We start from the raw sequence: 67,005 nt of genomic DNA on the forward strand, positions 1-67,005 counted from the left end.
AGATTGTATATAGTGTCCTATCTACAGGATATAGAGGAGCAGATTGTATATAGTGTCCTATCTACAGGTTATAGAGGGGCAGATTGTATATAGTGTCCTATCTACAGGTTATAGAGCAGATTGTATATAGTGTCCTATCTACAGGTTATAGAGGAGCAGATTGTGTATAGTGTCCTATCTACAGGTTATAGAGGGGCAGATTGTATATAGTGTCCTATCTACAGGTTATAGAGGAGCAGATTGTATATAGTGTCCTATCTACAGGATATAGAGCAGATTGTATATAGTGTCCTATCTACAGGTTATAGAGGAGCAGATTGTATATAGTGTCCTATCTACAGGTTATAGAGGAGCAGATTGTATATAGTGTCCTATCTACAGGTTATATAGAAGCAGATTGTATATAGTGTCCTATCTACAGGTTATAGAGCAGATTGTATATAGTGTCCTATCTACAGGTTATAGAGGAGCAGATTGTATATAGTGTCCTATCTACAGGTTATAGAGCAGATTGTATATAGTGTCCTATCTACAGGTTATATAGGAGCAGATTGTATATAGTGTCCTATCTACAGGTTATAGAGCAGATTGTATATAGTGTCCTATCTACAGGTTATAGAGGAGCAGATTGTATATAGTGTCCTATCTACAGGTTATAGAGCAGATTGTATATAGTGTCCTATCTACAGGTTATAGAGGAGCAGATTGTATATAGTGTCCTATCTACAGGTTATAGAGCAGCAGATTGTATATAGTGTCCTATCTACAGGTTATAGAGGAGCAGATTGTATATAGTGTCCTATCTACAGGTTATAGAGGAGATTGTATATAGTGTCCTATCTACAGGTTATATAGGAGCAGATTGTATATAGTGTCCTATCTACAGGTTATAGAGCAGATTGTATATAGTGTCCTATCTACAGGTTATAGAGGAGCAGATTGTATATAGTATCCTATCTACAGGTTATAGAGGAGCAGATTGTATATAGTGTCCTATCTACAGGATATAGAGGAGATTGTATATAGTGTCCTATCTACAGGTTATAGAGGAGCAGATTGTATATAGTGTCCTATCTACAGGTTATAGAGGAGATTGTATATAGTGTCCTATCTACAGGTTATAGAGCAGATTGTATATAGTGTCCTATCTACAGGTTATAGAGCAGATTGTATATAGTGTCCTATCTACAGGTTATAGAGGAGCAGATTGTATATAGTGTCCTATCTACAGGTTATAGAGGAGCAGATTGTATATAGTGTCCTATCTACAGGTTATAGAGGAGCAGATTGTATATAGTGTCCTATCTACAGGTTATAGAGGAGCAGATTGTATATAGTGTCCTATCTACAGGTTATAGAGGGGCAGATTGTATATAGTGTCCTATCTACAGGTTATAGAGGAGCAGATTGTATATAGTGTCCTATCTACAGGTTATAGAGGAGCAGATTGTATATAGTGTCCTATCTACAGGATATAGAGGAGCAGATTGTATATAGTGTCCTATCTACAGGTTATAGAGGAGCAGATTGTATATAGTGTCCTATCTACAGGTTATAGAGCAGATTGTATACAGTGTCCTATCTACAAGTTATAGAGGAGCAGATTGTATATAGTGTCCTATCTACAGGTTATAGAGGAGCAGATTGTATATAGTGTCCTATCTACAGGTTATAGAGGAGCAGATTGTATATAGTGTCCTATCTACAGGTTATAGAGGAGCAGATTGTATATAGTGTCCTATCTACAGGTTATAGAGGAGCAGATTGTATATAGTGTCCTATCTACAGGTTATAGAGCAGATTGTATATAGTGTCCTATCTACAGGTTATAGAGGAGCAGATTGTATATAGTGTCCTATCTACAGGTTATAGAGGAGCAGATTGTATATAGTGTCCTATCTACAGGTTATAGAGGAGATTGTATATAGTGTCCTATCTACAGGTTATACAGCAGATTGTATATAGTGTCCTATCTACAGGTTATAGAGCAGATTGTATATAGTGTCCTATCTACAGGTTATAGAGCAGATTGTATATAGTGTCCTATCTACAGGTTATAGAGCAGATTGTATATAGTGTCCTATCTACAGGTTATAGAGCAGATTGTATATACTGTCCTATCTACAGGTTATAGAGCAGATTGTATATAGTGTCCTATCTACAGGTTATAGAGGAGCAGATTGTATATAGTGTCCTATCTACAGGTTATAGAGCAGATTGTATATAGTGTCCTATCTACAGGTTATAGAGGAGCAGATTGTATATAGTGTCCTATCTACAGGTTATAGAGGAGCAGATTGTATATAGTGTCCTATCTACAGGTTATAGAGGAGCAGATTGTATATAGTGTCCTATCTACAGGTTATAGAGGAGCAGATTGTATATAGTGTCCTATCTACAGGTTATAGAGGAGCAGATTGTATATAGTGTCCTATCTACAGGTTATAGAGGAGCAGATTGTATATAGTGTCCTATCTACAGGTTATACAGGAGCAGATTGTATATAGTGTCCTATCTACAGGTTATAGAGCAGATTGTATATAGTGTCCCATCTACAGGTTATAGAGGAGCAGATTGTATATAGTGTCCTATCTACAGGTTATAGAGGAGCAGATTGTATATAGTGTCCTATCTACAGGTTATAGAGGAGCAGATTGTATATAGTGTCCTATCTACAGGTTATAGAGGAGCAGATTGTATATAGTGTCCTATCTACAGGTTATAGAGGAGCAGATTGTATATAGTGTCCTATCTACAGGTTATAGAGCAGATTGTATATAGTGTCCTATCTACAGGTTATAGAGGAGCAGATTGTATATAGTGTCCTATCTGCAGGTTATAGAGGAGCAGATTGTATATAGTGTCCTATCTACAGGTTATAGAGCAGATTGTATATAGTGTCCTATCTACAGGTTATAGAGGAGCAGATTGTATATAGTGTCCTATCTACAGGTTATAGAGGAGCAGATTGTATATAGTGTCCTATCTACAGGTTATAGAGGAGCAGATTGTATATAGTGTCCTATCTACAGGTTATAGAGCAGATTGTATATAGTGTCCTATCTACAGGTTATAGAGCAGATTGTATATAGTGTCCTATCTACAGGTTATAGAGGAGCAGATTGTATATAGTGTCCTATCTACAGGTTATAGAGGAGCAGATTGTATATAGTGTCCTATCTACAGGTTATAGAGGAGCAGATTGTATATAGTGTCCTATCTACAGGTTATAGAGGAGCAGATTGTATATAGTGTCCTATCTACAGGTTATAGAGGAGCAGATTGTATATAGTGTCCTATCTACAGGTTATAGAGGAGCAGATTGTATATAGTGTCCTATCTACAGGTTATAGAGGAGCAGATTGTATATAGTGTCCTATCTACAGGTTATACGAGCAGATTGTATATACCTATCTACAGGTTATACAGCAGATTGTATATAGTGTCCTATCTACAGGTTATAGAGCAGATTGTATATAGTGTCCTATCTACAGGTTATAGAGGAGCAGATTGTATATAGTGTCCTATCTACAGGTTATAGAGGAGCAGATTGTATATAGTGTCCTATCTACAGGTTATAGAGGAGCAGATTGTATATAGTGTCCTATCTACAGGTTATAGAGCAGATTGTATATAGTGTCCTATCTACAGGTTATACAGCAGATTGTATACAGTGTCCTATCTACAGGTTATAGAAGAGCAGATTGTATATAGTGTCCTATCTACAGGTTATACAGGAGCAGATTGTATATAGTGTCCTATCTACAGGTTATAGAGCAGATTGTATATAGTGTCCTATCTACAGGTTATAGAGGAGCAGATTGTATATAGTGTCCTATCTACAGGTTATAGAGGAGCAGATTGTATATAGTGTCCTATCTACAGGTTATAGAGGAGCAGATTGTATATAGTGTCCTATCTACAGGTTATAGAGGAGCAGATTGTATATAGTGTCCTATCTACAGGTTATAGAGCAGATTGTATACAGTGTCCTATCTACAGGTTATAGAAGAGCAGATTGTATATAGTGTCCTATCTACAGGTTATAGAGGAGCAGATTGTATATAGTGTCCTATCTACAGGTTATAGAGGAGCAGATTGTATATAGTGTCCTATCTACAGGTTATAGAGGAGATTGTATATAGTGTCCTATCTACAGGTTATAGAGGAGCAGATTGTATATAGTGTCCTATCTACAGGTTATAGGGGAGCAGATTGTATATAGTGTCCTATCTACAGGTTATAGAGCAGATTGTATATATTGTCCTATCTACAGGTTATGGAGCAGAGTGTATATAGTGTCCTATCTACAGGTTATAGAGGAGCAGATTGTATATAGTGTCCTATCTACAGGTTATAGAGCAGATTGTATATAGTGTCCTATCTACAGGTTATGGAGCAGAGTGTATATAGTGTCCTATCTACAGGTTATAGAGGAGCAGATTGTATATAGTGTCCTATCTACAGGTTATGGAGCAGATTGTATATAGTGTCCTATCTACAGGTTATAGAGGAGCAGATTGTATATAGTGTCCTATCTACAGGTTATAGAGGAGCAGATTGTATATAGTGTCCTATCTACAGGTTATACAGCAGATTGTATATAGTGTCCTATCTACAGGTTATAGAGCAGATTGTATATAGTGTCTTATCTACAGGTTATACAGCAGATTGTATATAGTGTCCTATCTACAGGTTATAGAGGAGCAGAGTGTATATAGTGTCCTATCTACAGGTTATAGAGCAGATTGTATATAGTGTCCTATCTACAGGTTATAGAGGAGCAGATTGTATATAGTGTCCTATCTACAGGTTATAGAGGAGCAGATTGTATATAGTGTCCTATCTACAGGTTATAGAGCAGATTGTATATAGTGTCCTATCTACAGGTTATAGAGGAGCAGATTGTATATAGTGTCCTATCTACAGGTTATAGAGCAGATTGTATATAGTGTCCTATCTACAGGTTATAGAGGAGCAGATTGTATATAGTGTCCTATCTACAGGATATAGAGCAGATTGTATATAGTGTCCTATCTACAGGTTATAGAGGAGCAGATTGTATATAGTGTCCTATCTACAGGTTATAGAGGGGCAGATTGTATATAGTGTCCTATCTACAGGTTATAGGGGAGCAGATTGTATATAGTGTCCTATCTACAGGTTATAGAGGGGCAGATTGTATATAGTGTCCCATCTACAGGTTATAGAGGAGCAGATTGTATATAGTGTCCTATCTACAGGTTATAGAGGAGCAGATTGTATATAGTGTCCTATCTACAGGTTATAGAGCAGATTGTATATAGTGTCCTATCTACAGGATATAGAGCAGATTGTATATAGTGTCCTATCTACAGGTTATAGAGCAGATTGTATATAGTGTCCTATCTACAGGTTATAGAGGAGCAGATTGTATATAGTGTCCTATCTACAGGTTATAGAGGGGCAGATTGTATATAGTGTCCTATCTACAGGTTATAGGGGAGCAGATTGTATATAGTGTCCTATCTACAGGTTATAGAGGGGCAGATTGTATATAGTGTCCTATCTACAGGTTATAGAGGGGCAGATTGTATATAGTGTCCTATCTACAGGTTATAGGGGAGCAGATTGTATATAGTGTCCTATCTACAGGTTATAGGGGAGCAGATTGTATATAGTGTCCTATCTACAGGTTATAGAGGAGCAGATTGTATATAGTGTCCTATCTACAGGTTATAGAGGGGCAGATTGTATATAGTGTCCCATCTACAGGTTATAGAGGAGCAGATTGTATATAGTGTCCTATCTACAGGTTATAGAGGAGCAGATTGTATATAGTGTCCTATCTACAGGTTATAGAGCAGATTGTATATAGTGTCCTATCTACAGGATATAGAGCAGATTGTATATAGTGTCCTATCTACAGGTTATAGAGGAGCAGATTGTATATAGTGTCCTATCTACAGGTTATAGAGGGGCAGATTGTATATAGTGTCCTATCTACAGGTTATAGAGGAGGAGGAGCAGAGCGTATATATATACAGGGCTCAGTACTACTTCTCTGTATATATCTCTATAGGGAGGAGTCGGTGACTCAGCAGGAAGTGAACAGCAAAGTTGTTGGAAGAGAAGAATCAGAGATTACAGGAGAGGTCAGAGAGACTACCGGAGACCGCTGACTGACGGAGAGACTACAGGAGACCGCTGACTGACGGAGAGACTACAGGAGACCGCTGACTGACGGAGAGACTACAGGAGACCGCTGACTGACGGAGAGACTACAGGAGACCGCTGACTGACGGAGAGACTACAGGAGACCGCTGACTGACGGAGAGACTACAGGAGACCGCTGACTGACAGAGAGACTACAGGAGACCGCTGACTGACAGATAGACTACAGGAGACTTGAGAAATAAGAAAGAAGCCTGTACTTGGTGAGACATTATTTTCTTCTATCTCTTGTTCCATATTTTCGTAATGAGTCACCCGTGCTGTATACCTGACACTGTACTGCACTGCCCCCTGCTGTATACCTGACACTGTACTGCACTGCCCCCTGCTGTATACCTGACACTGTACTGCACTGCCCCCTGCTGTATACCTGACACTGTACTGCACTGCCCCCTGCTGTATACCTGACACTGTACTGCACTGCCCCCTGCTGTATACCTGACACTGTACTGCACTGCCCCCTGCTGTATACCTGACACTGTACTGCACTGCCCCCTGCTGTATACCTGACACTGTACTGCACTGCCCCCTGCTGTATACCTGACACTGTACTGCACTGCCCCCTGCTGTATACCTGACACTGCACTACAATGCCCCCTGCTGTATACCTGACACTGTACTGCACTGCCCCTGCTGTATACCTGACACTGTACTGCACTGCCCCCTGCTGTATACCTGACACTGTACTGCACTGCCCCCTGCTGTATACCTGACACTGTACTGCACTGCCCCCTGCTGTATACCTGACACTGCACTACAATGCCCCCTGCTGTATACCTGACACTGTACTGCACTGCCCCTGCTGTATACCTGACACTGTACTGCACTGCCCCCTGCTGTATACCTGACACTGTACTGCACTGCCCCCTGCTGTATACCTGACACTGTACTGCACTGCCCCCTCCTGTATACCTGACACTGTACTGCACTGCCCACTCCTGTATACCTGACACTGTACTGCCCCCTGCTGTATACCTGACACTGTACTGCACTGCCCCCAGGCTGTATACCTGAAACTGTACTGCACTGCCCCCGCCTGTATACCTGACACTGTACTGCACTGCCCACTCCTGTATACCTGACACTGTACTGCACTGCCCCTCCTGTATACCTGACACTGTACTGCACTGCCCACTGCTGTATACCTGAAACTGTACTGCACTGCCCCCGCCTGTATACCTGACACTGTACTGCACTGCCCCTGCTGTATACCTGACACTGTACTGCACTGCCCACTCCTGTATACCTGACACTGTACTGCCCCCTGCTGTATACCTGACACTGTACTGCACTGCCCCCAGGCTGTATACCTGAAACTGTACTGCACTGCCCCCGCCTATATACCTGACACTGTACTGCACTGCCCACTCCTGTATACCTGACACTGTACTGCACTGCCCCTCCTGTATACCTGACACTGTACTGCACTGCCCACTGCTGTATACCTGAAACTGTACTGCACTGCCCCCTGCTGTATACCTGACACTGTACTGCACTGCCCCCTCCTGTATACCTGACACTGTACTGCCCCTTCTGTATACCTGACACTATACTGCACTGCCCCCTCCTGTATACCTGACACTGTACTGCCCCCTCCTGTATACCTGACACTGTACTGCCCCCTCCTGTATACCTGACACTGTACTGCACTGCCCCCTGCTGTATATCTGACACTGTACTGCACTGCCCCCTCCTGTATACCTGACACTGTACTGTACTGCCCACTACTGTATACCTGACACTGTACTGTCCCCTCCTGTATACCTGACACTGTACTGCACTGCCCCCTCCTGTATTCCTGACACTGTACTGCACTGCCCCTCCTGTATACCTGACACTGTACTGCACTGCCCACTGCTGTATACCTGACACTGTACTGCACTGCCCCCTCCTGTATACCTGACAGTGTACTGCACTGCCCACTGCTGTATACCTGACACTGTACTGCACTGCCCCCTCCTGTATACCTGACACTGTACTGCACTGCCCCCTCCTGTATACCTGACACTGTACTGCACTGCCCCCCTCCTGTATACCTGACACTGTACTGTACTGCCCCCTGCTGTATACCTGACACTGTACTGCTCTGCCCCCTACTGTATACCTGACACTTTACTGCACTGCCCCTTCTATATAACTGACACTGCACTACAATGCCCCCTGCTATATACCTGACACTGTACTGCACTGCCCCCGCCTGTATACCTGACACTGTACTGCAGTGCCACCGCCTGTATACCTGACACTGTACTGCACTGCCCCTGCTGTATACCTGACACTGTACTGCACTGCCCCTACTGTATACCTGACACTGTACTGCACTGCCACCTCCTGTATACCTGACACTGTACTGCACTGTCCCCTCCTGTATACCTGACACTGTACTGCACTGCCCCCTCCTGTATACCTGACACTGTACTGCACTGCCCACTGCTGTATACCTGACACTGTACTGCACTACCCCCTACTGTATGTCTGACACTAAACTGCACTGCCCCCTGTTATAAACCTGAAACTACACTGACCCCTGCTGTATACCTGACAATTCACTGCTCCCTGCTGTATAAGTGACACTGCACTGCCCCTTGCTATACACCTGAAACTGTACTGCACTGCCCCCTGCTGTATACCTGACACTGCACTGCCCCCTGCTGTATACCTGACACTGCACTTCCCCCTGCTGTATACCTGACACTGTACTGCACTGCCCCCTGTTGTATACCTGACTCTGTACTGCACTGGCCCCGGCTGTATACCTGACACTGTACTGCACTGCCCCTGCTGTATACCTAACACTGTACTGCACTGCCCCCTGCTGTATACCTGACACTGCACTGCCCCCTTCTGTATACCTGACACTGTACTGCACTGCCCCTACTGTATACCTGACACTGCACTGCCCTTGCTGTATACCTGACACTGTACTGTACTTCCCCCTGCTGTATACCTAATGCTGTACTGCACTCCTCCCTTCTACTTACCTGACACTGCACTTCCCTCTGCTGTATACCTGAGACTGTACTGCACTGCCCCCTGCTATATACCTGACACTGTTCTGCACTGCCCCATGCTGTATACCTGACACTGTACTGCTCTGCCCCCTACTGTATACCTGACACTATACTGCCCCCTTCTGTATACTTGACACTGTACTGCACTGGCCCCAGCTGTATACCTGACACTGCACTGCACTACCCCTGCTATATACCTGACACTGTACTGCACTGCTCCTACTATATACCTGACACTGTACTGCACTGCTCCGTGCTGTATACCTGACAGTGTACTGCACTGCCCCACTATATACCTGACACTGTATTACACTGCCCCCTGCTGTATACCTGACACTGCACTGCTTCCTGCTCTATAAGTGACACTGCACTGCCCCTTGCTGACCCCTGCTGTATACCTAACACTGTACTGCACTGCCCTCTGCTGTATACCTAACACTGCATTGAATTGTCCCCTGCTGTATACCTGACACTGCACTGGCCCCTGCTTTATACCTGACACTGTACTGCACTGCTCCTACTATATACCTGACACTGTACTGCACTGCTCCGTGCTGTATACCTGACAGTGTACTACACTGCCCCCTGCTGTATACCTGACACTTTACTTCACTGCCCCCTTCTGTATACCTGACACTTTACTGCACTGCCCCCTGCTTTATACCTGACACTGTACTGCACTGACCCCTGCTGTATACCTGACACTGTACTGCACTGCCCCCTGCTGTATATCTGACACTGCATTGCACTGCCCCCTGCTGTATATCTGACACTGCATTGCACTGCCTACTTCTGTAAACCTGACACTGTACTGCACTGCCCCCTGCTTTATACCTGACACTGTACTGCACTGCCCCCTGCTATATACCTGACACTGTACTGCTCTGCCCCCTGCTGTATACCTGACACTGTACTGCCCCCTGCTGTATACTTGACACTGTACTGCACTGGCCCCACCTGTGTACCAGACACTGCACTGCACTACCCCTGCTATATACCTGACACTGTACTGCACTGCTCCTACTATATACCTGACATTGTACTGCACTGCTCCTACTATATACCTGACACTGTACTGCACTGCCCCTGCTGTATACCTGACACAGCACTGCACTACTCCCTGCTGTATGTCTGAAACTAAACTGCACTGCCCCCTGCTATATACCTGACACTTCATTGCACTGGCCCCTGCTGTATACCTGACACTGTACTGCACTGCCCACTGTTGTATACCTGACACTGTACTGCATTGCCCCCTGCTGTATAATGACATTGTACTGCACTGCCCCTGCTGTATACCTGACACTGTACTGCACTGGCCTCTGCTCTATTCCTGACACTGTATTGCACTGCCCTCTGCTGTATACTTGACACTGTACTGCACCGGCCCCAGCTGTGTACCTGAAACTGCACTGCACTACCCCTGCTATATGCCTGACACCGTACTGAACTGCTCCTACTATATACCTGACACTGTACTGCACTGCCCCCTGCTATAAACCTGACACCGCACTGCCCCTTGCTGTATACCTGACACTGTACTGCACTGCCCCCTGCTGTATACCTGACACTGCTCTGCTCCCTGCTGTATACCTGACACTGCACTGCCCCCTGCTGTATAACTGACACTGTACTGCACTGCCCCTGCTGCTGTATACCTGACACAGCACTGCACTACTCCCTGCTGTATGTCTGACACTAAACTGCACTGCCCCCTGCTATCTACTTGACACTGCATTGCACTGGCCCCTGCTGTATACCTGACACTGTATTGCACTGCTCCTGCTGTATACCTGACACTCTACTGCACTGCCCCCTGTTGTATACCTGACACTGTACTGCACTGCCCCCTGCTGTATACCTGACACTGTACTGCACTGGCCCCTGCTGTATTCCTGACACTGTACTGCACTGCTCCTACTATATACCTGACACTGTACTGCACTGCCCCCTGATATAAACCTGAAACTGCACTGCCCCCTGCTGTATACCTGACAATGCACTGCTCCCTGCTGTATAAGTGACACTGCACTGCCCCTTGCTATACACCTGAAACTGTACTGCACTGCCCCCTGCTGTATACCTGACACTGCACTGCCCCCTGTTGTATACCTGACTCTGTACTGCTCTGGCCGCGGCTGTATACCTGACACTGTACTGCACTGCCCCTGCTGTATACCTGACACTGTACTGCACTGCCCCCTACTGTATACCTGACACTGCACTGCCCCCTGCTGTATACCTGACACTGCACTGCCCCTGCTGTATACCTGACACTGTACTGTACTTCCCCCTGCTGTATACTTGACACTGTACTGCACTGCCCCCTGCTGTATACCTGACACTGCACTGCCCCCTGCTGTATACCTGATGCTGTACTGCACTCCCCTCTTCTACTTACTTGACACTGCACTTCCCTCTGCTGTATACCTGACACTGTACTGCACTGCCCCTGCTGTATATCTGACACTGTACTGCACTGCTCCTGCTGTATACCTGACACTGTACTGCACTGCCCCTGTTGTATATCTGACACTGTACTGCACTGCCTCTGCTGTATACCTGACAGTGTACTGCACTGCCCCCTGCTGTATACCTGACACTGTACTGCACTGCCCCTGCTGTATACCTGACACTGTACTGCACTGCCCCCTGCTGTATACATGACACTTTACAACACTGCCCCCTGCTGTATATCTGACATTGTACTGCACTGCCCCCTGCTGTATACCTGACACTGCATTGCACTGCCCCCTGCTGTATACCTGACACTGTACCGCACTGCCTCCTACTGTTTACCTGACACAGCACTGGACTGCCTTCTGCTGTATACCTGACACTGTACTGCACTGCCCCCTGCTGTATACCTGACACTGTACTGCACTGCCGCTGCTGTATATCTGACACTGTACTGCCCCTACTGTATACCTGACACTTTACTGCCCCTGCTGTATACCTGACACTGTACTGCACAGCCCCCTGCTGTATACATGACACTTTACTGCATTGCCCCCTGCTGTATACCTGACACTGTACTGCACTGCCCCCTGCTGTATACCTGACTGCACTGCCCCCTGCTGTATACCTGACACTGTACTGCACTACCCCTGCTGTATACTGACACTGTACTGCACTGTCCTGCTGTATACGTTACACTGTACTGCACTGCCTCCTACTATTTACCTGACACAGCAATGCACTGCCTTCTGCTGTATACCTGACACTTTACTGCACTGCCTCCTGCTCTATACCTGACACTGCATTGCACTGTCCCCTGCTGTATACCTGACACTGTACTGAACTGCCCCCTGCTGTATACCTGACACTGCACTGCACTGCCCCCTGCTGTATACCTGACACTAAACTGCACCGCCCCCTGCAATATTCCTGACACTGCATTGCACTGGCCCCTGCTGTATACCTGACACTGCATTGCACTGCCCCTGCTGTATACCTGACACTGTACTGCACTGCCCCCCGTTGTATACCTGACACTGCAAAGCACTGCCCCCTGCTGTACATCTGACACTGCACTGCCCCCTGCTGTATAACTGACACTGTACTGCACTGCCCCCTGCTGTATACCTGACACTGTACTGCACTGCCCCTCTGCTGTATACTTGACACTGTACTGCACTGCCTTTGCTGTATATCTGACACTGTACTGCACTGCCTTTGCTGTATATCTGACACTGCACTGCCCCTGCTGTATATCTGACACTGTACTGCACTGCCCCCTGCTGTATACCTGACACTGTACTGCACTGCCCCCTGCTGTATATCTGACACTGTACTGCACTGCCCCTGCTGTATATCTTACACTGTACTGCACTGCCCCTGCTGTATATCTGACACTGTACTGCACTGCCTCTGCTATATACCTGACAGTGTACTGCACTGCCCCCTGCTGTATACCTGACACTGTACTGCACTGCCCCCTGCTGTATACCTGACACTGTACTGCACTGCCCCTGCTGTATATCTGACACAGTACTGCCCCTGCTGTATACCTGACACTGTACTGCACTGCCCCCTGCTGTATACATGATACTTTACTGCACTGCCCTCTGCTGTATACCTGACATTGTACTGCACTGCCCCCTTCTGTATACCTGACACTGCATTGCACTGCCCCCTGCTGTATACCTGACACTGTACTGCACTGCCCCTGCGGTATACTGACACTGTACTGCACTGCCCTGCTGTATACGTGACACTGTACCGCACTGCCTCCTACTGTTTACGTGACACAGCAATGCACTGCCTTCTGATGTATATCTGACAAAGCACTGGACTGCCTTCTGCTGTATACCTGACACTGTACTGCACTGCCCCCTGCTTTATACCTGACACTGTACTGCACTGCCTCCTGCTGTATACCTGACACTGCACTGCACTGGCCCCTGCTGTATACCTGACACTGCATTGCACTGCCCCCTGCTGTATACCTGACACTGCACTGCCCTGCCCCCTGCTGTATACCTGACACTAAACTGCACTGCCCCCTGCAATATTCCTGACACTGCATTGCACTGGCCCCTGCTGTATACCTGACACTGCATTGCACTGCCCCTGCTGTATACCTGACACTGTACTGCACTGCCCCCCGTTGTATACCTGACACTGCAAAGCACTGCCCCCTGCTGTACATCTGACACTGCACTGCCCCCTGCTGTATACCTGAGACTGTACTGCACTGCCCCCCGCTGTATACCTGAAACTGAAAAGCACTGCCCCTGCTGTATATCTGACACTGTACTGCACTGCCCCCTGCTGTATACTTGACACTGCACTGCACTGCCCCCTGCTGTATACCTGACACTGTACTATACTTCCCCCTGCTGTATACCTGACACTGCACTGCCCCCTGCTGTATACCTGACACTCTACTGCACTGCCCCTGCTGAATAACTGACACTACTGCACTGCCCCTGCTGTATATCTGACACTGTACTGCACTGCCCCTGCTGTATAACTGACACTGTACTGCACTGTCCCTGCTGTATATCTGACACTGCATTGCACTGCCTTCTGGTTTATACTTGACACTGTACTGCACTGGCCCCACCTGTGTACCAGACACTGCACTGCACTACCCCTGCTATATACCTGACACTGTACTGCACTGCTCCTACTATATACCTGACACTGTACTGAACTGCTCCGTGCTGTATTCCTGACAGTGTACTGCACTGCTCCGTGCTGTATACCTGACAGTGTACTACACTGCCCCCTGCTGTATACTTGACACTTTACTGCACTGTCCCTGCTGTATACTTGACACTTTACTGCACTGTCCCTGCTGTATACCTGACACTGTACTGCACTGCCCCCTGCTGTATACCTGACACTGTACTGCACTGCTCCTACTATATACCTGACACTGTACTGCACTGCCCCCTGCTGTATACCTTACACTGCACTGCTTCCTGCTGTATAAGTGACACTGCACTGCCCCTTGCTGACCCCTGCTGTATACCTGACACTGTACTGCACTGCCCCTGCTGTATACTTGACACAGCACTGCACTACTCCCTGCTGTATGTCTGACACTAAACTGCACTGCCCCCTGCTATATACCTGACACTGCATTGCACTGCCCCTGCTGTATACCTGACACTGTACTGCACTGCTCCTACTATATACCTGACACTGTACTGCACTGCCCCCTGTTGTATAATGACATTGTACTGCACTGCCCCTGCTGTATTCCTGACACTGTATTGCACTGCCCTGCTGTATATCTGACACAGCCTTGTACTGCCCCCTGCTGTATACTTGACACTGTACTGCACCAGCCCCAGCTGTGTACCTGACAATGCACTGCACTACCCCTGCTATATACCTGACACCGTACTGAACTGCTCCTACTATATACCTGACACTGTACTGCACTGCCCCCTGCTGTATACCTGACACTGCACTGCTCTCTGCTGTATAAGTGACACTGCACTGCCCCTTGCTGTATACCTTACACTGTACTGCACTGCCCCCTGCTGTATACCTGACACTGCACTGCTCCCTGCTGTATACCTGATGCTGTACTGCACTGCCCCCTGCTGTATACCTGACACAGCACTGCCCCCTGCTGTATACCTGACACTATACTGCACTTCCCCTGCTGTATACCTGACACAGCACTTCACTACCCCCTACTGTATGTCTGACACTAAACTGCACTGCCCCCTGTTATATACCTGACACTCCATTGCACTGGCCCCTGCTGTATACCTGACACTGTACTGCACTGCTCCTACTATATACCTGACACTGTACTGCACTGCCCCCTGCTATAAACCTGAAACTGCACTGCCCCTTGCTATACACCTGACACTGTACTGCACTGCCCCTGCGGTATACCTGACACTGCACTGCCCCCTTCTGTATACCTGACACTGTACTGCACTGCCCCCTACTGTATACCTGACACTGCACTGCCCCTGCTGTATACCTGACACTGTACTGCACTGCCCCCTTCTGTATACCTGACACTGCACTGCCCCTGCTGTATACTTGATAATGTACTGCACTCCCCCTTCTATTTTCCTGACACTGCATTGCCCCCTGCTGTATACCTGAGACTGTACTGCACTGCCCCTGCTGTATACCAGACACTGTACTGCACTGCCTCCTGCTGTATACCTGACACTGTACTGCACTTCCCCCTGCTGTAATCCTGACACTGTACTGCACTGCCCCCTGCTGTATATCTGACACTGTACTGCACTGCCCCTTCTGTATACCTGACACTTTACTGCCCCTGCTGTATACCTGACACTGTACTGCACAGCCCCCTGCTGTATACATGACACTTTACTGCATTGCCCCCTGCTGTATACCTGACACTGTACTGCACTCCCCCCTTCTTTTTACCTGACACTGCATTGCACTGCCCCCTGCTGTATACCTGACACTGTACTGTACTGCCCCTGCTGTATACCTGACACAGCACTTCACTACCCCCTACTGTATGTCTGACACTAAACTGCACTGCCCCCTGTTATATACCTGACACTCCATTGCACTGGCCCCTGCTGTATACCTGACACTGTACTGCACTGCTCCTACTATATACCTGACACTGTACTGCACTGCACCCTGCTATAAACCTGAAACTGCACTGCCCCTTGCTATACACCTGATACTGTACTGCACTGCCCCTGCGGTGTACCTGACACTGCACTGCCCCCTTCTGTATACCTGACACTGTACTGCACTGCCCCCTACTGTATACCTGACACTGCACTGCCCCCTGCTGTATACCTGACACTGTACAGCACTGCCCCCTGCTGTATACCTGACACTGCATTGCACTGCCCCCTGCTGTATACCTGACACTGTACTGCACTGCCCCTGCTGTATACTGACACTGTACTGCACTGTCCTACTGTATACGTTACACTGTACTGCACTGCCTCCTACTATTTACCTGACACAGCAATGCACTGCCTTCTGCTGTATACCTGACACTTTACTGCACTGCCTCCTGCTCTATACCTGACACTGCATTGCACTGTCCCCTGCTGTATACCTGACACTGTACTGCACTGCCCCCTGCTGTATACCTGACACTGCACTGCACTGACCCCTGCTGTATACCTGACACTAAACTGCACCGCCCCCTGCAATATTCCTGACACTGCATTACACTGGCCCCTGCTGTATACCTGACACTGCATTGCACTGCCTCTGCTGTATACCTGACACTGTACTGCACTGCCCCCCTTGTATACCTGACACTGCAAAGCACTGCCCCCTGCTGTACATCTGACACTGTACTGCACTGCCCCTGCTGTATACCTGACACTGTACTTCACTGCCCCCCGTTGTATACCTGACACTGCAAAGCACTGCCCCCTGCTGTATCCCTGACACTGCACTGCCCCCTGCTGTATACCTGACACTGCATTGCACTGCCCCTGCTGTATACCTGACACTGTACTGCACTGCCCTCCGTTGTATACCTGACAATGCAAAGCACTGCCCCCTGCTGTATCCCTGACACTGCACTGCCCCCTGCTGTATACCTGACACTGTACTGCACTGCCCCCTACTTTATACCTGACACTGCACTGCCCCGTGCTGTATACCTGACACTGCACTGCACTGACCCCTGCTGTATACCTGACACTGTACTATACTTCCCCCTGCTGTATACCTGACACTGCACTGCACTCCCCCCTTCTTTTTACCTGACACTGCACTGCCCCCTGCTGTATACCTGAGACTGTACTGCACTGCCCCTGCTGTATAACTGACACTGTACTGCACAGCCCCTGCTGTATACCTGACACTGTACTGCACTGCCCCCTGCTGTATAACTGACACTGTACTGCACTGCCCCTCTGCTGTATACTTGACACTGTACTGCACTGCCTCTGCTGTATATCTGACACTGTACTGCACTGCCCCCTGCTGTATACCTGACACTGTACTGCACTGCCCCTGCTGTATATCTGACACTGTACTGCACTGCCCCCTGCTGTATATCTGAAACTGTACTGCACTGCCTCTGCTGTATATCTGACACTGTACTGCACTGCCCCCTGCTGTATATCTGAAACTGTACTGCACTGCCTCTGCTGTATATCTGACACTGTACTGCACTGCCCCCTGCTGTATACGTGACACTGTACTTCACTGCCCCCTGCTGTGTACTTGACACTGCACTGCCCCCTGCTGTATTCCTGATGCTGTACTGCACTCCCCCCTTCTATTTACTTGACACTGTACTGCACTGCCCCTGCTGTATACCTGACACTGTACTGCACTGCCCCTGCTGTATATCTGACACTGTACTGCCCCTGCTGTATACCTGACACTGTACTGCATTGCCCCCTGCTGTATACATGACACTTTACTGCACTGCCCCCTGCTGTATACCTGACACTGTACTATACTTCCCCCTGCTGTATACCTGACACTGCACTGCCCCCTGCTGTATACCTGAGACAGTACTGCACTGCCCCTGCTGTATAACTGACACTGTACTGCACAGCCTCTGCTGTATACCTGACACTGTACTGCACTGCCCCCTGCTGTATACCTGACACTGTACTATACTCCCCCCTTTTATTTACCTGACACTGCACTGCCCCCTGCTGTATACCTGAGACTGTACTGCACTGCCCCTGCTGTATAACTGACACTGTACTGCACAGCCTCTGCTGTATACCTGACACTGTACTGCACTGCCCCCTGCTGTATACCTGACACTGTTGTGCACTGCCCCCTGCTGTATACTTGACTCTGTACTGCACTGCCTCTGCTGTATACCTGACACTGTACTGCACTGCCCCTGCTGTATATCTGACACTGTACTGCACTGCCCCCTGCTGTATACCTGACACTGTACTGCACTGCCCCCTGCTGTATCCCTGACACTGCTCTGCTCCCTGCTGTATACCTGACACTGCACTGCCCCTGCTGTATAACTGACACTGTACTACACTGCCCCTGCTGCTGTATACCTGACACAGCACTGCACTACTCCCTGCTGTATGTCTGACACTAAACTGCACTGCCCCCTGCTGTATATCTGACACTGTACTGCACTGCCCACTGCTGTATACCTGACACTGTACTGCACTGCCCCCTGCTGTATACCTGACACTGTACTGCATTGGCCCCTGCTGTATTCCTGACACTGTACTGCACTGCCCCCCGTTGTATACCTGACACTGCAAAGCACTGCCCCCTTCTGTATCCCTGACACTGCACTGCCCCCTGCTGTATACCTGACACTGTACTGCACTGCCCCCTACTTTATACCTGACACTGCACTGCCCCCTGCTGTATACCTGACACTGCACTGCACTGACCCCTGCTGTATACCTGACACTGTACTATACTCCCCCCTGCTGTATACCTGACACTGCACTGCCCCCTGCTGTATAGCTGACACTGTACTGCACTCCCCCCTTCTATTTACCTGACACTGCAGTGCCCCCTGCTGTATACCTGAGACTGTACTGCACTGCCCCCTGCTGTATAACTGACACTGTACTGCACTGCCCCTCTGCTGTATACTTGACACTGTACTGCACTGCCCCCTGCTGTATACCAGACACTGTACTGCACTGCCCCTGCTGTATATCTGACACTGTACTGCACTGCCCCCTGCTGTATATCTGACACTGTACTGCACTGTCTCTGCTGTATATCTGACACTGTACTGCACTGCCCCCCGTTGTATACCTGACACTGTACTGCACTGCCCCCTGCTGTATATCTGACACTGTACTGCACTGCCTCTGCTGTATATCTGACACTGTACTGCACTGCCCCCTGCTGTATACCTGACACTGTACTGCACTACCCCTGCTGTATACCTGACACTGTACTGCACTGCCCCTGCTGTATACCTGACACTGTACTGCACTGCCCCCTGCTGTATACCTGACACTGTACTGCACTGGCCCCTGCTGTATATCTGACACTGTACTGCCCCTGCTGTATACCTGACACTGTACTGCATTGCCCCCTGCTGTATACATGACACTTTACTGCACTCCCCCCTGCTGTATACCTGACACTGTACTATACTTCCCCCTGCTGTATACCTGACACTGCACTGCCCCCTGCTGTATAGCTGACACTGTACTGCACTCCCCCCTTTTATTTACCTGACACTGCACTGCCCCCTGCTGTATACCTGAGACTGTACTGCACTGCCCCTGCTGTATACCAGACACTGTTCTGCACTGCCTCTGCTGTATATCTGACACTGTACTGCACTGCCCCCTGCTGTGTACTTGACACTGCACTGCCCCCTGCTGTATTCCTGATGCTGTACTGCACTCCCCCCTTCTATTTACTTGACACTGTACTGCACTGCCCCTGCTGTATACCTGACACTGTACTGCACTGCCCCTGCTGTATATCTGACACTGTACTGCCCCTGCTGTATACCTGACACTGTACTGCATTGCCCCCTGCTGTATACATGACACTTTACTGCACTGCCCCCTGCTGTATACCTGACACTGTACTATACTTCCCCCTGCTGTATACCTGACACTGCACTGCCCCCTGCTGTATACCTGAGACAGTACTGCACTGCCCCTGCTGTATAACTGACACTGTACTGCACAGCCTCTGCTGTATACCTGACACTGTACTGCACTGCCCCCTGCTGTATACCTGACACTGTACTATACTCCCCCCTTTTATTTACCTGACACTGCACTGCCCCCTGCTGTATACCTGAGACTGTACTGCACTGCCCCTGCTGTATAACTGACACTGTACTGCACAGCCTCTGCTGTATACCTGACACTGTACTGCACTGCCCCCTGCTGTATACCTGACACTGTTGTGCACTGCCCCCTGCTGTATACTTGACTCTGTACTGCACTGCCTCTGCTGTATACCTGACACTGTACTGCACTGCCCCTGCTGTATATCTGACACTGTACTGCACTGCCCCCTGCTGTATACCTGACACTGTACTGCACTGCCCCCTGCTGTATCCCTGACACTGCTCTGCTCCCTGCTGTATACCTGACACTGCACTGCCCCTGCTGTATAACTGACACTGTACTACACTGCCCCTGCTGCTGTATACCTGACACAGCACTGCACTACTCCCTGCTGTATGTCTGACACTAAACTGCACTGCCCCCTGCTGTATATCTGACACTGTACTGCACTGCCCACTGCTGTATACCTGACACTGTACTGCACTGCCCCCTGCTGTATACCTGACACTGTACTGCATTGGCCCCTGCTGTATTCCTGACACTGTACTGCACTGCCCCCCGTTGTATACCTGACACTGCAAAGCACTGCCCCCTTCTGTATCCCTGACACTGCACTGCCCCCTGCTGTATACCTGACACTGTACTGCACTGCCCCCTACTTTATACCTGACACTGCACTGCCCCCTGCTGTATACCTGACACTGCACTGCACTGACCCCTGCTGTATACCTGACACTGTACTATACTCCCCCCTGCTGTATACCTGACACTGCACTGCCCCCTGCTGTATAGCTGACACTGTACTGCACTCCCCCCTTCTATTTACCTGACACTGCAGTGCCCCCTGCTGTATACCTGAGACTGTACTGCACTGCCCCCTGCTGTATAACTGACACTGTACTGCACTGCCCCTCTGCTGTATACTTGACACTGTACTGCACTGCCCCCTGCTGTATACCAGACACTGTACTGCACTGCCCCTGCTGTATATCTGACACTGTACTGCACTGCCCCCTGCTGTATATCTGACACTGTACTGCACTGTCTCTGCTGTATATCTGACACTGTACTGCACTGCCCCCCGTTGTATACCTGACACTGTACTGCACTGCCCCCTGCTGTATATCTGACACTGTACTGCACTGCCTCTGCTGTATATCTGACACTGTACTGCACTGCCCCCTGCTGTATACCTGACACTGTACTGCACTACCCCTGCTGTATACCTGACACTGTACTGCACTGCCCCTGCTGTATACCTGACACTGTACTGCACTGCCCCCTGCTGTATACCTGACACTGTACTGCACTGGCCCCTGCTGTATATCTGACACTGTACTGCCCCTGCTGTATACCTGACACTGTACTGCATTGCCCCCTGCTGTATACATGACACTTTACTGCACTCCCCCCTGCTGTATACCTGACACTGTACTATACTTCCCCCTGCTGTATACCTGACACTGCACTGCCCCCTGCTGTATAGCTGACACTGTACTGCACTCCCCCCTTTTATTTACCTGACACTGCACTGCCCCCTGCTGTATACCTGAGACTGTACTGCACTGCCCCTGCTGTATACCAGACACTGTTCTGCACTGCCTCTGCTGTATATCTGACACTGTACTGCACTGCCCCCTGCTGTATACCTGACACTGTACTGCACTGCCCCTGCTGTATATCTGACACTGTACTGCACTGCCCCCTGCTGTATACCTGACACTGCTCTGCTCCCTGCTGTATACCTGACACTGCACTGCCCCTGCTTTATAACTGACACTAAACTGCACTGCCCCCTGCTGTATATCTGACACTGTACTGCACTGCCCCCTGCTGTATACCTGACACTGTACTGCACTGCCCCCTGCTGTATACCTGACACTATACTGCACTGGCCCCTGCTGTATTCCTGACACTGTATTGCACTGCCCTGCTGTATATCTGACACAGCCTTGTACTGCCCTCTGCTGTATACTTGACACTGTACTGCACCGGCCCAAGCTGTGTACCTGACACTGCACTGCACTACCCCTGCTATATGCCTGACACCGTACTGAACTGCTCCTACTATATACCTGACACTGTACTGCACTGCCCCCTGCTGTATACCTGACACTGCACTGCCCCCTGCTGTATAACTGTCACAGCACTGCACTACCCCCTACTGTATGTCTGACACTAAACTGCACTGCCCCCTGTTATATACCTGACACTGCATTGCACTGGCCCCTGCTGTATACCTGACACTGTACTGCACTGCTCCTACTATATACCTGACACTGTACTGCACTGCCCCCTGCTGTATACCTGACAATGCACTGCTCCCTGCTGTATAAGTGACACTGCACTGCACCTTGCTATACACCTGAAACTGTACTGCACTGCCCCCTACTGTATACCTGACACTGCACTGCCCCCTGCTGTATACCTGACACTGTACTGCACTGCCCCCTGTTGTATACCTGACTCTGTACTGCTCTGGCCCCGGCTGTATACCTGACACTGTACTGCACTGCCCCTGCTGTATACCTGACACTGTACTGCACTGCCCCCTGCTGTATACCTGACACTGCACTGCCCCCTTCTGTATACCTGACACTGTACTGCACTGCCCCCTACTGTATACCTGACACTGCACTGCCCCTGCTGTATACCTGACACTGTACTGTACTTCCCCCTGCTGTATACTTGACAATGTACTGCACTGCCCCCTGCTGTATACCTGACACTGTACTGCACTGCCCCTGCTGTATACCTGACACTGTACTGCACTGCTCCTGCTGTATACCTGACACTGTACTGCACTGCCCCCTGCTGTATACCTGACACTGTACTGCACTGCCCCTGCTGTATACCTGACACTGTACTGCACTGCCCCCTGCTGTATACCTGACACTGTACTGCACTGCCCCTGCTGTATATCTGACACTGTACTGCACTGCCCCCTGCTGTATACCTGACAGTGTACTGCACTGCCCCCTGCTGTATACCTGACACTGTATTGCACTGCCCCCTGCTGTATACCTGACACTGTACTGCACTGCACCTGCTGTATACCTGACACTGTACTGCACTGCCCCCTACTGTATACATGACACTTTACTACACTGCCCCCTGCTGTATACCTGACATTGTACTGCACTGCCCCTGCTGTATACCTGACACTGCATTGCACTGCCCCCTGCTGTATACCAGACACTGTACTGCACTGCCCCTGCGGTATACTGACACTGTACTGCACTGCCCTGCTGTATACGTTACACTGTACCGCACTACCTCCTACTGTTTACCTGACACAGCACTGGACTGCCTTCTGCTGTATACCTGACACTGCACTGCACTGCCCCCTGCTGTATACCTGACACTGTACTGCACTGCCGCTGCTGTATATCTGACACTGTACTGCCCCTTCTGTATACCTGACACTTTACTGCCCCTGTTGTATACCTGACACTGTACTGCACAGCCCCTGCTGTATACATGACAATTTACTGCATTGCCCCCTGCTGTATACCTGACACTGTGCTGCACTGCCCCTGCGGTATACTGACACTGTACTGCACTGTCCTGCTGTATACGTTACACTGTACTGCACTGCCCCCTGCTGTATACCTGACACTGTACTGCACTGCCCCCTGCTGTATACCTGACACTGCATTGCACTGTCCCCTGCTGTATACCTGACACTGTACTGCACTGCCCCCTGCTGTATACCTGACACTGCACTGCACTGCCCCCTGCTGTATACCTGACACTAAACTGCACCGCCCCCTGCAATATTCCTGACACTGCATTGCACTGGCCCCTGCTGTATACCTGACACTGCATTGCACTGCCCCTGCTGTATACCTGACACTGTACTGCACTGCCCCCCGTTGTATACCTGACACTGCGAAGCACTGCCCCCTGCTGTACATCTGACACTGTACTGCACTGCCCCCTGCTGTGTGCCTGACTCTGTACTGCACTGCCCCCTACTTTATACCTGACACTGCACTGCCCCCTGCTGTATAGCTGACACTGTACTGCACACCCCCTTTCTATTTACCTGACACTGCACTGCCCCCTGCTGTATACCTGAGACTGTACTGCACTGCCCCTGCTGTATAACTGACACTGTACTGCACAGCCCCTGCTGTATACTTGACACTGTACTGCACTGCCCCCTGCTGTATACCTGACACTGTACTGCACTGCCCCTCTGCTGTATACTTGACGCTGTACTGCACTGCCTCTGCTGTATATCTGACACTGTACTGCACTGCCTCCTGCTGTATACCTGACTCTGTACTGCACTGCCCCTGCTGTATATCTGACACTGTACTGCACTGCCCCTGCTGTATATCTGACACTGTACTGCACTGCCTCTGCTGTATACCTGACAGTTTACTGCACTGCCCCTGCTGTATACCTGACACTGTACTGCACTGCCCCCTGCTGTATACCTGACACTGTACTGCACTGCCCCTGCTGTATATCTGACACAGTACTGCCCCTGCTGTATACCTGACACTGTACTGCACTGCCCCCTGCTGTATACATGACACTTTACTGCACTGCCCCTGCTGTATATCTGACATTGTACTGCACTGCCCCCTGCTGTATACCTGACACTGCATTGCACTGCCCCCTGCTGAATACCTGACACTGTACTTCACTGCCCCTGCGGTATACTGACATTGTACTGCACTGCCCTGCTGTATACGTGACACTGTACCGCACTGCCTCCTACTGTTTACCTGACACAGCAATGCACTTCCTTCTGCTGTATATCTGACAAAGCACTGGACTGCCTTCTGCTGTATACCTGACACTGTACTGCACTGCCTCCTGCTTTATACCTGGCACTGTACTGCACTGCCTCCTGCTGTATACCTGACACTGCACTGCACTGGCCCCTGCTGTATACCTGACACTGCATTGCACTGCCCCCTGCTGTATACCTGACACTGCACTGCCCTGCCCCCTGCTGTATACCTGACACGAAACTGCACTGCCCCCTGCAATATTTCTGACACTGCATTGCACTGGCCCCTGCTGTATACCTGAAACTGAAAAGCACTGCCCCCTGCTGTATACTTGACACTGCACTGCCCCCTGCTGTATACCTGACACTGTACTGCACTGCCCCCTACTGTATAACTGACACTGTACTGCCCCCTGCTGTATACTTGACACTGCACTGCACTGCCCCCTGCTGTATACCTGACACTGTACTATGCTTCCCCCTGCTGTATACCTGACACTGCACTGCCCCCTGCTGTATATCTGACACTGTACTACACTGTACTGCACTGCCCCTGCTGTATATCTGACACTGCATTGCACTGCCCCTGCTGTATACCTGACACTGTACTGCACTGCCCCTGCTGTATATCTGACACTGTACTGCACTGCCTCTGCTGTATACCTGACAGTGTACTGCACTGCCCCCTGCTGTATACCTGACACTGTACTGCACTGCCCCTGCTGTATACCTGACACTGTACTGCACTGCCCCCTGCTGTATACCTGACACTGCACTGCACTGGCCCCTTCTGTATACCTGACACTGTACTGCACTGCCCCTGCTGTATACCTGACACTGTACTGCACTGCCCCCTGCTGTATATCTGACACTGTACTGCACTGCTCCTACTATATACCTGACACTGTACTGAACTGCTCCATGCTGTATACCTGACAGTGTACTACACTGCCCCCTGCTGTATACCTGAAACTGTACTGCACTGCCCACTGCTGTATACCTGAAACTGGACTGCACTGCTTCTACTATATACCTGACACTGTACTGCACTGCCTCCTGCTGTATACCTGACACTGCACTGCTTCCTGCTGTATAAGTGACACTGCACTGCCCCTTGCTGACCCCTGCTGTATACCTGACACTGTACTGCACTGCCCCTGCTGTATACTTGACACAGCACTGCACTACTCCCTGCTGTATGTCTGACACTAAACTGCACTGCCCCCTGCTATATACCTGACACTGCATTGCACTGCCCCTGCTGTATACCTGACACTGTACTGCACTGCCCCCTGTTGTATACCTGACACTGTACTGCATTGGCCCCTACTGTTTTCCTGACACTGTATTGCACTGCCCTGCTGTATATCTGACACAGCCTTGTACTGCCCTCTGCTGTATACTTGACACTGTACTGCACCGGCACCAGCTGTGTACCTGACACTGCACTACCCCTGCTATATGCCTGACACCGTACTGAACTGCTCCTACTATATACCTGACACTGTACTGCACTGCCCCCTGCTATAAACCTGACATTGCACTGCCCCCTGCTGTATACCTGACACTGCACTGCTCCCTGCTGTATAAGTGACACTGCACTGCCCCTTGCTGTATACCTGACACTGTACTGCACTGCCCCCTGCTGTATACCTGACACTGCACTGCTCCCTGCTGTATACCTGACACAGCACTGCCCCCTGCTGTATACCTGACACTGTACTGCACTGCCCCCTGCTGTATACCTGACACTGCACTGCTCCCTGCTGTATACCTGACACAGCACTGCCCCCTGCTGTATACCTGACACTATACTGCACTGCCCCAGCTGTATACCTGACAAAGCACTTCACTACCCCCTACTGTATGTCAGACACTAAACTGCACTGCCCCCTGTTATATACCTGACACTGCATTGCACTGGCCCCAGCTTTATACCTGCCACTGTGTTGCACTGCCACTGCTGTATACCTGACACTGTACTGCACAGCTCCTACTATATACCTGACACTGTACTGCACTGCCCCCTGCTGTATACCTGACACTGCACTGCTCCCTGCTGTATACCTGACACAGCACTGCCCCCTGCTGTATACCTGACACTATACTGCACTGCCCCAGCTGTATACCTGACACAGCACTTCACTACCCCTTACTGTATGTCTGACACTAAACTGCACTGCCCCCTGTTATATACCTGACACTGCATTGCACTGGCCCCAGCTTTATACCTGCCACTGTGTTGCACTGCCACTGCTGTATACCTGACACTGTACTGCACAGCTCCTACTATATACCTGACACTGTACTGCACTGCCCCCTGCTATAAACCTGAAACTGCACTGCCCCCTGCTGTTTACCTGACACTGCACTGCTCCCTGCTGTATAAGTGACACTGCACTGCCCCTTGCTATACACCTGACACTGTACTGCACTGCCCCTGCTGTATACCTGACACTGCACTGCCCCCTTCTGTATACCTGACACTGTACTGCACTGCCCCCTACTGTATACCTGACACTGCACTGCCCCCTGCTGTATACCTGACACTGCACTGCCCCTGCTGTATACCTGACACTGTACTGTACTTCCCCCTGCTGTATACCTGACACTGTACTATGCTTCCCCCTTCTATTTACCTGACACTGCACTGCCCCCTGCTGTATACCTGAGACTGTACTGCACTGCCCCTGCTGTATATCTGACACTGTCCTGCACTGCCCCTGCTGTATACCTGACAGTGTACTGCACTGCCTCCTGCTGTATACCTGACAGTGTACTGCACTGCCTCCTGCTGTATACCTGACAGTGTACTGCACTGCCCCCTGCTGTATACCTGACACTGTACTGCACTGCCGCTGCTGTATATCTGACACTGTACTGCCCCTTCTGTATACCTGACACTTTACTGCCCCTGCTGTATACCTGACACTGTACTGCACTGCCCCCTCCTGAATACCTGACACTGCATTGCACTGCCCCCTGCTGTATACCTGACACTGTACTGCCCTGCCCCTGCTGTATACTGACACTGTACTGCACTGTCCTGCTGTATACGTTACACTGTACTGCACTGCCTCCTACTATTTACCTGACACAGCAATGCACTGCCTTCTGCTGTATATCTGACACTGAACTGCACTGCCCCCTGCTGTATACCTGACACTGCATTGCACTGTCCCCTGCTGTATACCTGACACTGTACTGCACTGCCCCCTGCTGTATACCTGAGACTGTACTGCACTGCCCCTGCTGTATACCAGACACTGTACTGCACTGCACCTGCTGTATATCTGACACTGTACTGCACTGCCTCCTGCTGTATACCTGACACTGTACTGCACTGCCCCCTGCTGTAATCCTGACACTGTACTGCACTGCCGCTGCTGTATATCTGACACTGTACTGCCCCTTCTGTATACCTGACACTTTACTGCCCCTGCTGTATACCTGACACTGTACTGCACAGCCCCCTGCTGTATACATGACACTTTACTGCATTGCCCCCTGCTGTATACCTGACACTGTACTGCACTCCCCCCTTCTTTTTACCTGACACTGCATTGCACTGCCCCCTGCTGTATACCTGACACTGTACTGTACTGCCCCTGCTGTATACCTGACACAGCACTTCACTACCCCCTACTGTATGTCTGACACTAAACTGCACTGCCCCCTGTTATATACCTGACACTCCATTGCACTGGCCCCTGCTGTATACCTGACACTGTACTGCACTGCTCCTACTATATACCTGACACTGTACTGCACTGCACCCTGCTATAAACCTGAAACTGCACTGCCCCTTGCTATACACCTGACACTGTACTGCACTGCCCCTGCGGTATACCTGACACTGCACTGCCCCCTTCTGTATACCTGACACTGTACTGCACTGCCCCCTACTGTATACCTGACACTGCACTGCCCCCTGCTGTATACCTGACACTGTACTGCACTGCCCCCTGCTGTATACCTGACACTGTACTGCACTGCCCCTGCTGTATACTGACACTGTACTGCACTGTCCTACTGTATACGTTACACTGTACTGCACTGCCTCCTACTATTTACCTGACACAGCAATGCACTGCCTTCTGCTGTATACCTGACACTTTACTGCACTGCCTCCTGCTCTATACCTGACACTGCATTGCACTGTCCCCTGCTGTATACCTGACACTGTACTGCACTGCCCCCTGCTGTATACCTGACACTGCACTGCACTGACCCCTGCTGTATACCTGACACTAAACTGCACCGCCCCCTGCAATATTCCTGACACTGCATTACACAGGCCCCTGCTGTATACCTGACACTGCATTGCACTGCCTCTGCTGTATACCTGACACTGTACTGCACTGCCCCCCTTGTATACCTGACACTGCAAAGCACTGCCCCCTGCTGTACATCTGACACTGTACTGCACTGCCCCTGCTGTATACCTGACACTGTACTTCACTGCCCCCCGTTGTATACCTGACACTGCAAAGCACTGCCCCCTGCTGTATCCCTGACACTGCACTGCCCCCTGCTGTATACCTGACACTGTACTGCACTGCCCCCTACTTTATACCTGACACTGCACTGCACTGCCCCCTGCTGTATACCTGACACTGTACTGCACTGCCCCCTGCTGTATACCTGACACTGCATTGCACTGCCCCTGCTGTATACCTGACACTGTACTGCACTGCCCTCCGTTGTATACCTGACAATGCAAAGCACTGCCCCCTGCTGTATCCCTGACACTGCACTGCCCCCTGCTGTATACCTGACACTGTACTGCACTGCCCCCTACTTTATACCTGACACTGCACTGCCCCGTGCTGTATACCTGACACTGCACTGCACTGACCCCTGCTGTATACCTGACACTGTACTATACTTCCCCCTGCTGTATACCTGACACTGCACTGCACTCCCCCCTTCTTTTTTCCTGACACTGCACTGCCCCCTGCTGTATACCTGAGACTGTACTGCACTGCCCCTGCTGTATAACTGACACTGTACTGCACAGCCCCTGCTGTATACCTGACACTGTACTGCACTGCCCCCTGCTGTATAACTGACACTGTACTGCACTGCCCCTCTGCTGTATACTTGACACTGTACTGCACTGCCTCTGCTGTATATCTGACACTGTACTGCACTGCCCCCTGCTGTATACCTGACACTGTACTGCACTGCCCCTGCTGTATATCTGACACTGTACTGCACTGCCCCCTGCTGTATATCTGAAACTGTACTGCACTGCCTCTGCTGTATATCTGACACTGTACTGCACTGCCCCCTGCTGTATACCTGACACTGTACTGCACTGCCCCTGCTGTATACCTGACACTGTACTGCACTGCCCCTGCTGTATACCTGACACTGTACTGCACTGTCCCCTGCTGTATACCTGACACTGTACTGCACTGTCCCCTGCTGTATACTTGACACTGTACTTCACTGCCCCCTGCTGTGTACTTGACACTGCACTGCCCCCTGCTGTATTCCTGATGCTGTACTGCACTCCCCCTTCTATTTACTTGACACTGTACTGCACTGCCCCTGCTGTATAACTGACACTGTACTGCACTGCCCCTGCTGTATATCTGACACTGTACTGCCCCTGCTGTATACCTGACACTGTACTGCATTGCCCCCTGCTGTATACATGACACTTTACTGCACTGCCCCCTGCTGTATACCTGACACTGTACTATACTTCCCCCTGCTGTATACCTGACACTGCACTGCCCCCTGCTGTATACCTGAGACAGTACTGCACTGCCCCTGCTGTATAACTGACACTGTACTGCACTGCCCCTGCTGTATACCTGACACTGTACTATACTCCCCCCTTTTATTTACCTGACACTGCACTGCCCCCTGCTGTATACCTGAGACTGTACTGCACTGCCCCTGCTGTATAACTGACACTGTACTGCACAGCCTCTGCTGTATACCTGACACTGTACTGCACTGCCCCCTGCTGTATACCTGACACTGTTGTGCACTGCCCCCTGCTGTATACTTGACTCTGTACTGCACTGCCTCTGCTGTATACCTGACACTGTACTGCACTGCCCCTGCTGTATATCTGACACTGTACTGCACTGCCCCCTGCTGTATACCTGACACTGTACTGCACTGCCCCCTGCTGTATACCTGACACTGCTCTGCTTCCTGCTGTATACCTGACACTGCACTGCCCCTGCTGTATAACTGACACTGTACTGCACTGCCCCTGCTGCTGTATACCTGACACAGCACTGCACTACTCCCTGCTGTATGTCTGACACTAAACTGCACTGCCCCCTGCTGTATATCTGACACTGTACTGCACTGCCCACTGCTGTATACCTGACACTGTACTGCACTGCCCCCTGCTGTATACCTGACACTGTACTGCACTGGCCCCTGCTGTATTCCTGACACTGTACTGCACTGCCCCCCGTTGTATACCTGACACTGCAAAGCACTGCCCCCTTCTGTATCCCTGACACTGCACTGCCCCCTGCTGTATACCTGACACTGTACTGCACTGCCCCCTACTTTATACCTGACACTGCACTGCCCCCTGCTGTATACCTGACACTGTACTATACTCCCCCCTGCTGTATACCTGACACTGCACTGCCCCCTGCTGTATAGCTGACACTGTACTGCACTCCCCCCTTCTATTTACCTGACACTGCAGTGCCCCCTGCTGTATACCTGAGACTGTACTGCACTGCCCCTGCTGTATAACTGACACTGTACTGCACTGCCCCCTGCTGTATAACTGACACTGTACTGCACTGCCCCTCTGCTGTATACTTGACACTGTACTGCACTGCCCCCTGCTGTATACCAGACACTGTACTGCACTGCCCCTGCTGTATATCTGACACTGTACAGCACTGCCCCCTGCTGTATATCTGACACTGTACTGCACTGTCTCTGCTGTATATCTGACACTGTACTGCACTGCCCCCCGTTGTATACCTGACACTGTACTGCACTGCCCCCTGCTGTATATCTGACACTGTACTGCACTGCCTCTGCTGTATATCTGACACTGTACTGCACTGCCCCCTGCTGTATACCTGACACTGTACTGCACTACCCCTGCTGTATACCTGACACTGTACTGCACTGCCCCTGCTGTATACCTGACACTGTACTGCACTGCCCCCTGCTGTATACCTGACACTGTACTGCACTGCCCCCTGCTGTATACTTGACACTGTACTTCACTGCCCCCTGCTGTATACTTGACACTGCACTGCCCCCTGCTGTATACCTGATGCTGTACTGCACTCCCCTCTTCTATTTACTTGACACTGTACTGCACTGCCCCCTGCTGTATACCTGATGCTGTACTGCACTGCCCCTGCTGTATACCTGACACTGTACTGCACTGCCCCCTGCTGTATACCTGACACTGTACTGCACTGCCCCCTGCTGTATACCTGACACTGTACTGCACTGGCCCCTGCTGTATATCTGACACTGTACTGCCCCTGCTGTATACCTGACACTGTACTGCATTGCCCCCTGCTGTATACATGACACTTTACTGCACTTCCCCCTGCTGTATACCTGACACTGTACTATACTTCCCCCTGCTGTATACCTGACACTGCACTGCCCCCTGCTGTATAGCTGACACTGTACTGCACTCCCCCCTTTTATTTACCTGACACTGCACTGCCCCCTGCTGTATACCTGAGACTGTACTGCACTGCCCCTGCTGTATACCTGACACTGTACTGCACAGCCTCTGCTGTATACCAGACACTGTTCTGCACTGCCTCTGCTGTATATCTGACACTGTACTGCACTGCCCCCTGCTGTATACCTGACACTGTACTGCACTGCCCCTGCTGTATATCTGACACTGTACTGCACTGCCCCCTGCTGTATACCTGACACTGCTCTGCTCCCTGCTGTATACCTGACACTGCACTGCCCCTGCTTTATAACTGACACTAAACTGCACTGCCCCCTGCTGTATATCTGACACTGTACTGCACTGCCCCCTGCTGTATACCTGACACTGTACTGCACTGCCCCCTGCTGTATACCTGACACTATACTGCACTGGCCCCTGCTGTATTCCTGACACTGTATTGCACTGCCCTGCTGTATATCTGACACAGCCTTGTACTGCCCTCTGCTGTATACTTGACACTGTACTGCACCGGCACCAGCTGTGTACCTGACACTGCACTGCACTACCCCTGCTATATGCCTGACACCGTACTGAACTGCTCCTACTATATACCTGACACTGTACTGCACTGCCCCCTGCTGTATACCTGACACTGCACTGCCCCCTGCTGTATACCTGACACTGCACTGCCCCCTGCTGTATAACTGTCACAGCACTGCACTACCCCCTACTGTATGTCTGACACTAAACTGCACTGCCCCCTGTTATATACTTGACACTGCATTGCACTGGCCCCTGCTGTATACCTGACACTGTACTGCACTGCTCCTACTATATACCTGACACTGTACTGCACTGCCCCCTGCTATAAACCTGAAACTGCACTGCCCCCTGCTGTATACCTGACAATGCACTGCTCCCTGCTGTATAAGTGACACTGCACTGCCCCTTGCTATACACCTGAAACTGTACTGCACTGCCCCCTACTGTATACCTGACACTGCACTGCCCCCTGCTGTATACCTGACACTGTACTGCACTGCCCCCTGTTGTATACCTGACTCTGTACTGCTCTGGCCCCGGCTGTATACCTGACACTGTACTGCACTGCCCCTGCTGTATACCTGACACTGTACTGCACTGCCCCCTACTGTATACCTGACACTGCACTGCCCCTGCTGTATACCTGACACTGTACTGTACTTCCCCCTGCTGTATACTTGACAATGTACTGCACTGCCCCCTGCTGTATACCTGACACTGTACTGCACTGCCCCTGCTGTATACCTGACACTGTACTGCACTGCTCCTGCTGTATACCTGACACTGTACTGCACTGCCCCCTGCTGTATACCTGACACTGTACTGCACTGCCCCTGCTGTATACCTGACACTGTACTGCACTGCCCCCTGCTGTATACCTGACACTGTACTGCACTGCCCCTGCTGTATATCTGACACTGTACTGCACTGCCCCCTGCTGTATACCTGACAGTGTACTGCACTGCCCCCTGCTGTATACCTGACACTGTATTGCACTGCCCCCTGCTGTATACCTGACACTGTACTGCACTGCACCTGCTGTATACCTGACACTGTACTGCACTGCCCCCTACTGTATACATGACACTTTACTACACTGCCCCCTGCTGTATACCTGACATTGTACTGCACTGCCCCTGCTGTATACCTGACACTGCATTGCACTGCCCCCTGCTGTATACCTGACACTGTACTGCACTGCCCCTGCGGTATACTGACACTGTACTGCACTGCCCTGCTGTATACGTTACACTGTACCGCACTACCTCCTACTGTTTACCTGACACAGCACTGGACTGCCTTCTGCTGTATACCTGACACTGCACTGCACTGCCCCCTGCTGTATACCTGACACTGTACTGCACTGCCGCTGCTGTATATCTGACACTGTACTGCCCCTTCTGTATACCTGACACTTTACTGCCCCTGTTGTATACCTGACACTGTACTGCACAGCCCCTGCTGTATACATGACAATTTACTGCATTGCCCCCTGCTGTATACCTGACACTGTACTGCACTGCCCCCTGCTGTATACCTGACACTGCATTGCACTGCCCCCTGCTGTATACCTGACACTGTGCTGCACTGCCCCTGCGGTATACTGACACTGTACTGCACTGTCCTGCTGTATACGTTACACTGTACTGCACTGCCTCCTACTATTTACCTGACACAGCAATGCACTGCTCCTACTATATACCTGACACTGTACTGCACTGCCCCCTGCTCTATACCTGACACTGCATTGCACTGTCCCCTGCTGTATACCTGACACTGTACTGCACTGCCCCCTGCTGTATACCTGACACTGCACTGCACTGCCCCCTGCTGTATACCTGACACTAAACTGCACCGCCCCCTGCAATATTCCTGACACTGCATTGCACTGGCCCCTGCTGTATACCTGACACTGCATTGCACTGCCCCTGCTGTATACCTGACACTGCGAAGCACTGCCCCCTGCTGTACATCTGACACTGTACTGCACTGCCCCCTGCTGTATACCTGACTCTGTACTGCACTGCCCCCTACTTTATACCTGACACTGCACTGCCCCCTGCTGTATAGCTGACACTGTACTGCACACCCCCTTTCTATTTACCTGACACTGCACTGCCCCCTGCTGTATACCTGAGACTGTACTGCACTGCCCCTGCTGTATAACTGACACTGTACTGCACAGCCCCTGCTGTATACTTGACACTGTACTGCACTGCCCCCTGCTGTATACCTGACACTGTACTGCACTGTCCCTCTGCTGTATACTTGACGCTGTACTGCACTGCCTCTGCTGTATATCTGACACTGTACTGCACTGCCTCCTGCTGTATACCTGACTCTGTACTGCACTGCCCCTGCTGTATATCTGACACTGTACTGCACTGCCCCTGCTGTATATCTGACACTGTACTGCACTGCCTCTGCTGTATACCTGACAGTTTACTGCACTGCCCCTGCTGTATACCTGACACTGTACTGCACTGCCCCCTGCTGTATACCTGACACTGTACTGCACTGCCCCTGCTGTATATCTGACACAGTACTGCCCCTGCTGTATACCTGACACTGTACTGCACTGCCCCCTTCTGTATACATGACACTTTACTGCACTGCCCCTGCTGTATACCTTACATTGTACTGCACTGCCCCCTGCTGTATACCTGACACTGCATTGCACTGCCCCCTGCTGAATACCTGACACTGTACTTCACTGCCCCTGCGGTATACTGACATTGTACTGCACTGCCCTGCTGTATACGTGACACTGTACCGCACTGCCTCCTACTGTTTACCTGACACAGCAATGCACTTCCTTCTGCTGTATATCTGACAAAGCACTGGACTGCCTTCTGCTGTATACCTGACACTGTACTGCACTGCCTCCTGCTTTATACCTGGCACTGTACTGCACTGCCTCCTGCTGTATACCTGACACTGCACTGCACTGGCCCCTGCTGTATACTTGACACTGCATTGCACTGCCCCCTGCTGTATACCTGACACTGCACTGCCCTGCCCCCTGCTGTATACCTGACATGAAACTGCACTGCCCCCTGCAATATTCCTGACACTGCATTGCACTGCCCCCTGCTGAATACCTGACACTGTACTTCACTGCCCCTGCGGTATACTGACATTGTACTGCACTGCCCTGCTGTATACGTGACACTGTACCGCACTGCCTCCTACTGTTTACCTGACACAGCAATGCACTTCCTTCTGCTGTATATCTGACAAAGCACTGGACTGCCTTCTGCTGTATACCTGACACTGTACTGCACTGCCTCCTGCTTTATACCTGGCACTATACTGCACTGCCTCCTGCTGTATACCTGACACTGCACTGCACTGGCCCCTGCTGTATACCTGACACTGCATTGCACTGCCCCCTGCTGTATACCTGACACTGCACTGCCCTGCCCCCTGCTGTATACCTGACACGAAACTGCACTGCCCCCTGCAATATTCCTGACACTGCATTGCACTGGCCCCTGCTGTATACCTGAAACTGAAAAGCACTGCCCCCTGCTGTATACTTGACACTGCACTGCCCCCTGCTGTATACCTGACACTGTACTGCACTGCCCCCTACTGTATAACTGACACTGTACTGCCCCCTGCTGTATACTTGACACTGCACTGCACTGCCCCCTGCTGTATACCTGACACTGTACTATGCTTCCCCCTGCTGTATACCTGACACTGCACTGCCCCCTGCTGTATATCTGACACTGTACTACACTGTACTGCACTGCCCCTGCTGTATATCTGACACTGCATTGCACTGCCCCTGCTGTATACCTGACACTGTACTGCACTGCCCCTGCTGTATACCTGACACTGTACTGCACTGCCCCTGCTGTATACCTGACACTGTACTGCACTGCCCCCTGCTGTATACCTGACACTGCACTGCACTGGCCCCTTCTGTATACCTGACACTGTACTGCACTGCCCCTGCTGTATACCTGACACTGTACTGCACTGCCCCCTGCTGTATATCTGACACTGTACTGCACTGCTCCTACTATATACCTGACACTGTACTGAACTGCTCCATGCTGTATACCTGACAGTGTACTACACTGCCCCCTGCTGTATACCTGACAGTGTACTACACTGCCCCCTGCTGTATACCTGAAACTGTACTGCACTGCCCACTGCTGTATACCTGAAACTGTACTGCACTGCTTCTACTATATACCTGACACTGTACTGCACTGCCTCCTGCTGTATACCTGACACTGCACTGCTTCCTGCTGTATAAGTGACACTGCACTGCCCCTTGCTGACCCCTGCTGTATACCTGACACTGTACTGCACTACCCCTGCTGTATACTTGACACAGCACTGCACTACTCCCTGCTGTATGTCTGACACTAAACTGCACTGCCCCCTGCTATATACCTGACACTGCATTGCACTGCCCCTGCTGTATACCTGACACTGTACTGCACTGCCCCCTGTTGTATACCTGACACTGTACTGCATTGGCCCCTACTGTTTTCCTGACACTGTATTGCACTGCCCTGCTGTATATCTGACACAGCCTTGTACTGCCCTCTGCTGTATACTTGACACTGTACTGCACCGGCACCAGCTGTGTACCTGACACTGCACTACCCCTGCTATATGCCTGACACCGTACTGAACTGCTCCTACTATATACCTGACACTGTACTGCACTGCCCCCTGCTATAAACCTGACATTGCACTGCCCCCTGCTGTATACCTGACACTGCACTGCTCCCTGCTGTATAAGTGACACTGCACTGCCCCTTGCTGTATACCTGACACTGTACTGCACTGCCCCCTGCTGTATACCTGACACTGCACTGCTCCCTGCTGTATACCTGACACAGCACTGCCCCCTGCTGTATACCTGACACTGTACTGCACTGCCCCCTGCTGTATACCTGACACTGCACTGCTCCCTGCTGTATACCTGACACAGCACTGCCCCCTGCTGTATACCTGACACTATACTGCACTGCCCCAGCTGTATACCTGACAAAGCACTTCACTACCCCCTACTGTATGTCTCACACTAAACTGCACTGCCCCCTGTTATATACCTGACACTGCATTGCACTGGCCCCAGCTTTATACCTGCCACTGTGTTGCACTGCCACTGCTGTATACCTGACACTGTACTGCACAGCTCCTACTATATACCTGACACTGTACTGCACTGCCCCCTGCTGTATACCTGACACTGCACTGCTCCCTGCTGTATACCTGACACAGCACTGCCCCCTGCTGTATACCTGACACTATACTGCACTGCCCCAGCTGTATACCTGACACAGCACTTCACTACCCCTTACTGTATGTCTGACACTAAACTGCACTGCCCCCTGTTATATACCTGACACTGCATTGCACTGGCCCCAGCTTTATACCTGCCACTGTGTTGCACTGCCACTGCTGTATACCTGACACTGTACTGCACAGCTCCTACTATATACCTGACACTGTACTGCACTGCCCCCTGCTATAAACCTGAAACTGCACTGCCCCCTGCTGTTTACCTGACACTGCACTGCTCCCTGCTGTATAAGTGACACTGCACTGCCCCTTGCTATACACCTGACACTGTACTGCACTGCCCCTGCTGTATACCTGACACTGCACTGCCCCCTTCTGTATACCTGACACTGTACTGCACTGCCCCCTACTGTATACCTGACACTGCACTGCCCCCTGCTGTATACCTGACACTGCACTGCCCCTGCTGTATACCTGACACTGTACTGTACTTCCCCCTGCTGTATACCTGACACTGTACTATGCTTCCCCCTTCTATTTACCTGACACTGCACTGCCCCCTGCTGTATACCTGAGACTGTACTGCACTGCCCCTGCTGTATATCTGACACTGTCCTGCACTGCCCCTGCTGTATACCTGACAGTGTACTGCACTGCCTCCTGCTGTATACCTGACAGTGTACTGCACTGCCTCCTGCTGTATACCTGACAGTGTACTGCACTGCCCCCTGCTGTATACCTGACACTGTACTGCACTGCCGCTGCTGTATATCTGACACTGTACTGCCCCTTCTGTATACCTGACACTTTACTGCCCCTGCTGTATACCTGACACTGTACTGCACTGCCCCCTCCTGAATACCTGACACTGCATTGCACTGCCCCCTGCTGTATACCTGACACTGTACTGCCCTGCCCCTGCTGTATACTGACACTGTACTGCACTGTCCTGCTGTATACGTTACACTGTACTGCACTGCCTCCTACTATTTACCTGACACAGCAATGCACTGCCTTCTGCTGTATATCTGACACTGAACTGCACTGCCCCCTGCTGTATACCTGACACTGCATTGCACTGTCCCCTGCTGTATACCTGACACTGTACTGCACTGCCCCCTGCTGTATACCTGACACTGCACTGCACTGCCCCCTGCTGTATACCTGACACTAAACTGCACCGCCCCTTGCAATATTCCTGACACTGCATTGCACTGGCCCCTGCTGTATACCTGACACTGCATTGCACTGCCCCTGCTGTATACCTGACACTGTACTGCACTGCCCCCCGTTGTATACCTGACACTGCAAAGCACTGCCCCCTGCTGTACATCTGACACTGTACTGCACTGCCCCCTGCTGTATCCCTGACACTGCACTGCCCCCTTCTGTATACCTGACACTGTACTATACTTCCCCCTACTGTATACCTGACACTGCACTGCCCCCTGCTGTATAGCTGACACTGTACTGCACTCCCCCCTTCTATTTACCTGACACTGCACTGCCCCCTGCTGTACACCTGAGACTGTACTGCACTGCCCCTGCTGTATACCTGACACTGTACTGCACTGACCCTGCTGTATATCTGACACTGTACTGCACTGCCTCTGCTGTATACCTGACAGTGTACTGCACTGCCCCCTGCTGTATACCTGACACTGTACTGCCCCTGCTGTATACCTGACACTGTACTGCATTGCCCCCTGCTGTATACATGACACTTTACTGCACTGCCCCCTGCTGTATACCTGACACTGCATTGGACTGCCCCCTCCTGTATACCTGACACTGTACTGCACTGCCCTGCTGTATACGTGACACTGTACTGCACTGCCTCCTACTGTTTACTTGACACAGCAATGCACTGCCTTCTGCTGTATATCTGACACTGTACTGCACTGCCCCCTGCTGTATACCTGACACTTTACTGCACTGCCTCCTGCTTTATACATGACACTGTACTGCACTGCCTCCTGCTGTATATCTGACACTGCATTGCACTGTCCCCTGCTGTATACCTGACACTGCACTGCACTGCCCCCTGCTGTATACCTGACACTGCACTGCACTGCCCCTTGCTGTATGCCTGACATTAAACTGCACTGCCCCCTGCAATATTCCTGACACTGCATTGCACTGCCCCTGCTGTATACCTGACACTGTACTGCACTGCCCCCCGCTGTATATCTGACACTGCAAAGCACTGCCCCCTGCTGTATATCTGACACTGTACTGCACTGCCCCCTGCTGTATACCTGACACTGCACTGCCCCCTGCTGTATACCTGACACTGTACTATACTTCCCCCTGCTGTATACCTGATACTCCACTGCCCCCTGCTGTATACCTGACACTGTACTGCACTTCCCCCTTCTATTTACCTGACACTGCACTGCCCCTGCTGTATACCTGACACTGTACTGCACTGCCCCTGCTGTATAACTGACACTGTACTGCAGTGCCCCTGCTGTATATCTGACACTGTACTGCACTGCCCCTGCTGTATACCTGACACTGTACTGCAGTGCCCCTGCTGTATATCTGACACTGTACTGCACTGCCCGTGCTGTATATCTGACACTGTACTGCACTGCCCCCCTGCTGTATACTTGACACTGTACTGTACTGCCTCTGCTGTATATCTGACACTGTACTGCACTGCCCCCTGCTGTATACCTGACACTGTACTGCACTGCCCCCTGCTGTATACCTGACACTGTACTGCACTGCCTCCTGTTGTATACCTGACACTGTACTGCACTGCCCCCTGCTTTATACCTGACACTTTACTGCACTGCCCCCTGCTGTATACCTGACACTGTACTGCACTGCCCCCTGCTGTATACCTGACACTGTACTGCACTGCCTCCTGTTGTATACCTGACACTGTACTGCACTGCCTCTGCTGTATACCTGACACTGTACTGCACTGCCCCTGCTGTATACCTGACACTGTACTGCACTGCCCCTGCTGTATATCTGACACTGTACTGCACTGCCCCCTGCTGTATACATTACACTGTACGGCTTCCTCCCCCTTACCTTTATATAGTTTGGCCCCTTACTCCAGCCTAGGGCCCTGTTATGTCTAATCTTTGCCCTCTTTTTTTCCGCAGGATGTCACTGGGCAGGGATGTGGCGAGTCTCACCAGCCTGTGTCTGCAGAACATCGCAGAGAACATGCAGAGCACCTGGATGACTGACTATACCGACAAGAACATGGAGGACTACAACTTCATGTACATCGAGGGGCCCTTCAACCAGCTGGGTGAGCACTGCAGCCCCACGTATCCAGTGTACATGGAGAGCGCACTTACCCCACACAGTAGTATACAACTCCGAAGGGTCTGTGCCCCCGCAGGGTAAGGGGCCATACACATCTCGTTATACGTGTCCGCCTGACTGATACATGGTGTAGGTTCTGCTCTCTGTCCGCCCCTGTCCGTTCTGGCCTCTGTCCGCCCCTGTCCATTCTGGCCTCTGTCCGTTCTGGCCTCTGTCCGCTCTGGCCTCTGTCCGCCCCTGTCCGTTCTGGCCTCTGTCCACCTCTGTCCGTTCTGGCCTCTGTCCGTTCTGGCCTCTGTCCGCCCCTCTCCATTCTGGTCTCTGTCCGTTCTGGTCTCTGTCCACCTCTGTCCATTCTGGCCTCTGTCCGTCCCTCTCCGTTCCGGTCTCTGTCCGCTCTGGCCTCTGTCCGTTCCGGTCTCTGTCCGCTCTGGCCTCTGTCCGTTCCGGTCTCTGTCCGTTCTGGCCCCTGTCCGTTCTGGCCCCTGTCCGTTCTGGCCTCTGTCCGTTCTGTCCTCTGTCCATTCTGGTCTCTGTCCGCCTCTGTCCATTCTGGTCTCTGTCCGCTCTGGCCTCTGTCCGTTCTGTCCTCTGTCCGCCTCTGTCCGTTCTGTCCTCTGTCCGCCTCTGTCCATTCTGGTCTCTGTCCGCCCCTGTCCGTTCTGGCCTCTGTCCGTTCTGGCCTCTGTCCGTTCTGGCCTCTGTCCATTCTGGCCTCTGTCTGCCCCTGTCCATTCTGGCCTCTGTCCGCCCCTCTCTGTTCTGGTCTCTGTCCGTTCTGGTCTCTGTCCGTTCTGGTCTCTGTCCGTTCTGGTCTCTGTCCGTTCTGGCCTCTGTCCGTTCTGGCCTCTGTCCGCCCCTGTCCGTTCTGGCCTCTGTCCGTTCTGGCCTCTGTCCATTCTGGCCTCTGTCCGCCCCTGTCCATTCTGGCCTCTGTCCGTTCTGGCCTCTGTCCACCCCTCTCCGTTCCAGTCTCTGTCCGTTCTGGTCTCTGTCCGTTCTGCCCTCTGTCCGCTCTGGCCTCTGTCCGCTCTGGCCTCTGTCCGCCCCTCTCCATTCTGTTCTCTGTCCGCTCTGGCCTCTGTCCGTTCTGGCCTCTGTCCGTTCTGGCCTCTGTCCGTTCTGGCCTCTGTCCGCCCCTGTCCGTTCTGGCCTCTGTCCGCCCCTGTCCATTCTGGCCTCTGTCCGTTCTGGCCTCTGTCCGCCCCTCTCCGTTCTGGTCTCTGTCCGTTCTGGTCTCTGTCCGTTCTGGCCTCTGTCTGCCCCTGTCCATTCTGGTCTCTGTCCGTTCTGGCCTCTGTCCGCCCCTGTCCATTCTGGCCCCTCTCCGTTCTGGTCTCTGTCCATTCTGGTCTCTGTCCGTTCTGGCCTCTGTCTGCCCCTGTCCATTCTGGTCTCTGTCCGTTCTGGTCTCTGTCCGTTCTGGTCTCTATCCGTTCTGGCCTCTGTCCGCCCCTGTCCATTCTGGTCTCTGTCCGTTCTGGTCTCTGTCCGTTCTGGTCTCTGTCCATTCTGGCCTCTGTCCGCCCCTCTCCGTTTTGGTCTCTGTCCGTTCTGGTCTCTGTCCGTTCTGGCCCCTCTCCGTTCTGGTCTCTGTCCGTTCTGGTCTCTGTCCGTTCTGGCCTCTGTCCGTTCTGGCCTCTGTCCGCCCCTGTCCGTTCTGGTCTCTGTCCATTCTGGCCTCTGTCCATTCTGGCCTCTGTCCGCCCCTGTCCATTCTGGCCTCTGTCCGTTCTGGCCTCTGTCCGCCCCTCTCCGTTCTGGTCTCTGTCCGTTCTGGCCTCTGTCCGCTCTGGCCTCTGTCCGCTCTGGCCTCTGTCCGTTCTGGTCTTTGTCCGTTCTGGTCTTTGTCCGTTCTGGTCTCTGTCCGTTCTGGTCTCTATCCGTTCTGGTCTTTGTCCGTTCTGGTCTCTGTCCGTTCTGGTCTCTGTCCGTTCTGGTCTTTGTCCGTTCTGGTCTCTGTCCGTTCTGGTCTCTGTCCGTTCTGGTCTCTGTCCGTTCTGGTCTCTGTCCGTTCTGGTCTCTGTCCGTTCTGGTCTTTGTCCGTTCTGGTCTCTGTCCGTTCTGGTCTCTGTCCGTTCTGGTCTCTGTCCGTTCTGACCTCTGTCCGTTCTGGTCTCTGTCCGTTCTGGTCTCTGTCCGTTCTGGTCTCTGTCCGTTCTGGTCTCTGTCCGTTCTGGCCTCTGTCCGTTCTGGTCTCTGTCCGTTCTGGTCTCTGTCCGTTCTGGTCTCTGTCCGTTCTGGTCTCTGTTTGTTTTGGTCTCTGTCCGTTCTGGTCTCTGTCCGTTCTGGTCTCTGTCCGTTCTGGTCTCTGTCCGTTCTGGTCTCTGTCTGTTTTGGTCTCTGTCCGTTCTGGCCTCTGTCCGTTCTGACCTCTGTCCGTTCTGGTCTCTGTCCGTTCTGGCCTCTGTCCGTTCTGACCTCTGTCCGTTCTGGTCTCTGTCCGTTCTGGTCTCTGTCCGTTCCGGCCTCTTTTATGTACAAGGATACAGCGATTTGCAGCCGTCCTATTGGCACTACAATAGCATTACACTAGATTAGATACACCAGATTAGACACACCAGATTAGATACACCAGATTAGATACACTAGATTAGATACACCAGATTAGACACACCAGATTAGATACACCAGATTAGATACACTAGATTAGACACACTCTATTAGATACACTAGATTAGATACACCAGACTAGATACACTACATTAGATACACCAGACTAGATACACTAGATTACATACACCAGATTAGACACACTAGATTAGATACACCAGACTAGATACACTACATTAGATACACTAGATTAAATACACTCTATTAGACACACCAGATTAGACACACCAGATTAGATACACTAGATTAGATACACCAGATTAGATACACCAGACTAGATACACTCTATTAGACACACCAGATTAGACACACCAGATTAGATACACTAGATTAGATACACTAGATTAGATACACCAGACTAGATACACTCTATTAGACACACCAGATTAGATCTAAGATTAGATACACCAGACTAGATATATTAGATTCAATACACTACATTAGATACACTAGATTAGATACACTCTATTAGACACACCAGATTCGACACACCAGATTAGACACACCAGTTTAGATACATCAGATTAGATACTCTAGATTAGATACACTAGATTAGATACACCGAATTAGATACACTAGATTAGATACACTCTATTAGAAACACCAGATTGGATACGCTAGATTAGATACATTCTATTAGACACACCAGATTAGACACACCAGTTTAGATACACCAGATTAGATACACTAGATTAGATACTCTCTATTAGACACACCAGATTAGACACACCAGATTCGACATACCAGATTAGACACACCAGTTTAGATACACCAGATTAGATACGCTAGATTAGATACACTAGATTAGATACACAAGATTAGATACTCTAGATTAGATACACTCTATTAGAAACACCAGATTGGATACACCAGATTAGATACACTAAATTAGATACACTAGATTAGATACGCCGAATTAGATACATTAGATTAGATACACTAGATTAGATACACTAGATTAGATACACCAGATTAGACACACCAGATTAGATACACCAGATTAGACACACCAGATTCGACACACCAGATTAGACACACCAGATTAGATACTCTAGATTAGATACACTAGATTAGATACACCGAATTAGATACACTAGATTAGATACACTCTATTAGAAACACCAGATTGGATACGCTAGATTAGATACATTCTATTAGACACACCAGATTAGACACACCAGATTAGACACACCAGTTTAGATACACCAGATTAGATACACTAGATTAGATACACTTTATTAGAAACACCAGATTGGATACAGTAGATTAGATACACCAGATTAGATACACTAGATTAGATACTCTCTATTAGACACACCAGATTAGACACACCAGATTCGACATACCAGATTAGACACACCAGTTTAGATACACCAGATTAGATACTCTAGATTAGATACACTCTATTAGAAACACCAGATTGGATACACCAGATTCGACACACCAGATTAGACACACCAGATTAGATACACTAGATTAAATACACCAGTTTAGATACACCAGTTTAGATACACCAGTTTAGATACACCAGATTAGATACACTAGATTAGATACACTCTATTAGACACACCGGATTAGATACATTAGATTAGATACACCAGATTAGATACACTAGATTAGATACACCAGATTAGATACACCAGACTAGCAGACTAGACACACCAGATTGGATACACTAGATTAGATACACCGAATTAGATACACTAGATTAGATACACTAGATTAGATACACTAGATTAGATACACTAGATTAGATACACCAGATTAGACACACCAGATTAGATACACCAGATTAGACACACCAGATTCGACACACCAGATTAGATACTCTAGATTAGATACACTAGATTAGATACACCGAATTAGATACACTAGATTAGATACACTTTATTAGAAACACCAGATTGGATACAGTAGATTAGATACACCAGATTAGATACACTAGATTAGATACTCTCTATTAGACACACCAGATTAGACACACCAGATTCGACATACCAGATTAGACACACCAGTTTAGATACACCAGATTAGATACGCTAGATTAGATACACTAGATTAGATACACAAGATTAGATACTCTAGATTAGATACACTCTATTAGAAACACCAGATTAGACACACCAGATTAGATACACTAGATTAAATACACCAGTTTAGATACACCAGTTTAGATACACCAGTTTAGATACACCAGATTAGATACACTAGATTAGATACACTCTATTAGACACACCGGATTAGATACATTAGATTAGATACACCAGATTAAATACACTAGATTAGATACACCAGATTAGATACACCAGACTAGCAGACTAGACACACCAGATTGGATACACTAGATTAGATACACCAGATTAGATACACTAGATTAGATACACTCTATTAGAAACACCAGATTGGATACACTAGATTAGATACACTAGATTAGATACAGAGATTAGATACACTACATTGGATACACTAGATTTGATACACTCTATTAGACACACCAGATTAGACACACCAGATTAGATACACTAGATTAGATACACCAGATCAGATACACTAGATTAGATACACTCTATTAGACACACCAGATTCGACACACCAATTTAGATACACCAGATTAGATACACTAAATTAGATAAACTAGATTAGATACACCGAATTAGATACACTAGATTAGATACACTAGATTAGATACACTAGATTAGATACACTAGATTAGACACACCAGATTAGACACACCAGATTAGATACACCAGATTAGACACACCAGATTAGATACACTAGATTAGATACACTCTATTAGAAACACCAGATTGGATACACTAGATTAGATACACCAGATTAGATACACTAGATTAGATACACTCTATTAGACACACCAGATTAGATACACTAGATTAGATATACCAGATTAGATACACTAGATTAGATACACCAGATTAGATACACCAGATTAGATACACCAGATTAGATACACTAGATTAGACACACTAGATTAGATACACTAGATTAGATACACTAGATTAGATACACCAGATTAGATACACTAGATTAGATATACCAGATTAGATACGCTAGATTAGATACACCAGATTAGATACACTAGATTAGATACACCAGATTAGATACACCAGATTACATACCACTTCTCTGTCTAACTGTCCGTCCTCCACAGCTGGGCCTTTGGTGCAGCAGCTGATCCGAATCCTGGGCGACTCCCATAAGCTGACTAAGTCCGGCCTCCACCTGCTGCTGCAGCCTCACCTGACGGAGCTGAGCCTGCGCTCGTGTGCAGGGCTGGTCAATAAGGCGATGGTGCAGCTTGTGACGGTGCGCTGTAAGGTGAGTGTAAGGCGCTCGGCCCGCCACCCTCCGCTCCTCCTCTCTGTCTGATGTCTGTCCTCCGCTCCTCCTCTCTGTCTGATGTCTGTCCTCCGCCCCTCCTCTCTGTCTGATGTCTGTCCTCCGCTCCTCCTCTCTGTCTGATGTCTGTCCTCCGCTCCTCCTCTCTGTCTGATGTCTGTCCTCCGCTCCTCCTCTCTGTCTGATGTCTGTCCTCCGCTCCTCCTCTCTGTCTGATGTCTGTCCTCCGCTCCTCCTCTCTGTCTGATGTCTGTCCTCCGCTCCTCCTCTCTGTCTGATGTCTGTCCTCCGCTCCTCCTCTCTGTCTGATGTCTGTCCTCCGCTCCTCCTCTCTGTCTGATGTCTGTCCTCCACTCCTCCTCTCTGTCTGATGTCTGTCCTCCGCTCTTCCTCTCTGTCTGATGTCTGTCCTCCGCTCCTCCTCTCTGTCTGATGTCTGTCCTCCGCTCCTCCTCTCTGTCTGATGTCTGTCCTCCGCTCCTCCTCTCTGTCTGATGTCTGTCCTCCGCTCCTCCTCTCTGTCTGATGTCTGCCCTCCGCTCCTCCTCTCTGTCTGATGTCTGTCCTCCGCTCCTCCTCTCTGTCTGATGTCTGTCCTCCGCTCCTCCTCTCTTTCTGATGTCTGTCCTCCGCTCCTCCTCTCTGTCTGATGTCTGTCCTCCGCTCCTCCTCTCTGTCTGATGTCTGCCCTCCGCTCCTCCTCTCTGTCTGATGTCTGTCCTCCGCTCCTCCTCTCTGTCTGATGTCTGTCCTCCGCTCCTCCTCTCTGTCTGATGTCTGCCCTCCGCTCCTCCTCTCTGTCTGATGTCTGTCCTCCGCCCCTCCTCTCTGTCTGATGTCTGTCCTACGCTCCTCCTCTCTGTCTGATGTCTGTCCTCCGCTCCTCCTCGCTGTCTGATGTCTGTCCTCCGCTCCTCCTCTCTGTCTGATGTCTGTCCTCCGCTCTTCCTGTCTGTCTGATGTCTGTCCTCCGCTCCTCCTCTCTGTCTGATGTCTGTCCTCCGCTCCTCCTCTCTGTCTGATGTCTGTCCTCCGCTCCTCCTCTCTGTCTGATATCTGTCCTCCGCTCCTCCTCTCTGTCTGATGTCTGTCCTCCGCTCTTCCTGTCTGTCTGATGTCTGTCCTCCGCTCCTCCTCTCTGTCTGATGTCTGTCCTCCGCTCCTCCTCTCTGTCTGATGTCTGTCCTCCGCTCCTCCTCTCTGTCTGATGTCTGTCCTCCGCTCCTCCTCTCTGTCTGATGTCTGTCCTCCGCTCCTCCTCTCTGTCTGATGTCTGTCCTCCGCTCCTCCTCTCTGTCTGATGTCTGTCCTCCGCTCCTCCTCTCTGTCTGATGTCTGTCCTCCGCTCCTCCTCTCTGTCTGATGTCTGTCCTCCGCTCCTCCTCTCTGTCTGATGTCTGCCCTCCGCTCCTCCTCTCTGTCTGATGTCTGTCCTCCGCTCCTCCTCTCTGTCTGATGTCTGTCCTCCGCTCCTCCTCTCTGTCTGATGTCTGTCCTCCGCCCCTCCTCTCTGTCTGATGTCTGTCCTCCGCTCCTCCTCTCTGTCTGATGTCTGTCCTCCGCTCCTCCTCTCTGTCTGATGTCTGTCCTCCGCTCCTCCTCTCTGTCTGATGTCTGTCCTCCGCTCCTCCTCTCTGTCTGATGTCTGTCCTCCGCTCCTCCTCTCTGTCTGATGTCTGTCCTCCGCTCTTCCTCTCTGTCTGATGTCTGTCCTCCGCTCCTCCTCTCTGTCTGATGTCTGTCCTCCGCTCCTCCTCTCTGTCTGATGTCTGTCCTCCGCTCCTCCTCTCTGTCTGATGTCTGCCCTCCGCTCCTCCTCTCTGTCTGATGTCTGTCCTCCGCTCCTCCTCTCTGTCTGATGTCTGCCCTCCGCTCCTCCTCTCTGTCTGATGTCTGTCCTCCGCTCCTCCTCTCTGTCTGATGTCTGTCCTCCGCTCCTCCTCTCTGTCTGATGTCTGTCCTCCGCTCCTCCTCTCTGTCTGATGTCTGCCCTCCGCTCCTCCTCTCTGTCTGATGTCTGTCCTCCGCCCCTCCTCTCTGTCTGATGTCTGTCCTCCGCTCCTCCTCTCTGTCTGATGTCTGTCCTCCGCTCCTCCTCTCTGTCTGATGTCTGTCCTCCGCTCCTCCTCTCTGTCTGATGTCTGTCCTCCGCTCCTCCTCTCTGTCTGATGTCTGTCCTCCGCTCCTCCTCTCTGTCTGATGTCTGTCCTCCGCTCCTCCTCTCTGTCTGATGTCTGTCCTCCGCTCCTCCTCTCTGTCTGATGTCTGTCCTCCGCTCTTCCTCTCTGTCTGATGTCTGTCCTCCGCTCCTCCTCTCTGTCTGATGTCTGTCCTCCGCTCCTCCTCTCTGTCTGATGTCTGTCCTCCGCTCCTCCTCTCTGTCTGATGTCTGCCCTCCGCTCCTCCTCTCTGTCTGATGTCTGTCCTCCGCTCCTCCTCTATGTCTGATGTCTGTCCTCCGCTCCTCCTCTCTGTCTGATGTCTGTCCTCCGCCCCTCCTCTCTGTCTGATGTCTGTCCTCTGCTCCTCCTCTCTGTCTGATGTCTGTCCTCCGCTCCTCCTCTCTGTCTGATGTCTGTCCTCCGCTCCTCCTCTCTGTCTGATGTCTGTCCTCCGCTCCTCCTCTCTGTCTGATGTCTGTCCTCCGCTCCTCCTCTCTGTCTGATGTCTGTCCTCCGCTCCTCCTCTCTGTCTGATGTCTGTCCTCCGCTCTTCCTCTCTGTCTGATGTCTGCCCTCCGCTCCTCCTCTCTGTCTGATGTCTGTCCTCCGCTCTTCCTCTCTGTCTGATGTCTGTCCTCCGCTCCTCCTCTCTGTCTGATGTCTGTCCTCCGCTCCTCCTCTCTGTCTGATGTCTGTCCTCCGCTCCTCCTCTCTGTCTGATGTCTGCCCTCCGCTCCTCCTCTCTGTCTGATGTCTTTCCTCCGCTCCTCTTCTCTGTCTGATGTCTGCCCTCCGCTCCTCCTCTCTGTCTGATGTCTGTCCTCCGCTCCTCCTCTCTGTCTGATGTCTGTCCTCCGCTCCTCCTCTCTGTCTGATGTCTGTCCTCCGCTCCTCCTCTCTGTCTGATGTCTGTCCTCCGCTCCTCCTCTCTGTCTGATGTCTGTCCTCCGCTCCTCCTCTCTGTCTGATGTCTGTCCTCCGCTCCTCCTCTCTGTCTGATGTCTGTCCTCCGCTCCTCCTCTCTGTCTGATGTTTGTCCTCCGCTCCTCCTCTATGTCTGATGTCTGTCCTCCGCTCCTCCTCTCTGTCTGATGTCTGTCCTCCGCTCCTCCTCTCTGTCTGATGTCTGCCCTCCGCTCCTCCTCTCTGTCTGATGTCTTTCCTCCGCTCCTCCTCTCTGTCTGATGTCTGTCCTCCGCTCCTCCTCTCTGTCTGATGTCTGTCCTCCGCTCCTCCTCTCTGTCTGATGTCTGTCCTCCGCTCCTCCTCTCTGTCTGATGTTTGTCCTCCGCTCCTCCTCTCTGTCTGATGTCTGTCCTCCGCTCCTCTGCAGCTCCTGACCACTCTGGACCTCCACTCCTGTAGCCGTGTACCTGCCGCCTCTCTGGCCTCGCTGATGGAGCGCCTGCCTCGTCTCCTGAAGCTCGGCCTCGCAGACACTCACTGTGATTCGCTTGTCTTGGCCGCCATTGGGATCCATTGTCGGAGACTTCAGGAGCTGGATATTTCCCGATGTAAGAAGATCTTGCCGTCCTCGCTGCTGTCCTTGGTGTACGATGTAAAAAGTGGTCAGTTCTGCTGCCAGATGATGAGAGTGCTGCTCCTGCAGGACGTGACTCCTCCAGGTGACCCCGAGCACTGGCTCTATGCCTTATGTTTTGTCTTACTGGCCCTTCCCAGTCTTGAGCAGCTGGCCAACCCTTCTCTAGCCCAGGCCATGCGCCTTCTGTACCTCAGGACCTTGAGACCTCATGGGTTCCCTCCTGGAAACTTTCCCTCTTTGGTTGAGGTTGCAAAAACCAGGGCCGGAAGGGGGGGCAAGTGCGATGGACCAGTCAGGACACCAGACACCTCACTACGCCTGAAGAAGCTTGAAGACCTCGATGAGGAGGACTTGTCTACATTGGGATCTCTGTGCCAAGGTCTGGAGGAGGTCGCAATCTCTCTGAGTAACCAAACCAAAGATTCATGGAGTCTTGTCCAATGGCCAAACCTCACCCACCTGACCCTTCACTGTCCCGAACATCCCCCAAGGAGCTTGGAGGACATAGTGAGCAACATCCATCCCATCAGTAAGAGCCTGCGCCTGCTGTCATTGCAGAACCTGCTGTGGCACCACCAGGAGTCCGTGTCCACCCTGCTAACGTGGTGTCCAAACCTGCAGAGCTTTCAGAGTCACTTTACTGTGCCCCACCAGACGGCCATAGATGATGCAGCTGAGCTTCCCCCATGGCCAGGTGACCCTTTGCCACTGCTGCACCTCCACACCTTCAGCCTCCTGCTAGAGATCGAGGATGCCTTACCTCCCATCTTCCAGCACAAACTTGGGGGGTTCTTGGTGTCTCTTCTGAAGGGCTGCCCTAAGCTGGAGTCCCTGTCGCTGTGTGGGGTCCCAGCTCCTCTTGATGGGGTGTTTGAGGTGGTTTATGGGTCCCCCCAGCCACAGCCTTTGCAGAGACTTCGGGAGGTGTCGCTGTGCAGCAGTAACATCACCCAGTGGGGGGCGTCCCTGATCCTGAGGGCCAAGAATGACCTGAGGACTTTGGACTTGTCTCATTGTAAGGATGTGACATGTAGAGACCACCACCAGCTGCAGGAGAAGGCACGCAGAGACAAGCGGAGCGTCAGCATCACCTGGCAGTGAGGGGGCCCTGGGGGGCGCTCTACTACGAGAGTCACCTCTTATGGGGGAATATTGGCCTAAGGGATCGGTGACATCATCACTGTAGTATCGGGGACCTCCTGATGTCATTGGGGTCCACCCTAGACCCGCACACCGCAGGGGGAGGAGCTCCCAGGGCCACATGTAGTGCTCATTAACACTTTACTGTCTGCATCGGGTCAGGTGTGCTGCCAGGGACATGCTATCTAGATTGTAAGCTCTTGTGTCAGGTCTTCTCCATGATGTCACCTATCTAGATTGTAAGCTCTTGTGTCAGGTCTTCTCCATGATGTCTCTCCTATCTAGAGTGTAAGCTCTTGTGTCAGGTCTTCTCCATGATGTCTCTCCTATCTAGATTGTAAGCTCTTGTGTCAGGTCTTCTCCATGATGTCTCTCCTATCTAGATTGTAAGCTCTTGTGTCAGGTCTTCTCCATGATGTCTCTCCTATCTAGATTGTAAGCTCTTGTGTCAGGTCTTCTCCATGATGTCTCCTCTCTAGAGTGTAAGCTCTTGTGTCAGGTCTTCTCCATGATGTCTCTCCTATCTAGATTGTAAGCTCTTGTGTCAGGTCTTCTCCATGATGTCTCCTATCTAGAGTGTCAGCTCTTGTGTCAGGTCTTCTCCATGATGTCTCCTATCTAGAGTGTCAGCTCTTGTGTCAGGTCTTCTCCATGATGTCTCTCCTATCTAGAGTGTCAGCTCTTGTGTCAGGTCTTCTCCATGATGTCTCCTCTCTAGAGTGTAAGCTCTTGTGTCAGGTCTTCTCCATGATGTCTCCTATCTAGAGTGTAAGCTCTTGTGTCAGGTCTTCTCCATGATGTCTCCTATCTAGAGTGTAAGCTCTTGTGTCAGGTCTTCTCCATGATGTCTCCTCTCTAGAGTGTAAGCTCTTGTGTCAGGTCTTCTCCATGATGTCTCCTATCTAGAGTGTAAGCTCTTGTGTCAGGTCTTCTCCATGATGTCTCCTCTCTAGAGTGTAAGCTCTTGTGTCAGGTCTTCTCCATGATGTCTCCTCTCTAGAGTGTAAGCTCTTGTGTCAGGTCTTCTCCATGATGTCTCCTCTCTAGAGTGTAAGCTCTTGTGTCAGGTCTTCTCCATGATGTCTCCTATCTAGAGTGTAAGCTCTTGTGTCAGGTCTTCTCCATGATGTCTCTCCTATCTAGAGTGTCAGCTCTTGTGTCAGGTCTTCTCCATGATGTCTCCTATCTAGAGTGTCAGCTCTTGTGTCAGGTCTTCTCCATGATGTCTCCTATCTAGATTGTAAGCTCTTGTGTCAGGTCTTCTCCATGATGTCTCTCCTATCTAGAGTGTAAGCTCTTGTGTCAGGTCTTCTCCATGATGTCTCTCCTATCTAGAGTGTAAGCTCTTGTGTCAGGTCTTCTCCATGATGTCTCCTCTCTAGAGTGTAAGCTCTTGTGTCAGGTCTTCTCCATGATGTCTCCTCTCTAGAGTGTAAGCTCTTGTGTCAGGTCTTCTCCATGATGTCTCCTCTCTAGAGTGTCAGCTCTTGTGTCAGGTCTTCTCCATGATGTCTCTCCTATCTAGAGTGTAAGCTCTTGTGTCAGGTCTTCTCCATGATGTCTCCTCTCTAGAGTGTAAGCTCTTGTGTCAGGTCTTCTCCATGATGTCTCCTATCTAGAGTGTAAGCTCTTGTGTCAGGTCTTCTCCATGATGTCTCCTATCTAGAGTGTAAGCTCTTGTGTCAGGTCTTCTCCATGATGTCTCCTCTCTAGAGTGTAAGCTCTTGTGTCAGGTCTTCTCCATGATGTCTCCTCTCTAGAGTGTAAGCTCTTGTGTCAGGTCTTCTCCATGATGTCTCCTCTCTAGATTGTAAGCTCTTGTGTCAGGTCTTCTCCATGATGTCTCTCCTATCTAGAGTGTAAGCTCTTGTGTCAGGTCTTCTCCATGATGTCTCTCCTATCTAGATTGTAAGCTCTTGTGTCAGGTCTTCTCCATGATGTCTCCTCTCTAGAGTGTCAGCTCTTGTGTCAGGTCTTCTCCATGATGTCTCTCCTATCTAGAGTGTCAGCTCTTGTGTCAGGTCTTCTCCATGATGTCTCCTCTCTAGAGTGTAAGCTCTTGTGTCAGGTCTTCTCCATGATGTCTCCTCTCTAGAGTGTAAGCTCTTGTGTCAGGTCTTCTCCATGATGTCTCCTCTCTAGAGTGTAAGCTCTTGTGTCAGGTCTTCTCCATGATGTCTCCTCTCTAGAGTGTAAGCTCTTGTGTCAGGTCTTCTCCATGATGTCTCTCCTATCTAGAGTGTCAGCTCTTGTGTCAGGTCTTCTCCATGATGTCTCCTATCTAGAGTGTCAGCTCTTGTGTCAGGTCTTCTCCATGATGTCTCCTATCTAGAGTGTAAGCTCTTGTGTCAGGTCTTCTCCATGATGTCTCTCCTATCTAGAGTGTAAGCTCTTGTGTCAGGTCTTCTCCATGATGTCTCCTCTCTAGATTGTAAGCTCTTGTGTCAGGTCTTCTCCATGATGTCTCCTCTCTAGAGTGTAAGCTCTTGTGTCAGGTCTTCTCCATGATGTCTCCTCTCTAGAGTGTCAGCTCTTGTGTCAGGTCTTCTCCATGATGTCTCTCCTATCTAGAGTGTAAGCTCTTGTGTCAGGTCTTCTCCATGATGTCTCCTATCTAGATTGTAAGCTCTTGTGTCAGGTCTTCTCCATGATGTCTCCTATCTAGATTGTAAGCTCTTGTGTCAGGTCTTCTCCATGATGTCTCCTATCTAGAGTGTCAGCTCTTGTGTCAGGTCTTCTCCATGATGTCTCCTATCTAGAGTGTAAGCTCTTGTGTCAGGTCTTCTCCATGATGTCTCCTATCTAGATTGTAAGCTCTTGTGTCAGGTCTTCTCCATGATGTCTCCTCTCTAGATTGTAAGCTCTTGTGTCAGGTCTTCTCCATGATGTCTCCTCTCTAGAGTGTAAGCTCTTGTGTCAGGTCTTCTCCATGATGTCTCCTATCTAGAGTGTAAGCTCTTGTGTCAGGTCTTCTCCATGATGTCTCCTCTCTAGAGTGTAAGCTCTTGTGTCAGGTCTTCTCCATGATGTCTCCTATCTAGAGTGTAAGCTCTTGTGTCAGGTCTTCTCCATGATGTCTCCTATCTAGAGTGTAAGCTCTTGTGTCAGGTCTTCTCCATGATGTCTCCTCTCTAGAGTGTAAGCTCTTGTGTCAGGTCTTCTCCATGATGTCTCTCCTATCTAGATTGTAAGCTCTTGTGTCAGGTCTTCTCCATGATGTCTCCTATCTAGAGTGTAAGCTCTTGTGTCAGGTCTTCTCCATGATGTCTCCTATCTAGAGTGTAAGCTCTTGTGTCAGGTCTTCTCCATGATGTCTCCTCTCTAGAGTGTAAGCTCTTGTGTCAGGTCTTCTCCATGATGTCCCTCCTATCTAGAGTGTAAGCTCTTGTGTCAGGTCTTCTCCATGATGTCCCTCCTATCTAGAGTGTAAGCTCTTGTGTCAGGTCTTCTCCATGATGTCTCCTCTCTAGAGTGTAAGCTCTTGTGTCAGGTCCTCCATGTTTTATGAGATTATTACACACGTTATAAATGACATAACTTTATTTCGGGCCTGGTGTGTTCATTGGTTACAGGTTTCATGAGGTAATTGTGGCCCTCAGTGGAGCCCATAAGACCCCCCCCCCGGCCTGAGTCTTTGGCCCCTGGAGGTCTCCTGGTGTCTCTCCTGTATTTACGACCTCCCTCCGGTTCCATTGCTCAGATTAGTCGCTGACTCGCAGGCCTCCCATAGTTTCTTGTTGACAGCCGGGTCCCGGGTCTTCTCGGAGGGCAGCACAATGGCGCAGTCACTGTCTATGAACTTCCCATTCAGGCCTTCGGCCTCTTCTGATACAGAGCAGAAAATGGTGCTGGCGGCCCCCTCCTCCGAAGTCTGAGAACACAACAGAAGTGAGAGGAGGAAGAGAGAGAAGACAGTAATGGAGGAGGCAAAGATGGCGGAGCTACGAGGGAGAACCTGGAAGATGGAGGCTGTACAGACATACAGGAGGGAGGACAGGAGGGAGGACAGGAGGGAGGACAGGAGGGAGGAGGGAGGAGGGAGGACAGGAGGGAGGACAGGAGGGAGGAGGGAGGAGGGAGGACAGGAGGGAGGCTGTACAGACATGGAGGAGGGAGGAGAGAGGGAGGACAGGAGGGAGGACAGGAGGGAGGACAGGAGGGAGGCTGTACAGACATGGAGGAGGGAGGAGGGAGGGAGGACAGGAGGGAGGACAGGAGGGAGGCTGTACAGACATGGAGGAGGGAGGACAGGAGGGAGGACAGGAGGGAGGACAGGAGGGAGGACAGGAGGGAGGCAGTACAGACATGGAGGAGGGAGGACAGGAGGGAGGACAGGAGGGAGGACAGGAGGGAGGACAGGAGGGAGGACAGGAGGGAGGCTGTACAGACATGGAGGAGGGAGGACAGGAGGGAGGACAGGAGGGAGGACAGGAGGGAGGCTGTACAGACATGGAGGAGGGAGGACAGGAGGGAGGCTGTACAGACATGGAGGAGGGAGGACAGGAGGGAGGCTGTACAGACATGGAGGAGGGAGGACAGGAGGGAGGCTGTACAGACATGGAGGAGGGAGGACAGGAGGGAGGCTGTACAGACATGGAGGAGGGGAGGACAGGAGGGAGGACAGGAGGGAGGACAGGAGGGAGGCTGTACAGACATAGGGGGGGGGGGGATAAGGACACTTCATTCTTAGCCCTAGGTCACATGACCTCGTTCTCACCTTAAAGAAGAAGAATCCGATGATGTTGAAGACGAGTCTGAGCAGGACACTGTAGTACCTCATGGCGTCGGTCAGGACAATCCCGGGGTTCACACTGTTCACTGTCACCCCTGAGGGTATAAAGTGACCGTCACTGATGGTGTCCTGCCCTCGCCCAGATCTGCTCCATGTGCAGCCTCCTAGTGTACACCGCCATGTGCAGCCTCCTAGTGTACACCGCCATGTGCAGCCTCCTAGTGTACACCGCCATGTGCAGCCTCCTAGTGTACACCGCCATGTGCAGCCTCCTAGTGTGTGATGGAGCAGAGTCTGCAGCCTCTAGGAAGCGTCTCTGAGTCCTGGACATTCAGGAGGTCACCCCCCCCCCCCCCCAGTGTCCTACCTCCCCACCCCCCAGTGTCCTACCCCCCCACCCCCCAGTGTCCTACCCCCCCAGTGTCCTACCTCCCCCCCCAGTGTCCTACCTCCCCCCCCCCAGTGTCCTACCTCCCCCCCCCAGTGTCCTACCTCCCCCCCCCTAGTGTCCTACCTCCCCCCCCTAGTGTCCTACCTCCCCCCCCCTAGTGTCCTACCTCCCCCCCCCTAGTGTCCTACCTCCCCCCCCCAGTGTCCTACCTCCCCCCCCTAGTGTCCTACCTCCCCCCCCCTAGTGTCCTACCTCCCCCCCCCTAGTGTCCTACCTCCCCACCCCCCCAGTGTCCTACCTCCCCACCCCCCCAGTGTCCTACTCCCCCACCCCCCCAGTGTCCTACCTCACCCCCCGCAGTGTCCTACCCCCCCACCCCGCAGTGTCCTACCCCCCACCCCGCAGTGTCCTACCCCCCCACCCCCCAGTGTCCTACCCCCCCACCCCCCAGTGTCCTACCCCCCCCAGTGTCCTACCTCCCCCCCAGTGTCCTACCTCCCCCCCCAGTGTCCTACCTCCCCCCCCAGTGTCCTACCTCCCCCCCCCAGTGTCCTACCTCCCCCCCCCCAGTGTCCTACCTCCCCCCCCCAGTGTCCTACCTCCCCCCCCCCAGTGTCCTACCTCCCCCCCCCCAGTGTCCTACCTCCCCCCCCCAGTGTCCTACCTCCCCCCCCAGTGTCCTACCTCCCCCCCCGTGTCCTACCTCCCCCCCCCCAGTGTCCTACCTCCCCCCCCCAGTGTCCTACCTCCCCCCCCCCAGTGTCCTACCTCCCCCCCCCCAGTGTCCTACCTCCCCCCCCCAGTGTCCTACCTCCCCCCCCCCAGTGTCCTACCTCCCCCCCCCAGTGTCCTACCTCCCCCCCCCAGTGTCCTACCTCCCCCCCCCAGTGTCCTACCTCCCCCCCCAGTGGTCCTACCTCCCCCCCCAGTGTCCTACCTCCCCCCCCAGTGTCCTACCTCCCCACCCCCCCAGTGTCCTACCTCCCCCCCCAGTGTCCTACCTCCCCACCCCCCCAGTGTCCTACCTCCCCACCCCCCGCAGTGTCCTACCTCCCCACCCCCCCCCAGTGTCCTGCCCGCTCTCACCCGTCCCCTGCAGCCTGGTGGACAGCTCCTTGGCACAGATGGTGTTCATCAGCTTGGTGCAGTTGTACGCGTCGTTGAACTTTTTCTTCTCCAGGTTCTTGCCCCATAGGTTACTGGTGTCCACGTCACCCTGGCCGTGCATGAATGAGGACAGGAAGACGATGCGACTTGGTGCGGTTCTCTTCAGGAGGTCTGATGGGCGAGACATAGGACTGTGACCCCACATGATACCCACATGACACCCCACATGACACCCCATGCTCAAAGACAGGGCAGATTCACCACCAGGCACCAGAATTATCAGCAATGTCTCCCCATAGGTAGAGCCCTAGGACTTATCTCAGATATGGTCGTCTCATCTGTGGTGACCCACTCGTGTCCACGAATACTGGGCTAGATATGGACATTGATTGGTCAGGTCTGGTCTATATGGACAGGCTATCACGTGGATTGATTGGTCAGGTCTGGTCTATATGGACAGGCTATCACGTGGATTGATTGGTCAGGTCTGGTCTGTATGGCCAGGCTATCACGTGGATTGATTGGTCAGGTCTGGTCTGTATGGCCAGGCTATCACGTGGATTGATTGGTCAGGTCTGGTCTGTATGGACAGGCTATCACGTGGATTGATTGGTCAGGTCTGGTCTGTATGGCCAGGCTATCACGTGGATTGATTGGTCAGGTCTGGTCTGTATGGCCAGGCTATCACGTGGATTGATTGGTCAGGTCTGGTCTATATGGACAGGCTATCACGTGGATTGATTGGTCAGGTCTGGTCTATATGGACAGGCTATCACGTGGATTGATTGGTCAGGTCTGGTCTGTATGGCCAGGCTATCACGTGGATTGATTGGTCAGGTCTGGTCTGTATGGCCAGGCTATCACGTGGATTGATTGGTCAGGTCTGGTCTGTATGGCCAGGCTATCACGTGGATTGATTGGTTACTTCTGGTCTGTATGGACAGGCTATCACGTGGATTGATTGGTCAGGTCTGGTCTGTATGGCCAGGCTATCACGTGGATTGATTGGTCAGGTCTGGTCTGTATGGCCAGGCTATCACGTGGATTGATTGGTCAGGTCTGGTCTGTATGGACAGGCTATCACGTGGATTGATTGGTCAGGTCTGGTCTGTATGGCCAGGCTATCACGTGGATTGATTGGTCAGGTCTGGTCTATATGGACAGGCTATCACGTGGATTGATTGGTCAGGTCTGGTCTATATGGACAGGCTATCACGTGGATTGATTGGTCAGGTCTGGTCTATATGGACAGGCTATCACGTGGATTGATTGGTCAGGTCTGGTCTATATGGACAGGCTATCACGTGGATTGATTGGTCAGGTCTGGTCTATATGGACAGGCTATCATGTGGAATGATTGGTCAGGTCTGGTCTGTATGGCCAGGCTATCATGTGGATTGATTGGTCAGGTCTGCTCCGGGGCCTTACTGACCACCAGCAGGTCTTATATTGAGGACAGGTACTTACCCAGCAGCAGGTGGGTGAGCAGGAAGGGGCCCAGGTGGTTTGTGGCAAATGTGACCTCTAGTCCCTCAGGAGTGATGGAGTACGGCATCCCTGAAAGGACAAGACGTTCCGGTCACTACCGCGCTGAGTCACAGTGTTGGGAAATAAATTTCTTACTAAAGAAAGATTAGAAAAACTGATGAGATAAAAGGTTAATAAATCCCCTATAAGATGTATAGGGGAGTGGGGGGATGTAGGGGGAGATGGGGGTAGTCTGGAACTAGTAGTCCTACCAGGGCAGATCTACTGCAAGCGAGTGATGAGACTGATCGGCACCAGATGTCTCCTAGCCAGTAATTCCTGCCCTCCTCCATGTTCTCTGCACAGCTCCTACTCCTAAGCAGGTCTACCACTGGTCACCTATAGAGGTCTCCTATACAACTATATAGACTGGAATATAAGGTAGTGGCCTAAACCCCGTCCCTCCATACACCCCCCTCTCCACTAACCAATCAGGGGACTCAGGGAGAAGCCAAATTCTCCTAGTGATGCATTACTTCTGTAGAGTTAACTTATCCCACTGGCAATGGCCCCCTGTGTAACCCTGATGGCCCCCTGTGTATCCCTGATGGCCCCCTGTGTAACCCTGATGGCCCCCTGTGTATCCCTGATGGCCCCCTGTGTAACCCTGATGGCCCCCTGTGTATCCCTGATGGCCCCCTGTGTAACCCTGATGGCCCCCCCATCGTGCTTTGTACATTATTATATTAATCCCATGGTGCTCTGTACATTATTATATTAATCCCATGGTGCTTTGTACATTATTATATTAATCCCATGGTGCTGTACATTATTATATTAATCCCATGGTGCCCTGTACATTATTATATTAATCCCATGGTGCTCTGTACATTATTATATTAATCCCATGGTGCTCTGTACATTATTATATTAATCCCATGGTGCTTTGTACATTATTATATTAATCCCATGGTGCTCTGTACATTATTATATTAATCCCATGGTGCTCTGTACATTATTATATTAATCCCATGGTGCTCTGTACATTATTATATTAATCCCATGGTGCTTTGTACATTATTATATTAATCCCATGGTGCTCTGTACATTATTATATTAATCCCATGGTGCTTTGTACATTATTATATTAATCCCATGGTGCTCTGTACATTATTATATTAATCCCATGGTGCTTTGTACATTATTATATTAATCCCATGGTGCTGTACATTATTATATTAATCCCATGGTGCCCTGTACATTATTAGATTAATGCCATGGTGCTTTGTACATTATTATATTAATCCCATGGTGCTATGTACATTATTATATTACTCCCATGGCGCTCTGTACATTATTATATTAATCCCATGGTGCTTTGTACATTATTATATTAATCCCATGGTGTTCTGTACATTATTATATTAATCACATGGCGCTCTGTACATTATTATATTACTCCCATGGCGCTCTGTACATTATTATATTAATCCCATGGTGCTCTGTACATTATTATATTAGTCTCATGGCGCTCTGTACATTATTATATTAATCCCATGGCGCTCTGTACATTATTATATTAATCCCATGGTGCTCTGTACATTATTATATTACTCCCATGGTGCTCTGTACATTATTATATTAATCCCATGGTGCTCTGTACATTATTATATTAATCCCATGACTCTGTGTACATTATTATATTAGTCTCATGGCGCTCTGTTAATTATTATATTAATCCCATGGCGCTCTGTACATTATTATATTAATCCCATGGCGCTCTGTACATTATTATATTAATCCCATGGTGCTCTGTACATTATTATATTAATCCCATGGTGCTCTGTACATTATTATATTATGCCCATGGTGCTCTGTACATTATTATATTAATCCCATGGTGCTCTGTACATTATTATATTAATCCCATGGTGCTATGTACATTATTATATTACTCCCATGGCGCTCTGTACATTATTATATTAATCCCATGGTGCTTTGTACATTATTATATTAATCCCATGGTGTTCTGTACATTATTATATTAATCACATGGCGCTCTGTACATTATTATATTACTCCCATGGCGCTCTGTACATTATTATATTAATCCCATGGTGCTCTGTACATTATTATATTAGTCTCATGGCGCTCTGTACATTATTATATTAATCCCATGGCGCTCTGTACATTATTATATTAATCCCATGGTGCTCTGTACATTATTATATTACTCCCATGGTGCTCTGTACATTATTATATTAATCCCATGGTGCTCTGTACATTATTATATTAATCCCATGACTCTGTGTACATTATTATATTAGTCTCATGGCGCTCTGTACATTATTATATTAATCCCATGGCGCTCTGTACATTATTATATTAATCCCATGGCGCTCTGTACATTATTATATTAATCCCATGGTGCTCTGTACATTATTATATTAATCCCATGGTGCTCTGTACATTATTATATTATGCCCATGGTGCTCTGTACATTATTATATTAATCCCATGGTGCTCTGTACATTATTATATTAATCCCATGGTGCTCTGTACATTATTATATTAATCCCATGGTGCTCTGTACATTATTATATTAATCCCATGGCGCTCTGTACATTATTATATTAATCTCATGGTGCTCTGTACATTATTATATTAATCTCATGGTGCTCTGTACATTATTATATTAATCCCATGGCGCTCTGTACATTATTATATTAATCTCATGGCGCTCTGTACATTATTATATTAATCCCATGGCGCTCTGTACATTATTATATTAATCCCATGGTGCTCTGTACATTATTATATTAATCCCATGGTGCTCTGTACATTATTATATTAATCCCATGGTGCTGTACATTATTATATTAATCCCATGGTGCTGTACATTATTATATTAATCCCATGGTGCTCTGTACATTATTATATTAATCCCATGGTGCTCTGTACATTATTATATTAATCCCATGGTGCTCTGTACATTATTATATTAATCCCATGGTGCTCTGTACATTATTATATTAATCCCATGGTGCTCTGTACATTATTATATTAATCCCATGGTGCTCTGTACATTATTATATTAATCCCATGGTGCTCTGTACATTATTATATTAATCCATGGTGCTGTACATTATTATATTACTCCCATGGTGCTCTGTACATTATTATATTAATCCCATGGTGCTGTACATTATTATATTATGCCCATGGTGCTCTGTACATTATTATTATATTAATTCCATGGTGCTCTGTACATTATTATTATATTAATCCCATGGTGCTCTGTACATTATTATATTAATCCCATGGTGCTCTGTACATTATTATATTAATCCCATGGTGCTGTACATTATTATATTAATCCCATGGTGCTCTGTACATTATTATATTAATCCCATGGTGCTGTACATTATTATATTATGCCCATGGTGCTCTGTACATTATTATATTAATCCCATGGTGCTCTGTACATTATTATATTATGCCCATGGTGCTCTGTACATTATTATATTAATCCCATGGTGCTGTACATTATTATATTACTCCCATGGTGATGTACATTATTATATTAATCCCATGGTGCTCTGTACATTATTATATTAATCCCATGGTGCTGTACATTATTATATTAATCCCATGGTGCTCTGTACATTATTATATTAATCCCATGGTGCTGTACATTATTATATTATGCCCATGGTGCTCTGTACATTATTATATTAATCCCATGGTGCTGTACATTATTATATTATGCCCATGGTGCTCTGTACATTATTATATTAATCCCATGGCGCTGTACATTATTATATTAATCCCATGGTGCTCTGTACATTATTATATTAATCCCATGGTGCTCTGTACATTATTATATTAATCCCATGGTGCTCTGTACATTATTATATTAATCCCATGGTGCTCTGTACATTATTATATTAATCCCATGGTGCTCTGTACATTATTATATTAATCCCATGGCGCTGTACATTATTATATTAATCCCATGGTGCTCTGTACATTATTATATTAATCCCATGGTGCTCTGTACATTACTATATTAATCCCATGGTGCTCTGTACATTATTATTATATTAATCCCATGGTGCTCTGTACATTATTATATTAATCCCATGGTGCTCTGTACATTATTATATTAATCCCATGGTGCTGTACATTATTATATTAATCCCATGGTGCTCTGTACATTATTATATTAATCCCATGGTGCTGTACATTATTATATTATGCCCATGGTGCTCTGTACATTATTATATTAATCCCATGGTGCTCTGTACATTATTATATTATGCCCATGGTGCTCTGTACATTATTATATTAATCCCATGGTGCTGTACATTATTATATTACTCCCATGGTGCTGTACATTATTATATTAATCCCATGGTGCTCTGTACATTATTATATTAATCCCATGGGGATGTACATTATTATATTACTCCCATGGGGATGTACATTATTATATTAATCCCATGGTGCTCTGTACATTATTATATTAATCCCATGGTGCTGTACATTATTATATTACTCCCATGGTGCTCTGTACATTATTATATTAATCCCATGGCGCTGTACATTATTATATTAATCCCATGGTGCTCTGTACATTATTATATTAATCCCATGGTGCTCTGTACATTATTATATTAATTCCATGGTGCTCTGTACATTATTATATTAATCCCATGGCGCTCTGTACATTATTATATTAATCTCATGGTGCTCTGTACATTATTATATTAATCCCATGGTGCTCTGTACATTATTATATTAATCCCATGGTGCTCTGTACATTATTATATTAATCCCATGGTGCTCTGTACATTATTATATTAATCCCATGGCGCTCTGTACATTATTATATTAATCTCATGGTGCTCTGTACATTATTATATTAATCTCATGGTGCTCTGTACATTATTATATTAATCCCATGGCGCTCTGTACATTATTATATTAATCCCATGGTGCTGTACATTATTATATTAATCCCATGGCGCTCTGTACATTATTATATTAATCCCATGGCGCTCTGTACATTATTATATTAATCTCATGGTGCTCTGTACATTATTATATTAATCCCATGGTGCTCTGTACATTATTATATTAATCCCATGGTGCTCTGTACATTATTATATTATGCCCATGGTGCTCTGTACATTATTATATTAATCCCATGGTGCTGTACATTATTATATTACTCCCATGGTGCTGTACATTATTATATTAATCCCATGGTGCTCTGTACATTATTATATTAATCCCATGGGGATGTACATTATTATATTACTCCCATGGGGATGTACATTATTATATTAATCCCATGGTGCTCTGTACATTATTATATTAATCCCATGGTGCTGTACATTATTATATTACTCCCATGGTGCTCTGTACATTATTATATTAATCCCATGGCGCTGTACATTATTATATTAATCCCATGGTGCTCTGTACATTATTATATTAATCCCATGGTGCTCTGTACATTATTATATTAATTCCATGGTGCTCTGTACATTATTATATTAATCCCATGGCGCTCTGTACATTATTATATTAATCTCATGGTGCTCTGTACATTATTATATTAATCCCATGGTGCTCTGTACATTATTATATTAATCCCATGGTGCTCTGTACATTATTATATTAATCCCATGGTGCTCTGTACATTATTATATTAATCCCATGGCGCTCTGTACATTATTATATTAATCTCATGGTGCTCTGTACATTATTATATTAATCTCATGGTGCTCTGTACATTATTATATTAATCCCATGGCGCTCTGTACATTATTATATTAATCCCATGGTGCTGTACATTATTATATTAATCCCATGGCGCTCTGTACATTATTATATTAATCCCATGGCGCTCTGTACATTATTATATTAATCTCATGGTGCTCTGTACATTATTATATTAATCCCATGGTGCTCTGTACATTATTATATTAATCCCATGGTGCTCTGTACATTATTATATTAATCCCATGGTGCTCTGTACATTATTATATTAATCCCATGGCGCTCTGTACATTATTATATTAATCTCATGGTGCTCTGTACATTATTATATTAATCTCATGGTGCTCTGTACATTATTATATTAATCCCATGGCGCTCTGTACATTATTATATTAATCTCATGGTGCTCTGTACATTATTATATTAATCCCATGGTGCTCTGTACATTATTATATTAATCCCATGGTGCTCTGTACATTATTATATTAATCCCATGGTGCTCTGTACATTATTATATTAATCCCATGGTGCTGTACATTATTATATTAATCCCATGGTGCTGTACATTATTATATTAATCCCATGGTGCTCTGTACATTATTATATTAATCCCATGGTGCTCTGTACATTATTATATTAATCCCATGGTGCTCTGTAGATTATTATATTAATCCCATGGTGCTCTGTACATTATTATATTAATCCCATGGTGCTGTACATTATTATATTATGCCCATGGTGCTCTGTACATTATTATATTAATCCCATGGTGCTCTGTACATTATTA

At 49.4% G+C, this 67,005-nt stretch overlaps 2 protein-coding genes across 2 annotated transcripts; one reads left to right on the forward strand and one right to left on the reverse strand.

The window, feature by feature from the left end:
- The first annotated feature begins 6,143 nt into the window (after positions 1-6,143).
- On the forward strand, positions 6,144-52,906 carry LOC142188680 (uncharacterized). The gene is made up of 4 exons (XM_075261919.1): positions 6,144-6,416; positions 41,751-41,902; positions 47,702-47,868; positions 51,385-52,906. The coding sequence occupies exons 2-4, from the start codon at positions 41,752-41,754 to the stop codon at positions 52,693-52,695; spliced, it is 1,629 nt and encodes a 542-aa protein (XP_075118020.1). The 5' UTR covers positions 6,144-6,416; position 41,751; the 3' UTR covers positions 52,696-52,906.
- Positions 52,907-56,309: 3,403 nt separating this feature from the next.
- On the reverse strand, positions 56,310-60,519 carry LOC142188679 (retinol dehydrogenase 14-like). The gene is made up of 4 exons (XM_075261918.1): positions 60,432-60,519; positions 58,944-59,135; positions 57,452-57,561; positions 56,310-56,605 (listed from the first exon to the last, which is right to left on the reverse strand). The coding sequence occupies exons 1-4, from the start codon at positions 60,517-60,519 to the stop codon at positions 56,405-56,407; spliced, it is 591 nt and encodes a 196-aa protein (XP_075118019.1). The 3' UTR covers positions 56,310-56,404.
- Positions 60,520-67,005: the final 6,486 nt, after the last annotated feature.

Source organism: Leptodactylus fuscus, unplaced genomic scaffold (genome assembly GCF_031893055.1).
Source record: "Leptodactylus fuscus isolate aLepFus1 unplaced genomic scaffold, aLepFus1.hap2 HAP2_SCAFFOLD_623, whole genome shotgun sequence".
In the NCBI taxonomy this organism is placed as follows: Eukaryota; Metazoa; Chordata; class Amphibia; order Anura; family Leptodactylidae; genus Leptodactylus; species Leptodactylus fuscus.

What these genes read in the sequence shown, in the direction of transcription:
- LOC142188680 (XM_075261919.1), top strand. Translation starts at nt 41,752, where the DNA reads ATGTCACTGGGCAGGGATGTGGCGAGTCTCACCAGCCTGTGTCTGCAG. An exon ending in GGGGCCCTTCAACCAGCTGG is followed by an intron (nt 41,903 to 47,701) that starts GTGAGCACTGCA and finishes CGTCCTCCACAG; the next exon opens with CTGGGCCTTTGGTGCAGCAG. An exon ending in TTGTGACGGTGCGCTGTAAG is followed by an intron (nt 47,869 to 51,384) that starts GTGAGTGTAAGG and finishes GCTCCTCTGCAG; the next exon opens with CTCCTGACCACTCTGGACCT.
- LOC142188679 (XM_075261918.1), bottom strand. Translation starts at nt 60,519, where the DNA reads ATGCCGTACTCCATCACTCCTGAGGGACTAGAGGTCACATTTGCCACA. An exon ending in GCTCACCCACCTGCTGCTGG is followed by an intron (nt 59,136 to 60,431) that starts GTAAGTACCTGT and finishes CTCGCCCATCAG; the next exon opens with ACCTCCTGAAGAGAACCGCA. An exon ending in TCGGATTCTTCTTCTTTAAG is followed by an intron (nt 56,606 to 57,451) that starts GTGAGAACGAGG and finishes TTGTGTTCTCAG; the next exon opens with ACTTCGGAGGAGGGGGCCGC.